The 72,089-nt window shown below is 42.4% G+C and overlaps 2 long non-coding RNA genes across 2 annotated transcripts; both read left to right on the forward strand.

Moving 5' to 3' along the window:
- The first annotated feature begins 16,516 nt into the window (after nt 1-16,516).
- On the forward strand, nt 16,517-23,799 carry LOC143859633 (uncharacterized). The gene is made up of 2 exons (XR_013239313.1): nt 16,517-17,748; nt 23,362-23,799. It is a non-coding gene; the product is annotated as an uncharacterized LOC143859633 (long non-coding RNA).
- A 4,545-nt stretch (nt 23,800-28,344) lies between these two features.
- On the forward strand, nt 28,345-55,205 carry LOC143859631 (uncharacterized). Its single transcript, XR_013239312.1, has 3 exons — nt 28,345-29,449; nt 42,808-50,862; nt 51,014-55,205. It is a non-coding gene; the product is annotated as an uncharacterized LOC143859631 (long non-coding RNA).
- Nucleotides 55,206-72,089: the final 16,884 nt, after the last annotated feature.

The following is a 72,089-nucleotide window of genomic DNA, read 5'->3' on the forward strand; positions in this document are numbered from 1 at the left end:
GGGAATAGAAAACATTGAAAAACCGATAGCAAAACACTAACTTCCTTGTTGATTAAAGCGGAGCAAAATGGGGGTGTTTACAGATGCCCCTCTTTCGCAGAGATGGCAAAGGACTCTCTAGACACAATGCAACTTAATATAATGCAAGACCTTAGATGAAACCCTAGAACTTGAACATATATCAAAAATCTTTTATTCTAAACTACTGGAGGACTCGATTATCGGAGGATTAGAGGCTTAAGGACTTGAGAACTGGAGAACTGAATAATCAAACAATGGGTGGACCTGAGAATTGGAGGACTAGATGACTTGGAACGGGAGAATTGAAGATTGGATGAACTGAAGAATTGGAAAACTGGAGAAGTAGAAAATTTAGGGACTGGATATTTACAGAGCTAAAAATTTGGAGAACTGGATGATTAAGAGACTCAATAGTCAGATAACCGGAGAATCAAAGAACTGAGGAGTTAAGGAGCCAGTTCACTGGGAATTGTAGAACTTGATTACTAGAAAACTGGAGAGTCAAAACTTGATAATTGGTGAACTGGGGATTATATTAGATTGACATTTTGATTGATTCACTTGGGATTGGAATTTGATCACTGGATGTTAGGACTGAAAACTGGAGACTGGAATCTTAATCTAGACATCGGGAACCGGAACTCTAGAACGAAGACATACCGGATACTTGAATTAGAGTACTGAAACACTGGATTTTCGGACACTGGAACTGGATGTTGGAATTGGAGTGCCGAAATACTGGGAACAGGAATACAAGTACTGGAAAATGGAACACTGGAATATTGGTGATAGAGATACTGGACACTAGAACTATGATACTGGAATATTGGATATTGGAACTGGAGACTAGATTTGGCATAGTGAAATACTGGAATACTGGAATTGAAACTGGATACTGGATGCTGGAACTGGAATACTAGAATACTGGATATTGGAACTGGAATGTTGGAATACTGGATACTGGAACTGGAACTGGAATAGTGAAATACTGGAATACTGGAATTGAAACTGGATACTGGATGCTGGAACTAGAATACTAGAGTACTGGATATTGGAACTGGAATACTAGAATACTGGATACTGGAACTGGAATTTTGGAATACTGGATACTGGAATTGGAACTGGAATACTAGACTACTGGATATTGGAACTGGTACTGGCGAATTATGAATTGGTAATTGATGAACTAGTAAACTGGTTTTTACACAAGTTTATTAGCATTTTGAATTGTTTACTGGGGATGAACAAGAAAGTCTCACAGGGCTTGAAATTTCTTAGATCAAGATCTTCTTTACTGGGGATATAAACTGGGACCTCGGAATATTTGGACATTGGTACAGAGGACTCTTCTTTTGACAAGCATTCAGACAAATATTCAACTGACTAGAAGGAGATTCCGATTTTTAATGGTTCATCTTTATGAGAAACTGGCTCAACCACCATTGCATCTAAGGTTCTTCCAAGCTCAAGGTGCTTTTTTTTTTTAGGGTATGCTCTTCTTATGGGAACTGGTTTTTCGAATTTTTCTGCTTCCGGATTCTTCTGGAACTCACTTTGCTTAAACTAGATTTTTTTTTCTTAACTCCTGAAATCCTTGCCTGCGGATTAACTTAGCTCTGGAACAATTGCAGGGGGCTGACGAGGCCGGGCCACCTTCACCGAGACAGTTGCATCATTTGAACATAAAGACGACGATTGACTCTTTCTAAAGAGAAAACTTAGATAAAAGGCACTGCTCAAAGGACTGAGGAGCTCTGAAGGAGTGAACTTAGAATAACAAAGATTGACTGACTATATTGACAAATAGAGTGATGCTTCTGACTTAGTTAATATTTTATTTGGTAAGTCTATCCTTTCGAGGAATGGTTTTTCAGTTGGTAAACACTGGACTTTTTCCTTAAAACAGTAATGCCTCAAGGATTTAATTACGACCCCTAAGATTGCTTAGCTTCAATGCCCCCAGTTTTGAGGATGTCATTTGAATTTGCTTGAACTTCAGTTGATCTTCAGTCTTGATACCGGCTGTAGCCTTCTTATAATGATTCTCTTACCGTGACCAAGTCACCTCTTCAGGGTTTTTAACTTGGCGGACCGCGCTAGCCTTAACTTTTGCCTGAACCACCTTTCTAGGTTTTCGATCCAGCAGGCTATCCCTTTAGCTTTTGCCTAAGCCGCCCTTTCGGGTTTTCAACTTAGCAGGGGAATGATCTTAAATTTTGCCTAGACTGTCCTTTCAGGTTTTCAGTCTAGCAGATTTTCATAACTCCGCTCCGTTTTTTTTTTTTTTCACTTTTTGTGTTTCGGGACCTATATCGTTAATTCTGAACACCGGAAGGACTTTATAGGTAAGATAGGATTTTTCAAAGAATGGCTTAAGGTTCAACAAAGATTTCGACCGAACCTGTGAACAGGTTGCCTACGTATCCCAGAGTAGGAATCAGGTCGTGCGTAGTTCAGGGCGAATGCCCCTGTTTGAAGATAAATTGTTTGAAGGTTAATTGATTTTTCTTTTTTCTTTATCTTTCTGGAATGATTGACTTCTCTTCTTTTGGAACTTGTCCCTCTTTCTTCTGAAAGGATTAAATTTCTTTTTTTTTTTTTGAATCGACCGAACTCGGTTTAACAGAGCTGCCTACGTACCCCAATGTAGGGATCAGGTCTCGCGTAGTTCGGGGCAAATGCCCCTAGTCTGATGTGTTTTCAAGAAAATTTCATTCAGGCTCGAAGGGTTTGCAAACCGGTATTCTTTTGATGTTGGGTTCTGATTTTGGGATTTATTCGGCCAAAGGAGGCCTTCTGATGTTCAGATTGGGAATCGATATAGGTTACTAGAGTCCCTCTGATACTGATTTTTTTTTCTTTTTTTTTCACGGAGTTTGACGGCATTTCCCGGTAAGAGATAATGATTCTTCTTCCTTCTGGATATTGATAAGTAATTTGACCTTGAGGGTGCATACCGGTTTTTGGACATCATTTCATCCTTGAATCGGTGGCCCTTGATATTTTGATGATCGCTCTGAGATGATTGCTCTTGCACTTTTCATATTGAATTTGATGGCTTTACATTGTCACCGGTGAAACCTGTGACCAGGGCCATTGACGGGAGATATGAAAGTTGTTTCGAATCCATGTCCCTTGTATAGCATGTGACATTTACTTCATTCTTTCTTGAACCTTCTATCTGGGTCTTTCTCCGCATTAATGATAGCACTTACTGGACCATCTCTTTATTCTCGAAATAGGTTTATCAATTCCTCACATTCTTCAGAGGGTAATGTATTTTCAATCGGCATTCACTGAAACAAAGTTTCAGTGCCAGTGCTTACCATTTCAATTTTCTCTTTGAGAGGCTGAGCTCGGCGCTCCTCCTCTTGTTTGAGCATAGGCTGCAACTCAAGAGGAGTTTCGTCGGCATCTTCTTCCTCATTTGAGGAGGGAATATTATTCTCATTGGTTATTAAAGTTAGAAGCACACGTTGGAATGTATAGAGAAAGCAAGTTTTATTGATTTGAAAAAAAGACCACATCTGATAAGACTTATCCTGAACAGACTCAGAATTCACACTCTTGACTCAAAAATAAAAGTAAGAAACGACTCAACTGGACTAGAAATTTATTCAAACTTTTAGAAGACTGCACTTAATAACTGAACTTGACATCATGACTGGACTTAATTAAAATAACAAAAGGACTAAGACTGCTGCAATTGTCTGGCTTTAGAGGCTCGGCGAAAACTGAATCATCATCATAACAAGTGCCTTTTAACTTCTTGTTCTTCTTCTCAAACCCCAAGTGCCTAAACATCATCCAACGGCGGTACAACCTGGTTTTGTATAGGACTATCAGCAATATTTGGCGCTTGCTGAAATGGTAGCTTGCACTCATCGATCAACTTCTGGAACACATGCCTCAGAGTTATACACTGATCAGTACTATGCCCCGATCCTCGATGAAAATCACAGTGCTCTTCCGCTCTCCATGTCCTGGGGAGCGGATTAGGAGGTTCCTTAATGCGAGGCAAGTAGATATCGCCGGATTCCAATCCTTGCTGTAATATGACAGATGGTGGAAACAGGAGAGGGGTGAATTCCCTATTAGGCTTTTGCTGAGCTGCAATCCCTGATTGAGTATATTTGAATACCATAGAGTTCCGTGACGGGTTATCCATTGATACATTATCAACCTCAGAGATCTTAGCTAGAGTCTGTGTCTTAACTTCTTTTGAATTGGGGTTTCCTCTATTGTAAACTTCTTGTGCCATTGCTTCCTCAATTTGCATCCCAGCATTGATGAAGTGTTTAAAATCTGGATAATACTGAAGAGACATGTGATATTGGAGCTGAGAGGATATATTCTTCATAATCATCTGAACTTTCTCCTCTTCTGAGGGACGCTGCATCATTTGAGCCGCTAACCTTCTCCATCTCTTGACGAAAGTTAAGAATGACTCTTTTGAGTCCTGCTTGGTTCTCTCAAGATCCTTCCTAGTGACTTCGGTCCCATCATCATATTTGAACTGCCTGATGAATTGCTCACCGATATCCTTCCATGTCCTATAACGAGTCTTGTCTAGGACCACGAACCATCTCCTAGCAACCTTGGTTAGGAAAACTGGGAACAATTGAGCCATTTGCTCAGGAGATAAGCCTTGAGGCTGACACATGATGGTGAACATTTGCAAATGTGTGATCGGACAACCCACACCGTCATATTTGTCAAAATCTGGCATCTGAAAGCTTGCGGGGAGACGGATTTCAGGAAACAATGTAAGATCACTTGGGTTGAAACCACCCTGGTCTTGAAACTGAATGTCTTGAACTTTCCTGGTAAGAGTCTCTAATTTCTCCATAACAGACTTATCAACCATGAACTGAGAAGGCCTACTGCGATCCTCGCTGTACTGCTCTTTTTCTAAGTCTTCTTCGGCTTTATCAGGGATATTGATGAACACTGGCTGGGCAGGTGCTGCCGAAGTAGCTGCCTGGTGCATAGGCCCTTTATCCTTGGACAACGATGGTCCCAACTTCTCAGAAAGCTGAGCCTTGATAACTCGGTTCTCTTCTTTGAGTTCTTGAAGCTGCTGGAGAATCAAGGTAAGAGTATCGGTATAGCAGCAGGTGGAAGGCCATCTTGGTTATCTGCCATTGGTGAGAATGAGAAAGAAGGAGATGCTGGGGTTCTCAGAGAAGGTGGTAGAGAGACAGAATTCCTCTCCAATCGTGAAGAGACCCGAACCCAAGGAGCAGTGGGGTTAGCTATGGTGTTTACTGCCCTGTAATATTTGAAAAACATATTTTAAGATCACAGAGAAGAACAGACGATGATACACACATAGACGAAGATAATGAAAGAGAAAGATGGACTTTATTGATTAATCATTAAAGCTTGAGTACATGATTCATTCTTTCAAAGATAAACGGATAAGATTAAACATGGAACCAAGCATTCTTTTTAGATTTCTTCTTTGTACGACAATCTTGCTCAGCTGACTCTTTTAGAGGTTTGGTGATCCTGACATCCCAAGCAGATGAAACGGCTTTGACAATCTTGGGCTTGAGATCCTCAGGCGGATAGAAATGACAAAGGGGAGGCGCAATGGATTGCTCCCTTCCATACTGACGCTGAATCCTGGCAGGAACATAGAAGGAAGTCTTTTTTAGGCCAAGAAGGCGAACATAGTTAGCTTCTCCAGTGTTGAAGACGGCTTCTTGGATTCCAGGAATTTGCTAATAAATCTGATCTTGTTGGCGAGAATTTAACCATTCAACCCAATCGCTTTTGTGATCAAAGGAAACATCACGACGCCATTCACTGAAGGTGTATAACGTATGATCGAAATGCACAGGAGCTGCGATTTTTAGCTTGTGGTATAACCACACCTGGAGTAATGCAGGACATCCCGAATCCATGTTCGATATACTGTACCAGTGTCCGGCGTATCAGTACGTGAACAAGAGATCCGTTTACGCACCATAAAGGTGCTAGGCTAAGGGTGGAATGCTTCTCTAGCACAGAGGCACCAGGTGATGAAATCCCAGTCAACCATGCTAGATAACACTCTGGGTTCCTAAAATAGGACGTGTGTGCACGTGAGATGCAAGGGTTTAGATGCAAGTGATGTAAGTGTGTGCAATAAGTTCGCGCAATCTATGATGCCTTCAGGTTTTGTTAGATTAAGTTGGAGTAAAATGTGATGAGAAAATAAAACAAGACAAACAAACTAATCTAGCAAACATAAAAGAGATAGAGTTTTTATGAGCCAATTAAAATAAATTCAAATGAATTATCTTTTGAAATTTTAATGAAGTTAGGTGGTCCCCAGCAGAGTCGCCAAACTGTGGGACCTGATCTCGCGAGAGGGGTGGGGCGCGGGCCGCCACGCACTCCCTTGGTCTCTCGTACCCACGCGATTGGCGTGTGCATTTTATTATTGGTTTTAATTCATCTTTTATGTGAACTTGGGATCACTAAGGCAATCCGAATTCCACAAAAAAGAGACTGACAGAGTCGCCACCTAGATGTGGGATCTAGGACCCATAATTAACTAGAAATCTAGACTCGCTACCTGGTTACAAGAATGGAAGGTATGGGGATTTATCCACCACATGCATCATTCATGTCCGATAATCGGTCTTCGATTCCAAAAGTTAACTCTTTTAAATTTATTTTAAATGGCTCATTCAACTCTCTGTTAATGTGCTAACTATGGGACATGCATCCTATGATCTAATTTCAATGTGAATCCTAAATGTGTATCTTGATTTCTTAATTTATCTGGATTCAATCTAAGTGCAAGTTCTCCTAAGATTCTAATTTCATGGAAAATCCTAAGTGATTTAATTAAGCATTGACAAGAAAATTAATATACAAAACCCCACAATTTGTTGTGGAGCCGACTCGCGGTTGGTATGCCATCAGACATCCAAGCTGCCTACGTACCCAAGCCTCACTGGGATCAGAGTCGACGTAGTTCGGTGCACCTAAGCTAAGCTATTTATGCCTAACTCAACTAAGACACCGATCTAGACTGGAGTGACTGTTTCAACAGTTTTAAGAGGAGTTATTTAATTCAAGTTGAGGATTTTATTATCCTAGGATTTCATCTAAGATGCTATATGATTCTTATCTAAATGCAAGTTGTTCCTTAGACTAATGCAGGTTAGCCTACATCCTAGTTTACTAGGCTTCTCCTATGGAATTGATTGAACTGTGAAATACCATGACGTATGTATCTAGGGAATAGTCGCTTCAAAATGAATCCCGTTTTATAGACAGGCGGGCCGGTTCAATAATATATATTCCCCTTTTTATCAATTCCGTAAGAGTGAGATCCTTCTGAATCAACATTACGTCCTGGCGCATTCTTTTTCCGTTCGAGAGACTCAACTAAGGCACATCCCATGCTGTGCCACCCAAAGCGCTTTCGCCGGCTCAAGAAAACACAAGTTTCTTTCCACGATACACTGCTAACTCGTAAAGCCTATTGTTCCGATTGGGTGACTAGTGTAACTAGACCTATGGCACGGTTGCTATCCATAGCAAGCGTCCGTGATGAGACTGGACTCCTAACTCTAGGACTCCCTAAAACCTAAGACTCCCTAAAACCTAGGACACGACCTGACACCACTGTTCCTAAATTGGGCTCTAATGGTTCCGATGAGGGAAACTGTGATCCAACGGTTCCGACAGACACGAGATGAATCGATTTCAGTTCTTGAAGTTAGTTAATTTTAGATTTCAAGGATTTTCAGTTTTTTGACATTTAAGAATTACCAATGGCTCTAGGGTTCACCAATTTCGGCCCAGAATAGCATCCAAGGAAGGTAATCGTGCGCTCTTTCCTTGCGCAATTTAATACTTAGGTTATAGCATCTTATTGCCTGGCATATCTCAGGATTTTCGTGGACAGTAACCTCGGAGCCAACAACATGCTATAGCTTAAATATTCGAATTGTCAAAGATCGAGTGCAATAGGGATACGATTATGGATGCGCTGGCCGTTTTTCCAGGAAAATCTAAAGATCCTAAGATTTCTGTTTCAATGGATTAAGGAGTTAATATGTGACAGAGATTTAAGGTTCTTTAGAGATTTTCAGATGATTTTCAATTAATTTCGGATTTTCAATAAATTTTATCACTTTTAAACATATGAGTGATTTTACAGGTGAAACTGTTGCAAACGAATTCGAAATGAGTTGAAACTTCTACAGCAGCAAGATATGATGAGATGTAGCTTACTGGAAGATTTTTACAGATTTTTACATTAAGTTCATATTTAATTTTATTTAACAATTAATTGACCAGATTGCATAAATAAGACAGAAATAGAAATCTAAATTCAGTGAAATATCTACAGAAATAAGATATGAGTAAATATAGCATGCTGTGAGATTTTCATGAATTTTGGAAACTATTTACTATCAGTTTCGGATTTGTCAATTTTCAGACAAGATTATGAATTAACACTACATCCCATATCAAAAAAGATCGAAATTACTCGAAAATTTTACAGCAACTAGAAATATAGAATATAAGACCACTGTAAAAATTTTGGGAATTTTATCTGTGATCTGATGTCTGTAAAAATTCTCCCAAAATCTGGTAATTTTCAAAGAAAGCATAACATATTATACCAAACCAAATCCAAAAATTCCCAAAACTTCATGGTAGAATGTAGCAGTATCATATTATTTTTCCACGAAAGTTCATTTATTTTCGAATCCGTTTAGTATATAATTTATTTTTCTTCGTCGAAAAGATATTTTTGAAGAGTTTTCTATTTTTAAAACATGATTTTCGAGAAAATTACGATTCCGGAAAACATCCTCCAACCTTGTTCTGATGTGATGAACACAAGAAAATTTTAAAATTCCAAAAAATAGATCATCCTGAGATGGCTATTTTTTCGAATTCCGTAATTACTCAGCCATTTTTTTAAATAAAATACCCCTCTTCACTCAAATTTTCGAAAACCATTGATCCAATGTCCGATCCGATCCTATGATTATCTTACTCTATTTAGATAGATCGTTGTATTAAATTTTGGGACGAAACGGAATTGAAACCCCCATGTAGATCATGATTTCAAGCATACACATTTATTATTCAATTAAAATCATTTAAATGCTAAAAACCATGCAAAAATCTAAAAAAATACCAAATAATTTCGGAAAAATTCGAGAACTATGTACCAATCTGTGATGGAGATCCTCGCCCAATCCAAGAGCCGAAAAATCTGAAAATTCCGCGGACGTGCGATCCGACCTCCTTTCTTTCTTTTTATTTCTTTGCTTTTTTTCTTTTTATTATTTTTTTCTTTGTTATCTCTGCTGTGGAGAAATGGAGGGTAAGCGAGAGAGATCGAGAGAGAGTTTGAGAGGCCGAGAGAGAGTGAGAGGGTAAGAGAGAGAGAGAGAGAGAGAGAGAGAGAGAGAGAGAGAGAGACAAAAAGAAAAAAAAACAGAGTGTCTCGACACTCTGCTTTTTTTTTTTTTTTTTTTTTAAGTTAAGAGGGATATGGAGTTGGGTAGGAGAGAGAGAGTGAGCGAGAGTGTGAGAAAGGTGGGAGAGTAGGAGAGAGGGTGTAACAGAGAGAGGGTGAGAAGGAAATAGAGAGTAGGAGGGCGAGAGTAGTGAGAAAAGGAGATGAAACAGAGGGTTGTGGGGGAGAGTGAGAGATCTGCCGTTGGGAGGGAAAAAACAGAGCCACGGTCTTTGGCTCGGTGTTTTCTCTTCTTTTTTTTTAGCTTCTGTCCAGCCAGAGATTGAGGGAGAAGATGCAGAGTTAAGAACAGAGGGTAGTGTTGAGATGGGAGTGAATCGGCTGTTTCCTTCACCGCTTTGGTCTTGTTCTTTTTTTTTTCTTTTTCCAGAGCTTCTGCCGAGAGCTCTTTCTTTCTTTTTCTTCACTGAGCTGCTGTTCTCTTTTCTTCTGTAGATCCAAGCTCTGCTCATCTATCTCTCCTCCCCTTGCCATTTGTCTTGGCTCCTCTCCCCTTTTGTTCCCCAAGAGAACTTAATTTAGAAACCTCTAAAAAAAAACCATGCTTTACCGAATTATCATTGCTAAAAACCCGACTATCCAATTTTCCATCTTCTCTTTTCACCGTATAGTATATTTCCACAAACAACCATTCAGATCTTTACATTTTCCATTCTCTTTATAGAAATGACCAATGGCTTGGAATCATACCATATAAACCCCCATTAAAACAGTGAGAAATATTTGCTCCATGCAAACCGTTTACACCTAATGAAATAGAAACTTTCGTTGGTAATATAGCCTTGGTAGGACCCACTTATTCCCGTGCATGTATATCTTTTTGGTTTTTTTTTGTAAAAATAGAAAAGAGAAAATCTCTCAAAATATCATCTCTTTCATTGCTCTTTATAATATGGACAATCCCTTCTTTGGCCGAGAAACTCTCATCCCCTAAATTTGGTGGACAATCAATTTTTGAAATGGAACGTACTTTTCAGCCAGCTTCCGTTTCCCATAAAATTCGAATTTCATGTATTTAAATACCATGCAAAGATTGTAAGTGGGCCTATCTAAACCGTTCATTTAATGAGTCGCAACACAATTTGGGCGTGCCCCCTCTGAACCATTTCCGAAAGATGATCCGAACCATCCAATTGTTGGGTCGCAGCATAAATGAATTATGCCCTACCAAATCATTTCCATTAAATTTCAATGCTTTTAATCATGGGCCCCACATAAATTTGACAAATTTCATCTAATTATCAACACCTAGAATCCCATCTTTAACTGGCATTCAAAATGATAAAATAAAACCACTTTGGATAGGGCCCACAGATTTTTAATGGGTCAGTCGATTTGGAGGATCCACCCATGGAAAGCGACTTCAATTCTTAGATTCAATAAGCTCAAAACTCATATTTTTCATGCACCTCAATGCAGGGCACACCTGCTCGATCCCTTTCCAATCGAAATGTTCAATACGAGCCCACCAAACAGGTCCGAATTCTCCTTTGCTCGGATTCTCGTGAATAACCTTTCTTAACACTTAGCGGAAAAAAACAAAACACGGCGGAAATGATTGAAAAGATTGAAAATGTAAGAGAGGGACACGGGAATAGAAAACATTGAAAAACCGATAGCAAAACACTAACTTCCTTGTTGATTATAGCGGAGCAAAATGGGGGTGTCTACAATAGTTCACTTGTGTCTGTTTCTTAAGTATGCTTCTGATCTTAAAGTAAGACTCCCTCCTCAAATGAGGACAAAATTGACGAAACTCCACTTGAGTCACAACAATTACTTGAACAAAAGAAGGAGCGTCAATCCCAGCCTTTCAAAGATGAAATTGAAGTGGTAAACATTGGCACTGAAACTTTGATTCAGTGAATGCCGATTAAAAGTACATTACCCTCTGAAGAGTGTGAAGAATTGATAAACTTACTTCAAGAATAAGAAGATTGTCTAGAAAAGCTACAACCGATACCAGGGGCAAGACATAGATAGAAAGCTCAAGAGAATGAAGAAAGTGAGAAACATATGCTATACAAGGGGCATAGAGTGGAATCAACTTTCATATTTCCAATCAATGACCTTAGTTCTCAAATTCATAACATAAAGCCAACAAATTCAAGATAAGAAGTTCAAGAGCAAGCATTGAAAAGTGACCATCAGATATCAAGAGTTACAAATCCATAGATGGAGGATGTCAAAGAACAAGTTTCGCTCTATGAAAGTCGAAAGCACGTATTAGAATCTTGAAAGAAGAAGATCCATTATCTCTTACCTGGAAATGCCGTCAAACTCCATAAAAAAAAAAATATATATATATATATATATATTTATATATATAATAAATAATCAGTACCAGAGGGACTCTAGTAACCTAGATCGATTCCCAATCTGAACATCAGAAGGCCTCATTTGGCCGAATAAATCCCAAAATCAGAACCCAACGTCAAAAGAATACCGGTTTGCAAACCCTTCGAGCCTGAATGAAATTTTCTTGAAAACCCATCAAACTAGGGCATTCGCCCCGAACTACGCAAGACCTGATCCCTACATTGGGGTACGTAGGCAGCTCGATTAAACGGAGTTCGGTCGATTCAAAAAAAAAGAGAAAAAAAATTCAATCATTCCAAAAAAAAAAGAGGGGACAAGTTCCAATAGAAGAGAATTTAATTATTCCAGAAAGAGAAGAAAAAAGGAAAATATCAATTAACCTTCAAACAATTTATCTTCAAACTAGGGGCATTCGCCCTGAACTACCCACGACCTGATTCCTACCTTGGGATATGTAGGCAACCTGTTCACAGGTTTGGTCGAAATCTTTGTTGAGCCTTAAGCCATTCTTTGTAAAGCCCTATCCTACCTATAAAGTCCTCCCGATGTTCAGAACTAATGATCTAGGTCTCGAGACACAATAAGTGAAAAAAAAAATGATGAATAAGAAAAAGAACAGAGTTTGAAGATCTGCTAGACTGAAAACCTGAAAGGGCGGTCTAGGCAAATTTAAGATCATTCCCCTGCTAAGTTGAAAACCCGAAAGGGCGGCTTAGGCAAAAGCTAAGGGGATAGCCTGCTGGATCAAAAACCTAGAAAGGTGGTTCAGGCAAAAGTTAAGGCTAGCACGGTCTGCCAAGTTAAAAACCCCGAAGAGGTGACTTGGTCACGGTAAGAGAACCATTATAAGAAGGCTACAGCCAGTATCAAGACTGAAGATCAATTGAAGTTCAAGCAAATTCACGTGACATCCTCAAAACTGGGTGCATTGAAGCTAAGCAATCTTAGGAGTCGTGATTAAATCCTTGAGGCATTACTGTTTTAAGGAAAAAGTCCTCCTCGAAAGGATAGACTTACCAAATAAAACGTTAACTAAGTCAGAAGCATTACTGTGTCCGTCAGTGTAGTTAGTCAGTCTTTGTTATTCTATGTTCGCTCCTTCAGAGCTTCTCAATCCTTTGAGTAGTGCCTTTTATCTAAGTTTTCTCTTTAGAAAGAGTCAATCGTCGTTCTTATGTCCAAATGATGCAACTGTCTTGGTGAAGGAGGCCCGGCCTCGGCAGTTCCCTGTGATCGTATGAAAGAGCTCGATAATCTAGTCAAGCAGCTTCATTTCAAAGAAGATCAACTCAGAAAAATTCAGAAGTAGAAACATCAGAAAGCTCAGCTTCCGTAAAAAGATCATACCCCAGGAAGGCACCTTAAGCTTGGAAGAGCCTCAGATGCAATGGTGGTTGAGCCAATTTCTCAAAGAGATGAACCATTAAAATTCAGAATCTCCTTCCAGTTAGTTAAATACTATCCTGGTCAAGAAATGTTTATCTAAACACCTGTCAAGAGGCAAATCCCACTTTTCCATGATTATATCCAAGAGAGCCGTTGTTCTAGATTACCAATTTCAAGTATCTTGTTCAAGGTTTCAGTTATCAAAATCCCCAGAAGACAAGACCAGCAGTCTCTTTGAGAAAGATCTTGTTGAAGTTTCATAAAAGTGTCCCTAATCCATTCTTGTTAGTAATGGTTCTTCGTTCCTAAGGTTTGCCGTTTCATCATTCGTCAAAATCGTAGTTTCCAACATCTTTCTCGGGCACGATCCATAATATCCCCGATTTCATTGAGTTCAAAAATTAAAAATTCATCAAATCCAATCTTACGTCAAATTCAAATTCATGAAAAATCTCTAAATTCTTCGTTGTTGTATTCATCAATCGAAGGTATCTCGTTTCTTTGAACCCGTTTGTGAACGGTGCCTCATTTCTCGAGTCCATTTGTGAATGGTCTCGTCTTCTCCTTGAGCCCGTTTGTGAACGGTGCCTCATTTCTCGAGTCTATTTGTGAACGGTCTCGTCTTCTCCTTGAACCCGTTTGTGAACGGTGTCTCGTTTTCTGAGTCCATTAGTGAATGGTCTCATGTCCTCCTTGAGTCCGTTTGTGAACGGTGCCTCATTTCTCAAAAAATCAAAAATTCATCAAATCCAATCCCCGATTCAAAAAAATCCAATCTTACGTCAAATTCAAATTCATGAAAAATCTCTAAATTCTTCGTTGTTGAATTCATCAATCAAAGCTATCTTGTTTCTTTGAGCCCGTTTGTGAACGGTGCCTTTTTTCTCGAGTCCATTTGTGAATGGTTTTGTCCTCCTTGAGCCCGTTTGTGAACGGTGCCTCATTTCTCGAGTCCATTTGTGAATGGTATCGTCTTCTCCTTGAGCCCGTTTGTGAACGGTGCCTCATTTCTCGAGTCCATTTGTGAACGGTCTCGTCTTCTCCTTGAACCCATTTGTGAATAGTCTCGTCTTTTCCTTGAGCCCGTTTGTGAACGGTGCCTCATTTCTCGAGTCCATTTGTGAATGGTCTCATCTTCTCCTTGAACCCGTTCGTGAACGGTGTCTCATTTTCTGAGTCCATTTATGAATGGTCTCGTCTTCTCTTTGAGCCCGTTTGTGAACGGTGCCTCATTTCTCAAGTCCATTTGTGAATGGTCTCGTCCTCCTTGAGCCCGTTTGTGAACGGTGCCTCATTTCTCGAGTCCATTTGTGAATGGTCTCGTCCTCCTTGAGCCCGTTTGTGAACGGTGCCTCATTTCTCGAGTCCATTTGTGAATGGTCTTGTCTTCTCCTTGAGCCCGTTTGTGAACGGTGCCTCATTTTTCTGAGTCCATCTGTGAATGGTCTCATGTCCTCCTTGAGCCCGTTTGTGAACGGTGCCTCATTTTTCTGAGTCCATTTGTGAATGGTCTCATGCCCTCCTTGAACCCGTTTGTGAACGGTGTCTCATTTTCTGAATCCATTTGTGAATGGCCTCATGTCCTCCTTGAGCCCGTTTGTGAACGGTGTCTTGTTTTCCAAGTCCATTTGTGATTAGTGTCATATCCTGCTTGAGCCCATTTGTGAACGGTGTGTCGTTTTTCAAGTCCATTTAGGAATGCCTCTTATCCTCCTTGAGCCCGCTTGTGAACGGCGTCTCATCTTCTTCTAAAAGCCGTTTGAGAACGATCTTGGTTCTTTCTTTTCAGAATCCATTCGAAAATGATATCGCATCCTCTCATTGCCCGTTTGTGAACGGCGCCGCATCATAATCATCTTTTGTTCTGGATTGCAAAATTTTTACACTCAGAATAAACCCGATTCCCCATTATTCTAAACTGTCATCTCATGGTGTTTAGAGTAAATGATTTTTGATATATGTTCAAATTCTAGGATTTCATCTAGGGTCTTGCATTATATTAGGTTGCATTGTGTCTAGGGAGTCCTTTGTTGATCAAATCTACGAACAATGGCGCTGTCACTTTTGCTTTGGTATTCGATGACTACGACATCTCTACCAAAGAGGGGCATCTATAGACACCCCCATTTTGCTCCGCTCTAATCAACAAAGAAATTAATGTTTTGTTATCGGTCTTTTTCAGTGTTTTTCATTCCCGTGTCCGTCCCTTATGCTTTCTCGATCTTTTCAATCATTTCTGTCGTGTTTCACATTTTCCCGCTAAGTGTTGAGAAGGGTTATTGACGAGAATCCAAGGAAGAGAGAATTTGGACCCACTGGGTGGGCCCGCATTGAATATTTTGATTGGAATGGGATCAAGTCAGTGAACCCCACATTGTTCTTATTAAATATGGGTGTTGAGCTTACGGCTTTTCATGTTGTGACCCACCAATCGAATGGTTTGGATCATCATTTGGAAATAGTCCAGCGGGGCACGCCTAGCTTATGTCGTAATCCGTCATCTGTCAAACGAATAGTTTGGATCATCTAACAGAATTAATTCACGGAGCACAAATTAAATCACATCGCAGCCCACCATTTGAACGGTCAACATCATCAATGGTCGCCCATCAAATGAACGGTTCGGATCATCAAATGGGAGTGATTTAAAAATGGGGTAACATATTCACATTTCGGCCCATTCGAGTGGAGTCCACCATCATGCATAAGCTCAAATTCTTTAGAGGACTTGCTTAATCTAAAGTGGGCCCACTTACTCAGTTCAGCTCAATTCAAGAAATCAATGAATTTGGCCCACAATGAGTGGGACCCGCCAAATGCTATTAGAACTACTTTATTTTGGGCATTTAAGGAAATATGGATTTATGGCTATTCATGTAGGACCAAATTACATTTTTTTACATGATATAAGATTCGAATTTTAGAGGAATGTGAGTCTCGGTCAAAGAAGGGATTGCCCATATATGTGTTAGAAGAGGTCCAATTCAAGTTGTCAATCCTAGGTGGGCCCTATCTTGTGTTGAGAGAGACAAAGCATCTCGTGTGGGTCCCATCTTGAACCAAAATGAAAACAAGACTATTTGAGTTTTGGAGGAATCGGATGAGGAGTTTGTGTTGGGGGATTCTCTTTATCAAAGCATCTTATGTGGGTCCCACTATGAGCTTATCTAAATCTCAAGAGTGAATAAGATCAAGAGTCTTTTGGACATATGGATATCATTCTTTGGATGAGTGGTTGTGATGCAAGCTTACAAAGATCCCACAAATAGCAGACATAGGGTAGTTTTCGCAAAAATTGTTTCTCATCCCTTTTTAGCAACACCAACAAGATCGTGAGCAATTTTTTACTTTCAGCAACTTGTGCTCCCTTTTTTCTCATATTTCTTAAAGAAGAAAGTTGAATTTCTAGTAGAAGCAGGTCACGTTGAATTTTCTAGGAAGAAAAAGAAGCTCTCTTTATATATAGACAAATGGTTCACACTCATTTAGAGAGCAGGTCATCTTGGGAGATTTATTTCTAATAAAAGAACAAAGCATATATCTTCACTCCCTACTTTGAGCAAGGAATTTTCTAGGAGCTCAAGTCTTGTCCATCCATTTATTGACTTTTAATCTCCTCCCTACACCCTTACATGCTCCAAGGTTAGCAATTCAAATGACTCTTTACCTGCAAATACCATGGACCGGCAAAAAAAAAAAAAAAAAAAAGGAAGAAGGAAAAGAAAAAAGAAAAAAAGAAAGAGTGGAGACTACATCTCTCTCAACCTCATAGCCGAATGACCCCGGTTTGATTACCTTGGCCAACGATCCTTTCCTTTCCAATTTCTCCTTCCAGTTTTTCGAACAATCCTCTAGGTTTCACCGCCATTTTCTCTTATTCTCTATCTATCTGTGTCTCATTCTCTCACGTTCGTTCCTCTCTCTTTAATCTCCACTCCCCCACAGCCCATGTCCATCTCCCATATATCCTTTCCCTCAACAGCCCCCTCTACTTTTCTTTCCCCACCTCTCAAAGCAGAGCATTGAGAATTCCACTGTCAAAAACATATATATATATAATAAACCAAAAAAAAAACAGAGTGCCGTAATCCCTGTCTCTCTTATCTGTCGTTCTATATATATATATATATATATATATATATATATATATATATAAAAGAGAGACGGCCGCTCCTTTCAATCTATCTATTTCTCTCATTTCTCAAGTTGTCCCTTCGATCTCTCCATCCTCTCTCCCACTCATCATCTATCTCACTCATCATCTCTCCCACTCTGTTTCACTCTCTTTTTCATATCTCTCTCTCTCTCTCTCTCCCACCCTCATTCTCTCTATCCCTCTCTCTCAAACACTCTCTACCACTCTCACTATCTCTGTATCAGTCTCTCTCAGCAGCGAGGAAAAACAAAGGAAAAACAAAGAACAAAAGAGGAAAAAAGAGAAAGAAAGCGGCGCGGATCGAGCGTCGGCCGGATTTTCAGATTTCTTCGGCTCTCGAATTTGGCGAGGATCTCGATCACAGGTAGGTGCTTAATTTTCAGATTTTTCCAGGATTATTTGGTATATTTTATGTATTTTTGCATGATTTTTAGTATTTAATTGGATTTAATTGAATATTAAATATGTATGCTCAAAATCATGATCTGCATGGGTATTTCAATTCCGTTTCGTCCTGAAATTTAATACAATGATATATTTAACTCGAGTAAAATAACCATCGGATCGGATCGGATATTGAATTAGAGGATTTTTTAAATTTGAGTGAAGAGTGGTATTTTATTTAAAATATTGGCTGAGTAATTACGAAATTCGAAAAAATAGCCATCTCAGGATGATCTATTTTTTGGAATTTAAAATTTTTCTTGTGTTCATCATATCAGAACAAGATTAAAGGACGTTTTCCGGAGTGGTAATTTTCTCGAAAATCGTGTTTTAAAAATAGAAAACTCTTCAAAAATATCTTTTTGACGAAGAAAAATAAAATATATACTAAACAGATTCCAAAAATAATGAAATTTCGTTGGAAACTAATATGATGCTGATACATTCTATCTTAAATTTTGGAGAATTTTTGGATTTTTTTTGGTATATTATTTTATGCTTTCTTTGAAAATTATCATATTTTGTGAGAATTTTTACAGACATCAGATCATAGATAAAATTCCCAAAAGTTTTACAGTAGTCTTATATTCCATATTTCTAGTTTTTTTAAAATTGTCAAGTGATTTAGATCTTGTTTCATATGGGATGTAGTGTTACTTCATAATCTGGTCTGAAAATTGAAAAATCCGAAATTGATAGTAGATAGTTTTTAAAATTCATGAAAATATCACAGCATGCTAATTTTACTTATGTCTTACTACTGTAGAAATTTCATTGAATTTATATTTCTATTTCTAGTAGTTTCGGTGTTATTTTTGCAATCTGGTCAATTAATTGTTAAATCAAAATTAAATATGAGCTTAATGTAAAAATCTGTAAAAATCTTCCAGTAAGCTACATCTCATTATATCTTGCTGCTGTAGAAGCTTCAACTCATTTAGAATTCGTTTGCAACAGTTTCACTTGTAAAACCACTCATATGGTTTAAAATTGATAAAATCCGTTAAAATATTGAAATTAATTAAAAATCAGTTTAAAGCTTCTAAAAGAACCTTAAAATTCTGTCACATGTTCACTCCTCAATTCATTGAAACAGAAATTTTAGGATCTTTAGATTTCCTTGGAAAAATGGCCAGTGCATCCATAATCGTATCCCAATTGCAACCGATCTTTGAAAATTTGAATATTTAAGCTATAGCATGTTGTTGGCTCCGAGGTTACTATCCACGGAAATTCTGAGATATGCCAGGCAATAAGATGCCATTCTGGGCCGAAATTGGTGAACCCTAGAACCATTGGTATTCATTAATTGTCCATAAACTGAAAATCCTTAAAATCTGAAATTCATTAAGTTCAAGAACTGAAATCGATTCATCTCGTGTCTCTCGGAACCATTGGATTATGGTTTCCGTCGTAAGAACCGTTAGAGCCCAATGTAGGAACACTGGTGTCGTGTCGTGTCTTACGTTTTAGGGAGTCTTAGGTTTTAGGGAGTCCTAGAGTTAGGAGTCCAGCCTCATCACGTACGTTTGCTATGTATAGCAACCGTGCCCTAGGTCTAGTTACACTACTCACCCAATCTTTCCTTAGGACAAGCCTAGTAAACTAGGATGTAGGCTAACCTGCATTAGTCCAAGGAACAACTTGCATTTAGATAAGAATCATATAGCATCTTAGATGAAATCCTAGGATAATAAAATCCTCAACTTGAATTAAATAACTCCTCTTAAAACTGTTGAAACAGTCAAATCAGTCTAGATCGGTGTCTTAGTTGAGTTAGGCATAAGTAGCTTAGCTTAGGTGCACCGAACTACGTCGACTCTGATCCCAGTGAGGCTTGGGTACGTAGGCAGCTTGAATGTCTGATGGCATACCAACCGCGAGTCGGCTCCACAACAAATGTGGGATTTTTGTATATTTATTTTATTATGAATTCTTAATTAAAATATGTAGGATTTTCCTGAAATTAGAATTTTAGGAAAACTTTCACTTAGATTGAATCCAGACAAATTAAGAAATCAAGATACACATTTAGGATTCACTTTGGAATTAGATTGTAGGATGCATGTCACATAGATAGCACCTTAACTAAGAGTTGAATGAGCCATTTAAAATAAATTTAAAAGAGTTAGATTTTGGAATCGAAGACCGATTATCGGGCAGGAATGATGCATGTGGTGGATAAATCCCCATACCTTCCATTCTTGTAACCAGGTAGCGAGTCTAGATTTCTGGTTAATTACGAGTCCTAGATCTCACATCTAGGTGGCGACTCTGTCAGTCTCTTTTGTGTGGAATTCGGATTGCCTCAGTGATCCCAAGCTCACATAAAAGATGAATTAAAGTCAATATTAAAAATGCACACGCCATTCGCGTGGGTACGAGAGACCAAGAGAGAGCGTGGCGGCTCGCGCCCCACCCCTCTCTCGGGATCGGGTCCCACAGGGTGCGATTTTGACCGTAGGATCGTGCTCAAATGTCTACAACGGCTAGTGTTCCAACGGGTGCAGTGTGGTACGTAGGATTGAGTGGCAACAACTAGCGTCCGATTGCGTATAATCTGGATCTTCAGATCGTGAACATTGGTACGCGTACCAACGGTTAGAGGTCGATCAGGTTCGATCCGGGCCGTGGATTGGTGATTAGTCGCGATCTAGCTGCTCTGGGGAGGCAGAGGTTTTTACACAAACCAACAATCACTCCAGGATCAATCTAGAGCATAGTCCCGATTTGGCGCTATCTAACGGTCAAATAAGTAGCCTATCATGATCGGGTGCCTCCAAAGGGTGCAATTCAAAGTGAATTGGCACCAGGTCTATAAAATGACAAGATATTCACTATTTCATAAGTAATCCAAAATTACAAGTGGGGACTTTGGATTTAAGAAATTCCAAACCAACTTTTACTCTCTTTAAGCCTTTCCAAAATTCGTTTTTGTTCTTTTTGAAGTTTTCTCTCTTGTGCACTGTGTTATTCGCGAGAAAAGGTCAAGTATCTTCCATACATGTTAAATCCAAGGGTAATTCGAGGTTTGTTGCCGTTTAGTGCAAAATGTCATCCAATTAATTGGTGAAACTTTACCGGGCGTCATTATATCTTGGGAGCGAATTCGTGTTTCCCTTTGCATACGATTGGTGGGGGCGAATATCATCTTAAGGAAAGCGACTATGCTCCTTGAAGCATTTGAACTTTCCATTTTCCATCATCTCCGCCGCCAAATTTCTCCAACATGTCGGTTGGGTATTAAGGAACTAGCCATATATGATCTTGCGAGGCGACCAAGACAAGCATGTCCATGGTTTTAAATGGGCATGGGAATATCATTCCCCATTCTTAAATATCACATATTAATAAGGAATAATTAATTTGATATTTGTCAAGAGCGAAAATAAGTACTAGATCTGCCCATACATGACAAATAAACATGTATGTGCGGTTTACACATACGCCTCCTGGTTTGGTCAGATTGACCAAAGCCATTTGCATGAACAGAATCATTATATGTGTGCATGCATGCGTGCGCATGTTTGTTTTTCTTTATTTGGATATTGGTGGACATATTGATGCAAAATTTGCATTTGTATTGAAGTTCTTTTGAATCAAACTAGTATCACATATATTTTTATTGGAGAGGTAATGTGAATAGGACATGGATTCGGCTCAACTCAATGAGATTGAAGATCTTGTCTATCTAGTGGAAGGATTCGTGATGAAATCCAAAAGCCCTTAAAGAGACATAAGAGGCTAAAGATGTAAGCATGAGTATCAACAAGGTACTAAGGAGAAGGTGGTAGCCATGGCAATCACCAATGTGAAGATGGAATGGGATGCTTGCCAATGTTTTCCACATTAACCCATGAGTGAGCTGGCCATGAGCTGGACCTTATCCGGCCTATTCTTGCCACATCATTAAGGGATGAGCTGTCCCTTAGCCGGCATGAGCTGTCATAACAATTGTCCCTTAGTCGGCAGCCACTAAGGGGCTAGAACTTCTTCTATAAATAGGCTTGTGCTGTAAATTTTTAGTCAGATTGGAATTGTAAAAAAGTCTGGGATTTCTTAGTGTCTTGGAGTTGGAGAGTTTTCCGCCACTGTTGGATGCAAAGTCCTTGAATTAAGTGTCTTGCATTTTATCGTTGAATTTCTTTTCAATCTTGTTGCAGTGCAAGATTTTCTTTTTATTTGAATAAAAATCATTCCAGTCCTCAGAAATTCCAGTTCTGAATTTTTGCTGAATCCACTTTGAATCATCACACACAAACTATAGTTGCTTATTGGATCAATATAAATCAGTTTTTGTTTTGATCTTGATTTTTCAACTTAGATATGATTGTTTCTTTAGTGCACAAGTCGTCGAACAATGAGATGCAAGTAGAATTCTATCCCTGCTTAATACTTTCGGATAACAAGTTTCTGTGTGTGTGTGTGTGTGTGTGTGTGTGTGTGAACTGCTAACCAGATCTTTTCTTTGGCTATAAATTTCCTAGTTTGTGAGGTGATCCCAACTCTTGGTAGAGTTACTGCTTCAATTCATTCGTTCATAATTCACTACTTCTAGGGGGAATTTTCAAGTTTTGATTACAAGTTTAGAACTGCAAGTTCTCAGTTGGTTTAGATCTGTTCGTGTCTGCTAAACACCTATATCTACCCTCCTTGAATTTCCAGTTGGTTACCACCTTCAGTCATAGAGTACTCAGAATTAGCTCACCCAAGACTCCACAAAGAAAGTTCATTTGGAATTGCTTGGCAATTTTGCCTCTTTCGGCCATGGTGAATTTTGTTCCGTCAAGATTGAGATTCTGATTTCAAGTTCTTGACTAAGTTCTTCATCACATCAAAATTGGTATCAGAGCTTCAGTGCTCTTGCTCCACATCATAATGCAAACTTCCAAATTGATATTTACAGTGCATGTGGGGTATCTCTTCAAGGACAGTCAATTACGTTTACCATATTGTTCCCTAAGAAATAGTACCATTGTAGAGCATCATTGTGAACGATTTGGCCACATTTTGGTGTGACAAGACTATGACTCTGAATCTACTAGTATTTGCTTCAGACTGGATCTCTCCGTAATCCTATTTTGCATGTCTCAATAATTTGTTGCAAACCTTGCACAATGCTCTTAACAAATTTTTTTGAAACTTGCGCCTCGAGCACCTTTAGTCTCCAAGCTTATTTTGTCTATTGATCTTCATGTTTCAGTCCCACTGATGCTCTTTTCTTGATTGGACCTTCGTCCATTCCTCATTCATCTTGTCCTGCACATGATCTCATCAGTGCAAGAGAGGAGCAAGTTTGGTTACCGTCTGTTATTGAAGAAATGCAAGGAAAAACTTCCCTCATTATTTTTTACTATACTAGGATTGAACTTCCCAACGACTTGGATATCTCACTGCTTTCAGCGTCTGTGACCTCGAAACACTTTGGATTGTTGATTCAATATGGAAACAATTTGCAAGAAATTGAAAGTGTCTTAGAGCGGCAAGCAATCTATAGAGATGGACAACAACTAATCTAATATCTTATCATTAGGAATCATAGGGCCATCGAGCATGCTGTGTTGATCAACAAAGAAGATTGAAGCTGTCGAGGTGCACAAAGACTTGAACTGGAGGGCAAGATTTTTTTTCAAAAGAGTTGGCAATGATGCGATTTTAATGGGGCCCACCAGTCCCACAAGTTCTTCAACAAAATTCTCCAAACTCCTCTACAAATTTAATGTCGAAGCATCACCATGACATCATGCTGAAATCATCTGAGGGAGATGCTAGGATCTCACGAGGCCTTTAGACCTTGGTTTATAATGACTCTTTATGAGTCTCTAAAATATCTTTCAGGCCATGAACAATGCCCTCACCGAGATTGACTACCATAATAGAATGGTGAAACCCTTTTGTTTTTGTTAATCCTGATTTATCATGCTTTTCCAGTAATTTTTATGGAGAATTCTAATAAGGGCTATTTCTGTTACTTGGAGTTCAGTTTTAAGAGTTCTACATCTATTATATTTCCAACATTATTTTTTTAATGGCAACTAATCTATTAATTAGAAAAGGGCAAAGCCAGGGGTCTGACCTGGTTAAAATACAACCCAAAACAAGTAGGCAACAAAAGAAAAAGAGCCTCAAGGAGGAAGAAAATAACAAATCCAAGCGGGGCATGTCAGCTCCAAATCGGACCATGTGGTCAGCATCACAATTAGCTGAACGCTAAATATGTTGGTACGTTATTGATGTCCCTCAATCCGGTCCATCATCTCATCAATCGCATTTGTGAATCTCCAAGGAAAAAGCGCCCCTCTATTCATCCATCTGATCACATTAAGTGAGTCGCCTTCCACTATTAGATTGTCCATTTTCCTTCCATCCACCAAACAAATACCATTTCATAATAGCTTGCATATCCACCTCGTTCGCATCCTTAATTCCAATATGGCTAGAAAAGGTCCACTTAGTGTACCCTTTTGTGGTATCCGGTTTTTTCCCGTGCTGCCCAGGACGACAGGGGATCACCACATCGGGTTTCATGGGAGTGTTATTTGATCTGCGCTGCTTACGAACTTGGGACCGTGGTCCTAACTTCGCAAGTTAGAGAAACTCAGAGTCGCCACCTAGGTTAGGGCCTGGGACCCGTGTCTATTCTTCCAAAGAAATGAGTAATGACTCGAATTTCATTGGAAGAATAGCGATCAGGGGTTCCTTTGCTCTGGGCCTAGAACCTTAAATTTTGCTCTGTTTGCCTTAAGGTGCTGTCCTTACAGATATCTGGGTAAGGGTTATGGTGATAATCAGGGAAGGTCTTAGGCACCCCTCCTTCCCGGATTAATCCGGTCTCTTAACTTGGATTGGCATTTTTCAAAGAATTTAAATCAGGATATTTTATCTTTTTATCCTTTATTTTGGTTGAGCTTAATTTCGCGATGTAAATAAAGATGAATTTACAGAAAAAATATATGAAAAGAAGCGGTTGTGGCTTAGTCCCACATCACATCATATGTCACAAAATCAAGGAGGGAATTGCAACTGATCCCAATTGAGTCACCAAATCTAACGGAAAAAGACAGTACTGAAAGTAAAATCAAGTCAGAGGAATTTACGTCATAAGCGCTCGGCCGTGCAGAACAAGTCTTATGACATCTCAACCTTGTACCTTACTTGTGCAGAAAGCTATAAATTGCAGAAAGTAAAAGAAAGAAAAGACAGTGCGTAAAGTAAAAAAAACTGCAGGTAGAGAGGCTTACATCACAAGACCTGGGGTCTAAGTGAGCCGGAGATCTTATAATGACACCCATTCCTGTTTTGTTAATACACAACTGAAATAAAGCGATAAAAGAGCAAGAAAATATCGAAAGAGGCGATTGTTTCCCTGATTCTGATCGTATGCTATAAACAAGGCTCTTGAGAGACCTATGAGCTGACCACAATCAGGGAACACCGTTTCTTATCTTTAGCTTGCCAAAAGCTGGAAATGTAATCAAACGAAAGAAGTACAGGAGTAGGGTGGTGATTATAATTTACCAAGATTTGCGGATAAATCAACGGCGTAACGATGCTGTATTGATGAGGAAGCTTTGGGTTTGCCGAGATTTCGGCAGAACAACGGCGCTACTATTGAAAAGTAGCTCGTAGTTCTTCAAAATTCGGCAGAATAACAGCGTAAAAAGTGGACGACGCTCCGAAGCTTCGAAATTTCGGCGGAGTGTCGATGCCCGGTGTGAGCTACTTAGTGTTTCTCTACTTTCTCTCTTCTAAAAAGCGAGGTAACTAGGGATTTTTTTAGATTTCTGCAGGAGTTTGGGGCTTTGATCTACACCTAAGAGGGTGTATACACGAGAATATGGTGTATAACCAAAGAGGAGAGAGAGAGAGAGGAGGAAGAGAGGAATGAGAATCCCTTACCCCCTCCTATTTATAGGCTAGGGGGATAAAAATATCTAATTTCGATCAAAATTCACCAGGGGCGAATCCCAAATTCGTGCCAGGCGAATTTTAGATGATGTCATCTGGTCTTATCCAGATGACATCATCCCCAGTTCGCGTGATGTTTTGTTTTTATGTTGTTCGTTTAAAACGTGCATAACTTCTTCGTTTGAACTCCGATTTACGAGCGGTCAGGTGCGTTGGATTCGTCGTTTCACGTACTTTCCAATGAACCTAATACTGTTTAGTTTTGGGAGACAAAGTATCCTTTGATGTGCCAAAAAGGAAGGTGTTATGTAAAAATAGGCTTTCTAGTTGCCGAAAAGGCGGGTGCTGCATAAAACAGGTATTTCGGTTGTATTTATGAGATAACACGGTTTTTGGAAATTGTTTCCTTTAGCAAATACCTAAAGAGAGATTGAGAGAAACACAACTGGTGCTCTGGGACTCGTCACAAGGTTCTACCTTGCGACACCTATCATTAATACTACCTTGACAAAATCGAGTGTCTACAGATGCCCCTCTTTGGTAGAGGGTGCAAGGCACCTAAATGCCAAAGTAAGGAGACAACAAAATTTTGTCACTGGAGACTAATGATAGGCTTGCAAAACTCACATTGAATCCTAAGGCGTGCAGCCTTCATCGAGAAATCTTTTTGTCAGGTGATTGAGTGGAAACCTCTCGCCAACAGTTTGGGGTTTTGAAAATGCGTCTGTTAGAACAAGCCCTGGCTTGGACGTCGTTACTAATAGCCAGGAGGGCCATCGAAAGTCAGGTTTAGGACACCTGACTTGGGGAGGGACCTCTGGGTCAGGTTATGGGCACTTGATTTGGGGAGGGACCTCGGGGGATGTCATTTTGACATCCAGTGCGGACACTGATAATAGGAATGCCAAATTGGCACCTGGTTGATTGATATGACGAATCGTACGCATTATCGTTATTTGATATTGTGTTATAAACAGTGCTTGATTTTGACAAGATAGCGTGTACAAACAGACTTACTCGGGCTTTGATTTGAATTTCCAAATCACTGCATGGATTTTATTTATCTTGATTTGGAGGGTTACCGCGGTGAAACGGACTTACCCTGGAGGGCGAAAACGTCGCAACGGGTTCACTCAGATTAGATACGGTGTCCAGACGGGTTTACTCTGGTTTGGAAAGGGCTACCGTGTTCAGACGGGTTTACCCTGGAGAGCTAACATGTCGTAACGGGTTCGCTCAGATTAGATACCATGTTCAGACGGGTTTACTCTTGTTTGAAAGGGCTACCGTGTTCAGACGGACTTACGCTAGAGAGCTAACGCGTCGTAACGGGTTCGCTCAGATTGGATACCATGTTCAGACAGGTTTACTCTGGTTGAAAGGGCTATCGTGTACAGACGGACTTACCTTGGAGAGCTAACGAGTCGTAACGGGTTTGTTCAGATTAGATACCATGTTCAGACATGTTTACTCTGGTTTGAAAGGGCTACCGTGTTCAGACGATCTTACCCTGGAGAGCTAACGCGTCGTAACAGATTCACTCAGATTAGATACCATGTTCAGACGAGTTTACTCTGATTTGAAAGGGCTACCGTGTTCAGATGGACTTACCCTGGTGTAGACACCCCATTTTAACCGGACTCAAAACCCCCAAAATCGAATAAAGTCCCAAAATTCGAGTCCCGAAACCAAATCCAAAGTCTCCCATAATCAAGTCTCAAGTTCCTAAAAATTGAATAAAATCCCAAAATTCCCGAAGAACTGAGCCCCAAGTGCGAAAGAAAACCGAGAAATACTCATTTCTAGATCATTCTCAAAGTCTCATTGAAGCACAAATAATCTCTACACTCTTATTGGAACCCCTTGTCTAGTTGCCCCGTCTTTTCCTTTACTTTTACAGAAATTTGAAAAAAGTTACAATGAAAGTACCCCTGAGTTGTGATATTGGCACCCAGCCATTCGAATCCTTGAGTTCTAATGATATTGGTGTGACCCTACTTTGATATTTTCACTAACTTACCTTGTATTTTAGTGTTTAAACTGCGGTCAAATGGGTATTACATTTTCAAAGCAAAGTCAGAGAAAAGACAAGCTAAGTTTGTGTCATTGTCAGAACTGGATTGAACTAATATCATTCGCAAGGCAAGGAGGGTGAATTTATACCAAGGAAGAGTGTTAGTATTAAGCCCTATAAAGAGAATTGATACATTATTACGCAGGGACAGTTCACTCAAGTGCAAAAAGTTAGCTAAAAAAATACCCTTAAGAGGGCTACCAGGTAAGAAGAGAGGGGTGCCAGTAAATCACTTCCCTTTATACACCCCTTCCCCTTACCTAGACCACTCTTGGGAGTGTACAAGAATAGTAAAAAATGCTTTGAAGGGCTGTCCAGAAAAAGAAAAAGGTAATGAATATATCATTTTCTTATTCACCCCTCTCCTTGCCTAGAGCCAACCCCTGGTAGTATAAAAGAGTAGTCATAATGCACTTGAAGTGGCTGTCCAAGTAAGAAGGGGGAGGTCGAAATATCATTTTCCTTCATATACGCAAACGATTAGGGCATCAGGGGGGGTCTCTCATTTTTTCTATTGGAAGAAATTAGAGGAGAGAATAGCACAGACAGAGAGAGAGAGAGAGAGAGAGAGAGAGAGAGAGATAGACTCTCTTTTCAGTCTCTTCACTTTCCATCTCTCACTGATCTTAATCTCTCTTTGAGATTTGTAGGAAGAAGATAACAAGAAAAGGGCCATAGAGAGTGTTACTTGTGATTTTGGGTTTGGGTGTTGGAAGGTTGAGGAAGAAGAAGAAGTGCAAGAATAAAAGGGGTTTGTGTTGCTTTTGTTTGGGAAGCCATAGATAGCTTCAGCTAATGAAAAGAAGAAGAGGATTACAGCCCACAACCGAACCCATCACATTACCATCACCTTGATTCAACCTCCCCACATCTCGATCTACCAATTTCCAGCCACCACCTCCATCTCCGTTAACCCTCTTCACTATCAACACACCCCTTTGTCTCTAAAAGTAGTCTCGAATTAGTTTTTTTGTGGGGCTGATTTGAGGGGCTGTTTTTTCACAACAGGGGAGGTCTTTTGTGGAAAAATCAGAGGAATAAAAAACCCTAGCTAGTAGAAGGAGAAATGGAGAGCGAAGGGAAGAAATTGCAGAGAGTACTCAAGCTCCGCCCTCACCCCATCAGCCCCACCATCAACATCGCCATCTCCACCATCTACCGAAGGCTCTCCATCACCTTCTCCATCTCACCTCCATTGATTCCGGCAATCTTGCTGGAATCCGATCATTCACCACCACCATCAACATCAGCCACCTCTACTTCTATCATTTCCACCTCTTAGACTATCCATCATAACTAGATCAGAACTCATCATCTTCTCAAACCCACTACCATCAATTTCACAAGAATCAGCCACCATAAATTCATCTGTTGTTTGAATTTTAATTCATCCCATGGTCTGTGATCCAAAAAGAGTATTCGGGTTAGGTGAGCTTGAGCTTTGCCATTAGGGTTTGAAACATCTGCAACTAAGAAGAAGAAGGGAAAGAGAAAATAATTTCGAGGATTGATCTTTTGGGGTTTGGGTAAGAGAAAGACAAACAAAGAAGGAGGTGTCGTTTGGGGCTCCCATGCTTAGAAGTTCGCTAAAAATCAGAGGAGAAGAAGACTAGAGCTGACAAACATTTTCAAAAGCAAGGTATCCCTCTACTTTTCCTTTACCTTATGATTTGTGCCCTTTATCTCTAGATTTTATAAGTCAATAATGGTTTTGATTCCTGATTTTGAACCATATAAGGAGTTTGAAATGAGCTTTGGTTGTGGTTTGTATGTGAAGTTCTCTTACTGAATTTTTGTTACATGGGTAGTGATGGGGTGTAAAAAGTCCAGCCTCTCAGAGGCCGCCACCTGTCCTGGAGTAGGTGAACTCCAGCCTCTCATAGGCCGCCACCTGTCCTGGAGTAGGTGAACTCCAGCCTCTCACAGGCCGCCACCTGTCCTGGAGTAGGTGAACTCCAGCCTCTCACAGGCCGCCACCTGTCCTCGCACAGGTCATCTCACGTCACCACGTTCTCCCCTATAAATAGGGGTTTAAAGCTCAAACCAATGGGTAATACGAAAAACCCTCTCTCCACCCAAAACTCTTAAGACTAGCTCTGCACTCCTGCTCATACTGACTTGAGTGTCGAAGGGCCTGTCCGGAGTAAAACCTGGGTTGGTCTTCTGACCTCGCTTGCCTTGTGCAGGACTCAACCCTCATAGCAGGACTCAGCCACTTCGCTCTCCTTCACTCCGGTCCCTCAGGACTCAGCCCCTCTGGTCATCCGGCTCAGCTCTTACGTCACTGTCGTACCTGTTATCGATTTTCGGTCTAACAGATTGGCGCCATCCGTGGGACCCCAGAACTAAAAGCTGTTTAGATCTCTCACAAAAAAAAATGGCAGGGCGGAAGAATGCGCGGGTACCAGCTGCACGGATTGATCAAGCCGTGCTGCCTCGCAGGACCTGAAGTGAACGAATCGCCTCGCTGGTGGTGGCGGCCTCTGCTACAGCTGAGCAGAGCCCTGCTAGCTCAGGGCACCTGAATCCCCTGCCCACTCCGGAGCAAGTTCAAGCTCTATTTCAACAGATGACAGCTCTCGTTGGGCAGTACCAGCAACTGCTTCAGACGCCTTCACAACCTCCTCCAGAGGCTCCGCGATCTGTCCAAGAAAGGCCAGACATCCACAGGGGAGAGTCGTCGCGCCATGGTGAGGATCGAACTCACCACTCCACCAGACAAGTCTGTCACCCCACAGCGAGGCATGCCCGAACAGAGACTCACCACCGTCAAAGGTCGCGGTCCCGCTCCGCACAAAGGCGTCGAGCTCATGTAGATCGTGCACCACCAGTGAAGTCCCGACCTCGTCATAGGAGTCCAGAGAGTCAGTCCGGCTCCGCGGCGAGCCAATCTGTGGGTAGAGGTAGGTCGCCAGACCATAGACCTGATCCCCTGCTACAGAGAATGGAGGAAATGGACCACCAAATAGAGGAACTGGCGAAGGACCAGAGCCGGCCCGCCTCCAGGGCATTCTCAAGCAGAACGCCGTTCACTGATGATGTCCTGGGTGCCCCAGTACCCAGAGGGTTTAAAATGCCCGCCGTCCCGCAGTACGACGGGACTACTGACCCCGTGGACCATTTGGAGACATTCAGAACAATGATGCTCCTCCACGGCGCCTCCGACGGCTTCATTTGCAGAGCGTTTCCAACAACGCTAATTGGTGCGGCAAGAGACTGGTACTCCAGGATCAAACCGAGCTCTATCAGTAACTTTGATGACTTTGGGGAAGATCTGGTCTGCCACTTCATGACCAGCCGCAGGCCAAGGAAAACAACAGCATCCTTGATGGCCTTGCGGGAGGAGGATAATGAACCTTTGAAAGCCTTCGTCCGCCGCTTCAACAGGTAGGCACTTTAGGTGCCCAATCTAGATCCCTCAGCAGCTATGAATGCGCTCCTCAAGGGTGCCAGGTCTAATGACTTCCGTCGGGCTGTAGCTAGACAAAACCCGCACTCACTGGCAGACCTCATGGCCGGGGCAGAGGAGTATATAACGGTGGAAGAGACACTGGCAGCTCTTAATTCAAATCGGAGGATAACCTCTGAAGAGAAGAATCCCCCCAAGCAGCGCAGGGAGGATAAACCTCCCAGAAGAGAGAAGTCCCCACTTCCGCAAAGAACAGGAGAGAACTTCACACCCCTCAACACCTCCAGAAAACATATATTGGCTGCGATCAGCGAAGAGGAATTCGTGAAGTGGCTTGCTAGAATGATCTCCAAAGGAAACAGGAGAGATCCCTCAAAATACTGTCGGTTCCATAAGGACCACGGTCACGACACATATGAGTGTTGGCAGCTCAAAGAGGAAATTGAACAGCTGATCGGCTGGGGTTATTTGAAAAAGTATATCCGAACTGACGGCCGCAAGCAAGAGCGCAGGGAAAAGAGCCCCCGAGGCCGCAGCCCTCGAAGATCACCGCCGCACCCTGCTCGGAACAAAACTCCTCAGCCGCCCAGTACGCAGCCAGAGGCGCCTCGATCTCAGCCAAGGGGGGTCATTGGTACAATCATGGGTGGACCTGCCGCTGGGGGCACGTCCTCCGCTGCCCGCAAAGCGTATGCACGACGGATCAACGCCGTGCACACGACCAGCAAGAAGACAATAACAGAGAATGAGATGTCCTTCTCAGATGCAGATCTGGACAACCTCATACTGCCTCATGACGATGCACTGGTTGTAACCATGCTCGTCGCCAACTGGGAAGTAAAGAAAATCCTCATTGACAACGGCAGTTCAGCGGATATCTTGTACTATCACGCCTTTTAGAAGATGATGATAGGAGACGACCGCCTGAAGCCGGCAAGTTCAGACCTGTTTGGTTTCTCCGGAGAGGTGGTGAAAGTAGAGGGGCAAATTGAGCTCCCAGTTCTTGTCGGAGAGCCACCTTGCCAAGCATTCGCCATGGTCAACTTCCTGGTAGTAAGGGACACTTCTGTCTATAATGCTATCCTGGGACGGCCTGGCCAGAACCTGATCCGTGCAGTGGCTTCGGCCTATCACCAAAAGATGAAGTTCATAACGCCCAATGGCGTGGGGGAAGTTCGAGGAGATCAACCTCAATCTAGGGAGTGCTACGCGATGGCACTGAAGGGCAAAAATGCAGTGGAATCACTACCAATCGAACTATTCGATGTAAGGGACGAACTCAGGGGGACTCAACCCACTGAAGACCTCATCTCCATTCCGCTGTGCCCAGAAGACAAGGAGAAAGTTGCTCTGATCGGCTCCTCTCTCAGTAGCAGCATTCAGCACCAGCTCACTGAGTTTCTCCAAGACAATGCAGATGTCTTTGCATGGGTTCCCGCTGATATGCCCGGCATTGATCCAGAGATCAGTACGCACAGGCTTGGTGTTGATTCAACTTGTAGACCGGTTAAGCAGAAGAAGAGGCATTTCGCTTTTGAAAGGCGACAGGCGATAAAAGAAGAAGTGGAGAGGCTTTTGAAGGCTGACTTCATTCGCGAGATTCGATATCCGGACTGGCTGGCAAATGTAGTCCTAGTCAAGAAGACAAACGGAAAATGGAGGATCTGCGTCGACTTCAGCGATCTAAATAAGGCCTGTCCTAAGGACAGCTATCCGCTCCCAAAGATCGATCAACTTATCGGCGCCACTGCGGGTCACGAATTGTTGAGCTTCATGGACGCCTTCTCCGGATACAACCAGATCAGGATGTACGAATCAGATATACCAAAGACCTCCTTCGTCACAGATCAAGAGACTTATTGCTACCGTGTTATGCCCTTCGGCCTCAAAAATGCCGGAGCTACTTACCAAAGGCTGGTGAACAGACTCTTTCAGCACCAGATCGGCCGTAACATGGAAGTCTATGTGGACGATATGCTGGTCAAGAGTCGCAGTGCGCAGGATCATGTATCTGATCTCAGAGAAACATTTCAGGTCCTGAAAAAGCACAGCATGAAGCTTAACCCTACCAAGTGCACTTTCGGAGTCAGCTCGGGAAAATTTTTGGGGTTCATGGTAAGCCAACGAGGGATAGAAGCAAATCCAGAGAAGATTAAAGCTGTGATGGAGCTCACTGCTCCAAAAACTATCAGATAAGTGCAGCGGCTCACGGGAATGATAGCCGCGCTGGGACGCTTTATCTCCAAGTCCGCGGAAAGGTGCATGCCTTTCTTCAGCGCTGTCAGAGGACTCAAGACTGTGCCCTGGACGGAGGAATGCCAGACCGCATTCGAGGAGTTGAAGAAATACCTGTCCTCCCCGCCACTATTAACAAAGCCGGAGCCGGGTGAGGAGCTATTTTTGTATCTCTCCATTAGCTCCACGGCTCTGGCAGCTGTCCTTGTCCGCGAAGAGCACCGACAGCAAAAACCTATCTATTATGTCAGCAAGGTTCTTCACGATGCAGAAACAAGGTACCAGCGGGTCGAGAAATTGGCTTACGCGCTGGTAATGGCAGCCAGGAAGCTAAGACCGTACTTTCAAGCCCACACCATAAAAGTCTTAACTGATCAGCCATTCCGGCAAGTACTCCATCGACCAGATATCTCCGGGCAACTTGTGAAATGGGCCGTGGAGCTAAGCGAGTTCGATATTCAGTACGCGCCTAGGCCAGCCATCAAGGCACAAGTACTAGCAGACTTCGTAGCTGAATGCACCATCCCCCAGCAGTTCGTCGATTCTGAAGCTGTGCAGCTCCCAGTTGCGGAGAAAGCAGCCAATAAAAAATGTACAGCAGAGGAAACAGAAACAGAAATCATCCATCCGCCAGCCGAGCAGGGCTCCACGACCAGCGCACTAATCTGGGAAGTACATGTCGACGGGTCTTCAAATAAAAGTGGTTGTGGAGCTGGCCTCGTCCTCACCGGACCCGATGACTTCACTGCGGATTATGCCTTAAGATTTGGATTCCGCGCATCCAATAACGAGGCGGAGTATGAAGCTCTTCTTGCCGGAATGGGCCTTACAATCCAAACCGGCGCCCGGAACTTAAAAGCATATTGTGACTCCCAGCTGGTTGCAAACCAGATTCAGGGGGTCTACGAAGCTTGAGACGAGCGTATGATCAAGTACCTCGCCAAGGTCTACCAACTCGCCAGCAAGTTCGAAAGTTTTGAAGTCATCAGAGTCCCCAGAACAGAAAACGCCAAGGCAGATGTGCTGTCAAAACTCGCTGCCCCCGGATATACAACCCTTGGGAGCATACACATGGAGTTCCTGTCAAGATCCAGCATTGAAAGTAAAGCCGCAGAAACAATGCAGGTAGAGAATGAGCCGTGCTGGATGGACGGGATCATCAGTTATCTGCGCGACGGTAAACTCCCTGAGGACAAAAAGGAAGCCCGCAAGGTGATACAGAGAGCTGCCCGATTCTCCCTCAGCAGCGACGTCTTGTATAAGAGATCCTACACTCTCCCATACTTGAAGTGCCTTAGGCCAGGCGACGCCGCATATACACTCCAGGAGACGCATGAAGGAATTTGTGGAGAACATCTGGGGGGCAAAGCACTGGCAATAAAAGTGCTGCTCATAGGTCTGTATTGGCCCACCATAAGGCAGGATGCGCTGAGTCTGGTTAAAAGGTGTGAGAGGTGTCAGAAATTCTCTCCCACCATCCACCAGCCCACCGTGGCGATGACTCCAATTATTAGTCCACTCCCCTTTCCACCGGCCTCCGGAAAGCGCATGTTCGTGGTAGTAGTGATCGACTATTTCACTAAGTGGGTGGAGGCGGAACCTCTAGCACAGATCACAGAGCAAAATGTGCAGAACTTCTTCTGGAAATCAATAGTTTGCAGATTTGGGATTCCTCGTGCCTTGATAACGGACAACGACAAACAGTTCGATTGCTGAAACTTTCATAAGTTCTGCTCCGATCTAAAGATTGAACAGAGGTTCACTTCAGTAGCTCACCCACAGACCAACGGACAAACAGAAGTGACTAATAGGATCCTGCTTCAAGGAATAAAGAAAAGGCTGGATGAAAAAGCTGGCCGCTGGGCGGACGAGCTTTATCACGTTCTATGGGCATATCGCACTACTCCCCGAACGCCAACGGGCGAATCGCCATTCAACCTCTCCTTTGGAACAGAGGCTGTGATACCGGTCGATATAGGCACTCCGTCTCCCAGGGTCACCAGCTTCAACGAGCAGCTTAACAGTGACGGGCTCCGCGCCAATCTTGACTTACTAGAGGAGATCCGGAAAGAATCTCGAATCCGAGTCGCCGCCTACAAGCAGAGGGTATCCAACTATCATGACTCCAAGATACGTCCCAGAGAATTCCGGACAGGAGATTTAGTCCTCAGGAGAGCGGCCGTCTCCCAACCAGCTAAAGTTGGGAAACTCTCCCCGACTTGGGAGGTGCCATATCGAGTGAAAGAAATTATCCACCAAGGAAGCTACAAGCTAGAGACACTGGAGGAGCATTTGTTACTCCACGCATGGAACTCCAAAAACCTCCGGAAATATTATCAGTAGGCACATCGTCTGGTGTGAGAGGTGATTTTTTAAATTATGTTTATGATAATATGAATAAATAATTCTTTTTGCAGATTCAAATTTTCCTCTTATAATTGGAAACCCGGTTCGCTAAAACTGGGTACTCGTTGCTGAGAAACCCCGGTTTATTAAAACTAGGGTACTTGCCGCTTGGTTCGCTGCGGCTTGTCTCCACAAAACCCAGGAGCCCACTCCTGGTTATGAGCAAGCCGGGCAGCAAAAACCACAGCCGCCTGGAAACCCAGTTCATAAAACTTGGGTACTTTTTGGAAACCCAGTTCACTAAAACTGGGTACTCGTTGCTGAGAAACCCTGGTTCATTAAAACTAGGGTACTTGCCGCTTGGTTCGCTGCGGCTTGTCTCCACAAAAACCAGGAGCCCACTCCTGGTTATGAGCAAGCCGGACAGTAAAAACCGAAGCCGCCTGGAAACCCAGTTCATAAAACTTGGGTACTTTTTGGAAACCCGGTTCGCTAAAACTGGGTACTCGTTGCTGAGAAACCCTGGTTCATTAAAACTAGGGTACTTGCCGCTTGGTTCGCTGCGGCTTGTCTCCACAAAAACCAGGAGCCCACTCCTGGTTATGAGCAAGCCGGACAGCAAAAACCGAAGCCGCCTGGAAACCCAGTTCATAAAACATGGGTACTTTTTGGAAACCCGGTTCGCTAAAACTGGGTACTTGTGGCTGAGAAACCCTGGTTCATCAAAACTAGGGTACTTGCCGCTTGGTTCACTACGGCTTGTCTCCACAAAAACCAGGAGCCCACTTCTGGTTAGGAGCAAGCCGGACAGCAAAAACCAAAGCCGCCTGGAAACCCAGTTCGTAAACTTGGGTACTCTCTGGAAACCCAGCTTAGAAAACATGGCTGCTCTCAAACGCCTAAATCCCAGGTTATTGAAACTAGTTGGCAAGCCGGATAAGTTACTCAGCTAAAGCTTATCAGAAAGAGGAGAACAGATACGGAAAAGTATGATTTCATTAATCAAAATGAGAGGCCTCGAGGGCCAATACAGAAATTAACCTCAAAAGGTTGTCAAAAAGTATAGGGTCTCAAGGACCATTACAAAAAGAAGCAGAAAGAAATACTAAGAGGCATCTGGGACGGTGGTAGTATCGGTAGGGGCCTCTGGCTCCTCGTCGACAATCGTCGGCCTGGAAGGAAGAGTCAGATTAGCCATCACCAAGTTCGGGTTGCACGCCTGGAGTTCCTGGAGGCAGTCGTAGTACCCAAGACTATAAGCCTCACTCGACAGGCTGAAGAGTTCGGCCTCTTTCGCCTCCGCGGCCGCCTTTACTGCCGCTTCCTATCTCTCTTGGGCTCTCCTCCTTTGGGCGTCAATGGCCTCGGCAGCCTTGTTCAACTTCTGCCTCTCTAGGGCCAGATCATCCGTCAGCAACTTCTTCTCAGCTTGCACCCATCCGATGCTCGTTTGGAGCTCCTGGACCTCACGGGCTAGTTTTCCGTTCACCTCTTCAGATTTGGTGATGGCCTCGGAGAATTTCTTGCTCTTCTGGTTGAGATCGTTGTAGTATATCCCAATCTGCAAATAGAAACAAGCATCAGTATAGGAAGAAAGCAAGAGACGGAAAGAAAGTAAACAAATTCATTACCTGATAGAGTGAAGAGAACACCGCCTCTTCACCAGTAGCCGGCGGCTCGTGGACAACCTGTTGCTTGTCCTTCACAAGGAGACACTTGCTCACGATCTCAGCCGCTACTCGGCTCTCGCCCAGACCAATGTCGTCTTTCTGAATGGCCCAATTGGGCCGAAAAACATTGTCACTCGTCCTCACGGGAGGGCGGGCCCCAGCTCCAGTTCCGGTGGATGTACCACCAGACTTAGAAGAACCACCTCCTTGAGCAAAGGGGCCCACTAGCCTCACCGTGGTCTTTGCCTTCTGTGCCGGGAGTGGCGCCGTGTCTCGTGAGGAGGCCGGACTCGCCAGCTCGGTCGCCTTTCTCTTTTGGCGATCTTGGAGAGCCTGTTGAGCCCCTTCCTACGCCCTTGGCTGGGCTCCTTGCCTTATCTTCTCCACTGTTGATTTGTATCTTCATTTCTGCAAGTAAGGAAGCAGTCAGAAGCAGATAAAAGGAAAAAAATAGCAGTTTTTAGAGTCTAGCTACATACGTGCCGGAGTCGCGGTACTTATACCAAGTCCGACCAGAATATCTTCTCCTGAAAATTCCGAACAGTGAATGAGACCTGTTCGCTCCACTTCCTCCCGCATCAGGATTAATGTCCTTTTATCGTCGCCCTCAAGAAGCGGTTTGTGGCTTAGTCCGCTGGTATTCGGAGTATCCCACACCAGAGGAACCGGCCAGGCTTCCCTGGACTCCGAGTCCTTAACGTAGAAGAACCTATTCTTCCACGAGTGTATCGACGAAGGGATACCAGTGATGATTTTCATATCAGGGCGCTGGCTGATATAAATCCAGCCCCCTTCTTTGTGCCTCTTCAGATGAGCACAAGCACGGAATAGAGGCACGGACACGCCCCTCTCCAGCCGACCATGAACAAGATACAAAAACCTAGTCAGTAACCTCCATGAGTTCGGAGCCACCTGGGCAGGAGCCAGTCCATAATATTGGAGCACCGCGACATAGAAGGGGTGCAAAGGAGAGCGAAACCCTGCTCTCAACTACTCTTCGTAAATGCAGAGATCAGAGCTTTCGTTGCACGCCCTATCTCCCTCTATTGCCGCTCTCAGCTCGAAGGATGGGGGCACACAGTATTTATTCCTAATGTTTCTCAGCATGGACTCGGTGAGGTGATTTTCCTCAACTAGAGCCCGCATGTTGTACTTAGGGTTGGCCTCCATTCGTGCTCTAGCAATGACCTCCACGGCCCGGCCAGGAAGGAACGTTGTGGACGCCTCAGCAACGTCCCTGCCCCCACTCCCCCCTACTCGGTGGATACTATCAGTCGGAAGTGGGGTGGCGTTCAGATCTAATATCACTTTGCCCTTGTCCCCTCCGTCGTCACTGTCTATAATATCTACGCTAGCGGCCGGACTAACCATTACAGGCTCCTGCCGCGGCCTGAGCTCTGAGCTACTACTGGTGGAAGACTCAGAACCGGACTCGGAACTTGAACTACTATCAGACATGTAGAAAAAGGAGGGACTGAGAAGAATACCGGTGAGTAGAGAGCTCGCGCGATACTCCAACCACAAACTGCGAAGCCGAACTGCAAAGCCGAACTGCGAAGCCGAACTCGCAAAGCAAGAGAAGAGAAGATAAAAGGTGAAAAGTGAAAAGTGAAAAATGAGAGGTAAAAACCTCCTTTTATAACTTTTCGAAGGCGGTGGGGCATTAAATGCGAAGCACGCATCTCGAGGGCATGTTCCCCCAGACAGAAATGAGATTGAGCACGCGTGTATCCCCAAAGGGCAACCAGACCGGATTTCTGCACTCAGGACTGGATCTCCGCACTCCGGACTGGATTTCCCCAAGCCGGACTGGACGCAAGACAACAAAAACCAGTCCGGCCCAAGTCGGACTGGATATGACGCGTTTCTACAAAACGACAAAAACCAGTCCGGCCCAAGCCGGACTGGATATGACGCGTTTCTACAAAACGACAAAAAACAGTCCGGCCCAAGCCGGACTGGATATGAGGCGTTTCTACAAAACGACAAAAATTAGTCCGGCCCAAGCCGGACTGGACGCAAGACGACAAAAACCAGTCCGGCCCAAGCCGGACTGGATATGACGTGTTTCTACAAAACGACAAAAATCAGTCCGGCCCAGGCCGGACTGCACGCAAGACGACAAAAACCAGTCCGGCCCAAGCCGGACTGGATATGACGCGTTTCTACAAAACGACAAAAATCAGTCCGGCCCAAGCCGGACTGGACACAAGACGACAAAAACCAGTCCGGCCCAAGCCGGACTGGATATGACGCATTTCTACAAAACGACAAAAATCAGTCCGGCCCAAGCCGGACTGGACGCAAGACGACAAAAACCAGTCCGGCCCAAGGCGGACTGGATATGACGCGTTTCTACAAAACGACAAAAAACAGTCCGGCCCAAGCCGGACTGGATATGTCGCGTTTCTACAAAATGACAAAAATCAGTCCGGCCCAAGCCGGACTGGACGCAAGACGACAAAAACCAGTCCGGCCCAAGCCGGACTGGATATGACGCGTTTCTACAAAACGACAAAAATCAGTCCGGCCCAGGCCGGACTGGACGCAAAACGACAAAAACCAGTCCGGCCCAAGCCGGACTGGATATGACGCGTTTCTACAAAACGACAAAAATCAGTCCGGCCCAAGCCGGACTGGACGCAAGACGACAAAAACTAGTCCGGCCCAAGCCAGACTGGATATGACGCGTTCGCTAAACGACAAAAGCCAGTCCAGCCTAGACTGGACTGGCGAACTCCGGACTCATCTCCAGCCGGACTGGCTCAACTCCGGACTGGCGAATTCCGGACTCATCTCCAGCCGGACTGGCCGGACTCCGGACTGGCGAACTCCGGACTCAGCTCCAGCCGGACTGGCTCAACTCCGGACTGGCGAACTCCAGACTCATCTCCACCCGGACCAGCCGGACTCCGGACTGGATTTCCGGACTCACTTCCAGCCGAACTCCGGACTGGACCTCCCGATTGAACCCTTCGATTCACTTCCATACGGTGCATGCCCGTCCAGATAATCCATCAACCACACTTTCCCAAGTCACTCAAGGACTTGGAAAACTGGGGGCAACTGATGGGGTGTAAAAACTCCAGCCTCTCATAGGCCGCCACCTGTCCTGGAGTAGGTGAATTCCAGCCTCTCACAGGCCGCCACCTGTCCTAGAGTAGGTGAACTCCAGCCTCTCACAGGCCGCCACCTGTCCTGGAGTAGGTGAACTCCAGCCTCTCACAGGCCGCCACCTATCCTCGCACAGGTCATCTCACGTCACCACGTTTTCCCCTATAAATAGGGGTTTAAAGCTCAAACCAATGGGTAATACGAAAAACCCTCTCTCCACCCAAAACTCTTAAGACTAGCTCTGCACTCCTGCTCATACTGACTTGAGTGTCGACGGGCCTGTCCGGAGTAAAACCCGGGTTGGTCTTCTGACCTCGCTTGCCTTGTGCAGGACTCAGCCACTTCGCTCTCCTTCACTCCGGTCCCTCAGGACTCAGCCCCTCTGGTCATCCGGCTCAGCTCTTACGTCACTGTCGTACCTGTTACCGATTTTCGGTCTAACAGGTAGCAACTAAAAGGTTTAAAGAAAAATTAGAGTTCTGAGTTCATTTTTACTAATATGGAGATGGGGTTGTCTGTGGATCGATCTCATAATTATTTGTTTTGATTTAACCCCAGTGCTGTTGATATCGTGACCTTAAGACCCCACTTCAAATCCTTTTAATTCAACTCCTGACTTCTCGGACACCATTGTTTTCTCTGAATCTCTGATTCTCCTCTAGACCCCTTGTGTTAGCTATTGAGTGTAACTTCTTCTTCCACCCCTCAAATTTTCATTCATCTCTAAGATTTCCATTTCCTCACGACTTTAAGACACTAGCTTTCTTAATGCCCAGTTAAGGAGGATAGCAGGATTTCTCATCATTAATAAACCTTGGGTCTTTTCCTACCCAAAGGTCATGAGTCATTCTTTATGGACAGCAGGACCCTTGGTTTCCATTGAATTTTTGTCATGTTAGAATATGGGCAGATTATATGAAAATCGAGATGTTGTCGGTTACTAAAGCCAATCCTACCCATTGCTTTCAATTACTCTAAGCGAATCTTCTTCATTGTGAGAGCTTATTCTCCTTTAGCCGTCAATGTTAAGCAAAAGTGCCAGAATGGGTCATTTGATCCTAAAATGACACCCATCAACAACACCTGTGTTATAGCAATTGTATATTTCATTGGCTTGACTTGGTTTAATTAATTTACTTATCCATTGTGTTGGTTTAAGTCCCTATACTTTCCAAAATCGGCCTATAGGTCTCTAACAAGTGCCTTGAACATGATGTTGGAGATGCATCTTCTCTGATATGTGTCTCATAGAGGATTGATGTCTACACTCACTTCCCTACATAGCACTTGCAGTTTTCATTTCCGTTTGCGCTTACGTGGTCGTAGCTAAGAAGAATGATAAGACATTCTTTGATTCCCTACGAATTCCTTAAAATTGCCATTTGGTGTCAAAGTGAATCCTTAGCTTGCCTCCTATTGCTTAGAAAAGTAGATGCAAAGAATCTTGAGCGAGACATCTCTAGAAGAGGCATTCCATTTCTCCATTTATCTGATATAGGCATTCCATTCCTCCTTCACTTAGTTTCGACATTTGATTTCTTTGCTGGGTATGTAAATTCTGCCCTTCCTTGCATTTGGGCCTGTTGGACTTCGTTCCTTGTGGAACAAGCCAGTAACAAACACCTCACTATTTGTCCTTTGTCATTCCCTCCGGCTTAGCCTTAGTGTTCAGGATCTTACGCAAAGCTTGTATGATTATTATCCATTCGTGATTCCTTGGGATTTTCAGGATCATCTCTATCTTTTGTGATATACTTCATTTCTTCTAGATTACTCTTTACATGTTTACGGGGTCCTTTTTTATGTCTAAGGGTTCCATTGATTTTGGGAACGTTCCTCCTGGGTTCAGGCAAGGACGGATGGCAACCTCCTGAGCCAAAAACCCCTTTTCAATCAAAAGGGATAAACAAAAATACACATAAAAAATATATAGCAACAAAAATCCAAAAACAATGAAAAATTTAAAAAACACTAAATTTTTTTTTTCGAAAAGCTGTTTCGAACTATGTTGACTTGATCCCTTTCCATAGGGTATGTAGGCAGCTTGGGTCCACCCAAGTCAAGTCATACTTTTTAAATAAAACATTTTCAAAACTTTCAAGACAAAAGATAAAAAATAGGCAAGGATGGTGATTACCAAATCACTCGGAGCCGTCTTTTCATTCTAATTCCGATTTTGATCATTGTTTTCCGGTTTTCATCGGTTTTTCGACGTTTTATCAGGTTTTGGGATGGGTGACGACATAGCGTGGTCCTTTCACAAGGATTGTCCTCGCTGAGCCCAATGATAGGCTATGACGACCACGAGACATGTTCGATCTTTAGCGGATCAGGATCGCTGGGCTTGATTCCTTTAAAATCGCTCCTGGAGCCTATCGCATGTACTCTTTTCTTTTCCCTGGCATTTTTTGTCCTCGCATACCATTGATTTTCCAATTCCTTTCTTTCCTTGCATCTTTTAGCTCGTTGTGTGATTGTCTTTGCTTTCTTATGTGTCTACTTTCAGCTTGGTTACTTTTCTAGCATGTGATTGATTACTATTTTCTTAGCATTATCTCTTGCATAGGCCCGCATGCTAGTGTGTTTATTCTATTGCTTTGGTTATTCACTGCTTATCATTGTCTTCTGCATAGTTAGGTGCATGTCTATGTTTACTGCTTTCTTAAAAAACTCTCATTTTCTACTCTGAATTTCTGTTTTCTACTTAAACCCTACCGGATTTTTGCTTTTACCCTTTAAAAAAAAAAAACTCAAAGCCGAGCTTCTTAGCCTTTGATTCATGTTAAATTTGTTGTGTTCTTATATTGAAACCTTATTTTCTTCACTAGAGACCCTAGATCTGCATCATTTTCTTAAACCTAAACCCTAGATCTGAGATCCAAACTCCAAAACCGAGTTCCTAAACTTCGGATCTTCCAAGGACCTTGATAGATTTGACCTAATTCCTTGAATAGAACCCTAATTGCAGAGAATAGGATAGAAGAAGAGATTTGTGATAAATTTGAGAGGGGAGTGTGCCTCTGCGATGTATCTTCTTTGATCAATTTCATGATTTCCAAGGCTATTGTGAGTCTCAGCTGTTGATCTGTTTTTTTTAGCCTTGGCTTTGATCTACATCGTCAATAAAGGAAATTCTCAAATTAGGTATTTTTTTATATACTCTTTATTCAATTTTCATATGAAAGTGGCTTTAAATTGATGATATTCTTAGATGATTATTCATAAGGCTTTTGTTTTTTCTAAAATTTGCTTAGATCAGTAGCTTTTTTTGTGCTATATGAGATGGATCGTGTGAGAAGAGAACTTGACTTTGATGCTCTGATTCTGCACTCATAATCTTCTTATGATAAAAATTATGTTAACAGCTTATTGTTTGGTTCTCGAATCATATGCTTGGATGTCAAATTTGTATCGGAAATGATAATTCTTTCGTCCACATTTTTAAAGATTTGATTAGGATTTTAGCTTATTTTGAGAATGCACAGGTGAAAATTTAATGCCCTGTTTTTTCTCCTTAATGTGTCATTGGATGGTATAAAAGGTTGATATCCAGACTAGCTTTCTTTTGATAATGTCAACCCATATCCTTGATGTTTGCAGTCCCACTACCCATCCAGCTCAATGCTCTTCACTTAACCTGTGCTTAATATCGATTCACCACTATATCATAACAGTCCTTGGGACTGGGCCTTCATTATCACTATAAAGTTTTTTTTGACATATATATATATATATTGAGGACGTCGGCTGTAACTAATTAGGTGTTTGTCATTAGGAGTGTGGTTGGTTAAATGTTGGTCCTTTATACTGAATAATTCCTATGGTAGAAACTAACACAGGTTATTTATGTAAGTTATTGTTTGTCTTCTTATCAGGTATGTATACTGTTTATCCCTTTACAAAATATCCTTGTAGTCCTATAAATTGTCTTCAAGTGTTGAGCTGAAGAGTCTATAACAAATGCTTTAGTATTTTTTGTTCATTAATGAGAATGGCTATAATGTTTTTCTTTATTCGTCTGAGAATGATGATAGTAATATAGCTATGTTAAGTCAATGCCTAAGTTATGTTGGCTTTTCTCATTGTAAACACTCTTGTCTGCATGTGTACTGGTAGCCTGGGTTAGAATGTGTTCATTACATCATAATTATTAGTAAGTGGGAATTTATTCATTATTTTGTTATCCTTTCATTTAGCCTATGTAAAATGATAAATATGAGCATGGCAAGATAATCAATAAATTGCTTTCTTTCCATACTAATAAGATCAGTCAACAGATATATTATGTTAACATATTCTGAACCCTTTTCAGAGGAAACTATATATGAGCATTTTATCTCTTGTATACATTTTTATATCTATTAAAATTAACAATCCTTTAGTTGTTTTTTTTTTATGAATTTATCTGATGTTATCCCTTACCATAGCAAGGGCGATGAAGGCGATAGCCCAAGCCCTTTCATAGAGGATTTGCTTAGTCTAAGTAGCCGTCCCCTCGTTTATTTTTAAGACTTGCCAACATTAGGAGCCTTTTCATTATAAGGGTAATAAAAGAGTCATCTTGAGCCTATCCCTTTGAGGAGATAGGCTATGTCTTTTGTAGGAAAATTAAACCCTTTGGAGACAGGCTTTGTCTCATTGGCCCTAGTTATCCTTTTGTTTTATGAGACATGTCATGTCTCATTAGAGCCCTTCTCAGAGTCACTAACATAGGAGTCTGTCCTTAGCCAGAAAATCTTTTCCATTAGCATAGGAGTCTGTCCTTAGCTAGAGAGTCAGTCCTTTTTTCAGGAGTCTGTCCTATCATCATTAGGGTTAGGATTCTGTACAACCTCTCTTAAAGTCATGTGATTTTATTCAACTCCTGCAAGGTATAGGATGCTGTCCAACCCTTGCAGAGATGTGATTCCATCCAGTCTTTCCCGCAAAGTATAGGATTCTGTCCAACCTTTGCGGGATATTAGAAGTCTGTCTTTCCCTTATGATGATAGGATTCTGTCCTCTTGTGTCAAAAACAACAAAAACACTTGGAAACTTGAAAATTCAAAAAACAACAGAAATTCAAAACCCAAAAACTTTCAAACATTCTAAATTCTTGAGTCATTAGGAGTGTAGTTAGGAAAGTCTGTTCTGAACTACGTTGGCTTGATCCCTTTTCACAGGGTACGCAGGCAGCTTCAGATCCATATCCCAAGTTCAATCAAACCTTTCAAAATAAACATGTTCAAATCTTTCAAACATAAAAATTCTTCAAAACCTTTTCAAAAAGATCTTCCCCTAGAGTTAGGAGTCTGTCCTAGATGTTTAGGGCGTCTTAGAGTTAGGAGTCTATCCTGAATATGTTGATGCTTTGTGTGTTTTGTCGTGTGAGTGTCCCTAGAGTTAGGAGGCCTCGAGTCGTGGTCGGTTAGACACTTAGTCGAGCCGATGGCTAGACTAGGAAACACTTAGTTAGCCCATGATTTTCCTTAGCACACACAGCCTAGTTACACCTAGGATATAGGAACCACCTGCATTAGCTTAAGGCTAACAAACTTGCATTAGTTAGGGCATTTAAGGAGTCCTAAAAAGTTACAATTCACTTGAACTAAAGCAATCGTACAAAAAGCTTTAAAAACTAGTCGGGTCTAGTTGATCGAGTCTAGGATAGCGGTCTTAGATGGTTAGGCATCGTAGTTTAGAATAGGTCACCGAACTACGTCGACTCTGATTCTCCCCGAGGCCGGGATACGTAGAGCAGCCGGGATGGATGGCCATCCTAGTCCTAGTCAAGTCACATTAGAGTCTAGGGTTTGTCGTGTCGAGTCATGTGTGAAGTTGAGTTGTGATGTGTGTATTGTTATGTTTTCTTACTTTTCTTTACAGACCTTATACCTTTAGCTGTAGTATGCTTGTGTTTGTCCACCAGAACTTAGACACCAATTAGGCATGCCACTCATAACCTAGCTACTCTTAGGTGACACTCCTTTCATCTCTTTTGTGTGTGCTTATTATTTCATCTCCGAGACATGCATGATTAGGTAGACGTCTTCTCAGAGATATATGTTCTCATTTTACATGACTTTCACCCTCTTCAGAACCAATAAATAAATGGCATAAGAGAGCAGGTGCTTGTACTTGGGCGGATGAGGTGCTCTTCGGACCTTCCAAATTCGTAACCAGGCATGAACCTTTTTTACATCTCTGGTTATCCATTGCAACAGAGCATTGTATGGGATCCAGGGCCAACTTCCTTGGATGGCGACTCTTCTTTGTTTAAGGTATGTCTCGAGTCCGGGCTAGTCCCCGAATCGAGAGGTATCTCAGTTTACATCGCCACTCATGCTGTGAGAGGCACCTTTTGTTAGAGTTCTTTGGTGGAGCTCTCCTTCACGTGGATGATCTAGAAACTTTCAGGGGCTCGTCCCCCACCTCTCTCGGATCGGGGTCCACAGCGTCAATGTCAGTTTATGACAAAATAATTGCAAACTCTACCCTGTTTTGATGGTCACGCTACCTTTACCATATGTAATCTGCCAATGAAATTAAAAAAAAAACAATTCACTGCAACTATCATGACCAAAACCAGATATACTACAATTTGACAAAAGAAATCTATGTTCAAAATAGTGCAAATGATAAAAAAAAAGAAACATGTGAGCTACCATTGTAACAAGACAGAATGAGCAAGTATATGGCTTTTACAAATTCTTGTGATGTCAATAACAACAGACTTATCAAGGCAATCAAAGAAGAACTTATTGGAGTAAAAAAAAATCAAATCGAATCCCCACTACAACCTAAACATAATTACGCCAATATTTGAAGCAAATTATAAAAAACCAAAACATAAAAAAAACTAACCTGATGAAGCCTTAAATTCCTCTTTCCTCTTCTCTCTAATTTTCAGATTTGAAAAAGATCCTTGATAGAAGACTCCTCTGATTTTCTCCACGAAAATCAAAACCTGAAGGTCGAGGTCGTTGAGGTATAGCCGACAAAGTAGCCGGAGAAGAAGAATGCGTTCAAAGAACAATGATCAAGCTTGAGAGGCTAAGGTTTGAGCTTCGGATCTAAGGTTTAGAGGGTTCGCTAGGGTTTAAAACAACAAATCCAAGGCTTCAAGAAGAGGTAAGTACATATCTAGAGCTAGAACTAAAGAAAAGACAAACAAAATTGTGAATATTAGCCGACCGGAGCTCAGGTATGGCTGCCGGAGAAGAAGAAACAAGGGCTAGGGTTTCAAAATTGGGGAAATCTCTCTCTCTCTCTCTCTCTCTTGATTATGAAAAGAAAACCTAGATTCTCACAAATAATGTCTTAAGTATTTATCGAAATAGAATGGTGTTGATATCAACACTACTAATTTTGATGAGCGCGCTATTGCGCGATTTTTTGATAAGCGCACTAGGTGTCGTGTCCTATTCTGGGCCGGCTCTGTCTCCCTCAGGATAAATTCACCCCGCTTCTGAATTTGCACTACGGTTCCCATTCAACTCGTTCGCTAGGCAAACTTGCTCGAATTTTGATAAAATTTTGCAGGGACCTAGCTAGGACCCTTAGCAAGCCTAGGTCCCTTAGCAAGCCTAGGGTAAAATTTGAGGGTCCAATTCAATGATTTGATGAGTTTTGTACTCAAATAAGGGGGTATAGGGGTTCGGTCAAAATGGGGTGTCTACAGGGAGCAACTCGGGTCGAGTTGAGGCCAACCCGAGGAACCCATTTTTCCAACCCAACCCGATTTCCAAATCGGGTTGGGTTGGGTCGGGTTGACCCGATTTGATATGGTACCAACAGTTGACCACCTCAACTTAAGCCGGGTTGTTTTGGATTTTGAGAACCAATAGTGAGTCACCAATAATCAATTTTTGACTCACAATCAGTTCTCAAAATCCAAAACAAACAGGGACTAACAATTAACAAAGAGAAATGTTATCCACACTACTATATTTTGATGATCACACTCCTCACTTTATTAAAGTAAGGTATGGCCCACACCATAGGATTATCCAAAACGTTCATTGTGGACTATGGAGACTATTTCAATGTTGAAAAAGAAAAAGAAATACAGAACTTCTTCGAATGGAATATAGTAATATTAATATAAACTATGATCATATGTATATGTTGGAATTAACATCATTACTACATGGGAATTTGAAATTTCCAATTCGGGTTGGGTCGGGTCGGTTTGCCCGACACCCTAACCCGACCCAACCCAATTTTCAATTCGGGTTGATTTTTCACAACCCTAACCCAACCCGATTTGCGAAAAGCTTAACCCGACCCAACCCAAATTCGGGTTGAACCCGAACGAGTTGCACCCCTATAAATCTTGAACATAGCTAGCTAATTTCTTAAGGGCTAACGCGGATGTTTTGGCCTAGTCTACCTCCGACATGCCAGGTATCTCCACGGAGGTAGACATTCATAAACTCAGCGTCGATCCAACCTCGAAACTAGTAAAGCAGAAGAAGCGCAACTTCGCCCCGAGAGACAGAAGAAGATTAGAGAGGAGGTGGATAAGCTTCTCCGAGCAATATCCATTAGGCAAATCCACTATCCGGTGTGTTTTTCCTACGTGGTGATGGTTAAAAAAGCAAACCGGAAGTGGCAGATATGTGTCGATTTCACCGACCTTAATCGCACCTGCCCGAAGGATCATTACCCGCTCCCTCGTATATATCTCCTGATAGACGTGACCTCCGGGCATGAAATGCTGAGCTTCATGGACACCTTCTCCGGTTACAACCAGATTCAGATGTATGGCCCTGACATCCCCAAAACCTCGTTCTTCACTGAGCAAGGGCTTTATGGTTACGAAGTCATGCCCTTCGGACTGAAAAATGCGGGGGGGCACCTACCAAAGGCTGGTCAATAAGTTGTTCGAGAATCATATTGGTCGTAACATGGAAATCTGCGTGGACGATATGCTCGTTAAAAGCTTGAAGGGCACCTGGCACATCACCGATCTTGAGGAAATATTCTCAGTACTTTGTCGGTATAGAATGAAGCTGAATCCCTCCAAATGTGCCTTCGAGGTTACTGCGGAAAAGTTCCTTGGTTTCATGCTCAGACACCGAGGGATTGAGGCAAACCTAGAAAAAATTCGAGCTATACTTGACATAGCCGCTCCAACAACAATCACTGAAGTACAGAGTTTCACTGGACGCATCACCGCTTTGAGCAAATTTATGTCAAAATCGGACGAGAGGTGTTTGCCGTTCTCCAAAATACTTACAAACATGAAAAGCTTCCAGTGGACCCAGGGTTCCAGGCACCCTTCAATGAACTTAAAATGTACCTCCAATCGCCGCCCTTACTCACGAAACCATCCCTCGGAGAAGAACTTTATCTGTATCCCTTCTCCAAATTACTTTTAGAAAAGGCGGGAAAGATAAGCTGAAAAAGAAAATGGAGCACATAGAGAGAGAGAGAGAGAGAGAGAGAGAGAGAGAGAGAGAGATTTCCTTCTCTAAAGAGATCTTTCCATCTAGTTGGCCCATCTGATCTACACCGTCCACTAGTGGGCTAAAAATTCTCGTCTACATAAATGAACAACAAGAAATATTCATTTTTACAAACCTTCAAAAAAAAAAAACCCGACCTCATCAACCAAAGCGAAATACCCCAGTCAACCAACCAGATTTGACTGGACAGACTACTTCCTCAACCTCAAACGACCCAATGAAGAGGGGGCAATATGTTGGGGGTAAGATTTGGCATCCAATGGGAACCCGACATGTGGCACCTATAGACTCAGACTAGAGAGGGTAAAAGGGTAATTTTACCACTCGTCTATAAGCCCTAGAAACCCTAGAACTAACAGCCACCAGATAAGATAAATTCAGAAACCGAAATTTTGGGAAACTTGCCCAATCATATTACACTCCATAAAAGATGACTTTTCTTAATTGCTAGGACTATGCTCCATAAAAGAGGGACCAAGCTCCAAGGTATGCATCTCATAACACATCACTTTCACATTCCTAAGCCCTCAGAAAGCTCAGCTCGTTCTGTTACCACGTCTGACGTAGGCATCTTAGAGGTTCCCTGGAATCCAACTCCGGTCCTCTTTCTGACGCTCTTTTGTGTTCACAGGTTGCATGTTGCAGGTCGTCTTCCTAAGAGCCAGCTCGGGGCGGTTCACTTTTCGAGAACCAGTACAAATTTCAATGTCAACGGGACTCATAGAAAAACATGCAAGGAAGTTTAAGTTGAAAGCGATTCATAATTGCCTTCATGAATTTCTATACTATTCTAAAAGGATTAGTAAGAGCTAAAGAAAAACCCAGAAAGGTACTTCTTTTCTATGTAGGAGGCTTGAATTTTGCACAATTTATATGAATCTGTGAAATACGTGCTTGACTATGCTTAAGCGTGCCATTCAAACGAAAACTATGCTTAAGAACGTCAATGGGATTTAGGAGGATTTTTTTTTTTTGCGTAGGTAATCTGGGATCGAACTTCCGACCTCTAGGTTGAAGGAAAACGCCTTGACCATTGAGCTAGAGGCTCGGTCCCGTTTAGGAGGAGTTACATTTAGGTTTTTGAGGTGATTTAATGCTCCAACTTGCATTCATTACATTGTTGTAGTCCACTACTTTGATGTGGTCCGGTTGTTCCTTTTAGGAAACGTGTAACATAAGGAGTCTTCCCTCTAGTTGAAGCTTCGCTCGACTGTGAACATAGGCCTCGTAGACTGAAAGCCCTGGTCAAGCCTATAAGTAGACTACAATGTTGTGGTCCTAGCTTTGTTGTAGTTCTCATTGTGTTGTGCTCCACTGCTAATGTCAGTGTCATATTGCAGTCCTCAACTGAACAGGAGGCAATATGCAAGGATACTTGCACAAATTTGAAGGTTGGTGGGGGATTGTACCAAGCGACTCCCACGGAATTGTATAGCTTGGCAGGAGAAGTGCACCAAGGTACCCCAAGAATTTGGAGAGTTTGATTTTTCCCTTATTTGCCAATTTTCAAGTTTGTTTTTTCCCGTACTTGTCCATTTCAAGTGGGTGAGGGTAGGCCATGTTTTAGACGAAGTTGGGGGATTTTTTCCCGGAGGATGCTTAAGTTTAATTGATAACAGGGAAAAATAGAAGAGGACATGCCTAATAAAATGAGAAAGAATCAACAAAAACGAATACCAGGAAATACTGAAAGAGTCACATATCCTTATTCTTTTCTCATGTACCAAACCCATATAAATATGCTCGATCTACATGCACATCTCTCTCCATCTCTTCTTTACTTTGAAACTCGGTTCTCAATATATCTTCTTTTAGTAATCCTAGCAACACAGAGAGTATGACCGAGTTGTAACTTGATGATAACGAGAGCTGAAATGGGGGATTACATTAGAGGGTTGAAGCCGAGTTGTAACTCAGACACTGTAAGCTCTCTTCAATTTGCAGATGACATACTCGTACTTATAGAGGAGGATGTCGCATCTGTACAAAATGTGAAAAGGGTCTTCAGGTGGTTCGAAATAGTCTCTGGGCTAAAAATAAATTTCTTCAAGAGCGTAATGGTAGGAATCAATGTGGATCAAGATAAGGTCAAGGAGTATGCTGCAATTATTGGGTGCGACGACGGACAGTTGCCTATCACATATTTGGGACTCCCACTTGGATATGGAATATCGTCGGTGGCGCAATGGGATCCCGTGGTGGAGAGAATTGAACGGAAATTGGCAGCGTGGAAGAAAAAATACATCACTTTTACTGGAAGGATCACTCTAATAAAGACTGCTCTGGCTAACATGTCGGTTTACTTCATGTCCTTATTCAAAATTCTTTCCCAAAAAATAGAGAAATTGCAGAGGGACTTCCTGTGTGAAGGCTATGGAAAAATGAAGAAGCTCAAACACCTTACGAACTGGAAGAGGGTCTCGAAGTTGAAGAAACATAGGGGGTCAAGGCATTGGAAAAGGGAGGCTGCGCAATAAATCACTCTTAGGGAAGTGGCTATGGCGTTTCATGACAGATAAAGAAACGTTTTGGCACCGTGTCATAGGGGACAAATACGGGAGACTCTCTGGGCAATGGGACACGAGGAATCCGGCAACTGGTAAGGGGTCAGGAGCATGGAAATCAATATGCTCCTGAACCGTTTATATGTTATAGAGTGGGGAGTGAAACAAAGTATGTTTTTCGTGGGATCTGTGCGTGGGTAAGAAGACATTGAAAGAGGCTTTTCCTAATATCTTTTCACTGGCAATCAATGGTGAATCCAAAGTATCGGATTATAAGGTGAGGGGAGGGGCAGACAAAACGGTTTTTTGGGACATTAGACTTCATCGGAATCTAAAGGATGACGAAATTAATAGCTTTTCATCACTCATTCAGCTGAAGTAAGGACTATTATTCTGCCACAAATGGTGCTCTAAAAATATATCTAAACCACTCATCATTGAGGAGGATTCATCTAACGTCGTCAAATGGGCTACGAAGAGTATAAAAGGGCCATGGAGACTCCACAATTTCATTGCGGAAATCAAGGACTTGGTATGCCTTATCTGCCCCAAAATTGAGCATAGGAGATGATCGGCGAACGAACTGGCAAACGGTCTAGCGAAGCAAGGTGTATTGTTGGAATCGATGACTGTCCAGGCCTTTGATGAAGCTCGGCAACTGGAGGATGGATGACGGATGACTTTCATTAATTCCTCTATTTTGTACTTATACTGGATGTAATACCGGCGTAACAATTTCCCGGTGCATGGACCTAGGGACAACTTGTCCCCTTTTAATGTTCTATTGGAAGTCAATAAAAGTCAATTTTCAAAAAAATATATATAACACTTGGGAATTCTCAGCTCTGCATTGGTTGTTTAATATTACATGGTTCTAGTGAAGAATAAATAGTATCATTGTTCAGATGTGATGTTCTGTATAGAAATTCCCAGTATTTGTTTAGCACACAGTCTTTAGGTTGCACCTGTTTCCACTTGCCTGGACAAAATATTGCATGTGCATCTGCTCCATACCTAAGCCAAAACATGAAAAATGAAACGGATGAGAGCAAATGGAAATAATAAAAGAATTTGATGGATACAGAGCTAAGCTCCTATGCAAAAAAAGAGAACAACTAACTTTCCAACACCATGTAGCTGGGTCACAAGTGTCAAGTCTTCCTCCAAATATTCCTTCGATAAGCGCTGAATCATTTTTGTCCGTTTCGTTTGCAATCCGAGATGTCGTATCACCTTCTCGATCTCCTCTACATCAACCTCTATTGCTTTCTTTGCATCAGGGTAGAGTCTGCAGAGATCCTCCAGCACTTTTCTAACCTGCAAGAGACGCACTTATTAGAAACTGAGACACAAGGTGCACAATATATGTATTCTATGTAAAAACTGTTCTTAAGAAGGGAAACCCTGATCCCAATACCTCTTGCAACTCAATTACCAGCTCTTGCACAACCACAATAGTCCCCATTACATAACCAATCTGGCTTGGCCATAGGGCAAGAGAACTTTGCTCTCCTGTGCAAAAAATAGTCAGCTCTTACTGTAAGGGAAACCCTGCAATTCACTTTATAATGTATGTGTTCCAAGACACATCCTTGGGTAAAACAGTATCAAAAATGCTTGCATGGTACTTTTTATCAAACCATATGAACCAAATCTAATAACAGAAGCAGAGAAAGAAGAAGATCCCAACTGTTGTTCAATGTTGTTGAAGTAGTGAGCGCTAAAGAATAGGAAAGATCTGTCATAAACACTAGAAATGATATTGGGAATGGTAATCCCAGGGCTTAGCTTATGTGACCAAACATCTGAATCATTGAAGGAAATGTATGTAATTGGTACCCCAAAAGAAGGTAGTTTTAATACTAGATTGAAATTCCAAAGTAGATGCCGAAATTTCTTCTATATAATGACAATTAAAGGTTGACTAGTGTAGGATAAGGCAGATTGAAATTCCAAGGTAGATGCCGAATTTTCTTTTATATAATGACAACTAGAGGTTGACTAGTGTGAAGGATGAGGTGAAGGATAGGCAGCTCGGTCGTGTAGCGCATAAACTTCAAAAGATTGTATGACAAACACATTATGAAAGTTTAAATCCGATCACCGTTTTTCTATTATGTCCACCACTTGTGAATAAATATTTTTGCTAGGTACAGCCAGGAGATCGGACGTAGGTGTTCCATATTCGTATACTCATGCAATAGCATGCATTAGTCCAACCATGGAACTTCTTAAATGTGATGCAGCATTGAAGGAAAAAAGAAAATACTAGCTGACTTATCTTAGAGAATCGAAACAAAATGAAGAACATTGCTTCCTCTTTTCATGCAGCAGCTAGAAATCAAAATTGTTAGAAGTGTATAAGTGCCTAAGGGCACTTTGGTCTTTGTACCCTATTCACCTATTATATAAATACATAAGTGAGGGGTAACCCATCACCAACTCACTCTTTCTCATTCTCATTTCTTCTCTCCTCACTCAACATGGTATCAGAGCCCTGGGGTGTTTGATCCCCTAGGGACCACCATTGCCCCGAGACCCTTCTTCTTCTTGCTTGGCCTCACTACCAACAAAACCCTAGCCCCTAACCTCTCCCATTCTTCTTCTCCTCCCTAAACCCTAACCCTAACCCTAACTCGCCAGACGCCAACCCCCATCACCTCCAACCCCAGCCACACCTCGACAACCCTCAGCCCCACCCCCTTGGAACCCCCATCCCCACCGGACTCCATCCCGGACCCCACCCTCTCCGTTGCCCACCTCCCAGACACCACCCTCTCTGTTGCCCACCTCCAATACACCACCCTCTCCCTCCCTACCTCGCCAGACTTCTGAGAACGCCAACCTCTCCCTCGCCGACATCCCAGACCCCTTCCTCTCCCTCCCTTACTCGTCGGATATCCCAGACCCTCGACCATTTCCGTCGCTGCATCCCATCCCCCCCCCCCCCCCCCCCCCGAAAAAAAAAATATTAAAAAATAAAATAGAAACAAAAACCTCACCAGCAGCCTTTCCTCAGCCTCTCGCCTCAATCCCTCACCAACCCTCCCTTGCTGTAAAACCATCCCTACCCAAACCCGACACCCCACCCTCCATCCTCGCCGGACCTAGCCAAACCCGACACCCCACCCTCCTTCCCCCTCGCCGGATAACCCTTACCAACCCAAACCCGACACACCATGCTCCTTCTCGCCGAAAACCCATCCTCACCCAAACCCGACACCCCATCCTCCCTCCTCGCTGGAAACCCTCCCAAAACCCTCTTCTCTTCCTCTTTCTCTCTTATCCCCCCCTTGAAACTCTAATCTAAGGGGCTTTCCACTCTTTCTCTTTTATCCTTTATCTCTCCTTCATGGCCTTAGTCCTCAATGGTGTCATTTTCCTTTGTCTGCTTAGATTTTGTCTGATGGCCTCGATTCTCATTTTGGCTAGTGCTCATATGACTATTTCTGCTATGTCTCTCCATCAGAGCCGCGGTACCATGGTCGGGCCCGTCGTGCGATCTTTGAGTTTCGCCTTTCTCTTGTTTATCATCTGTTGTTGTCATTGAGCGGTTCATTCTATCTTTCTTTTCATGGATCCTCTTGTCAGCATGACTTCGGCTATTAGCTTGATCCCTCCGCCTGCAACTCCTTCTAGCTATTCTCCTTCTGTGGAGCACTCTTACCCACAGATGACTTTCGAAAAACTCGATGGGTCAAATTACCAAAATTGGCATATGGCGGTTGAGACCTACCTCCTAGGTCAGGGTAAGGTCGATTGCATTGATCGTAATCCTCTCTTCCACGGATCCCTCCTATGCCCGGGGGAGAGACGATGATGCCCTAATCTGCACTCTTCTCTGGCATCATGGCCCCTAATATCGCTGGCACGATTATGTGCCTGAAGACTTCCAAGGCCATCTGGGAGCATACAGTTGTCCTTTATTCTGGGGTTGATAACCTCACCCGCATTTGCACCACCTACTCAGAGTGGATGAGCCTACAACGTGGTGATACACCTCTAGTTATCTTCTATAGTCAGTTTATTTCACTATGTCGGCAGCTAGATGTCTTCATGCTCCTCATAGCTGATCTAACCCTCGCTAGGCAACGGGAGTGGCTCTGAGTTGTCCACTTCCTTCACACTTTGGGCCCTGACTTTTTGCCCTTAAGAACAGATCATTGGCTCCGGTTCTATTCCCTCACTCCGAAAGGTTTATTCTCGCTCACAACAATGTCTCCTAGGTGATTCCTCTCATGCCATCACTGTTGATGGTTTTGGGCTCGCCGCATATGCTAGTGGTGACCGTTCTGGCCATGGTAGGGGTCGTAGAGGCGGCCGAGATTTTAGTTGTGGTTGTGGTACTGGTGGGCGTGGGTGTGGCCGCTTGCAGTCAGTCTTTCTGATGCACCTACATCATCTTCTGTCAACCCAGCAGCAGCACCTGGTGATACTTTCGTCGCCTCCAGGGCCAACTTTGAGGAGCTTCGGAGCATATGTGCTAGCGGCTGGTCATCTACTACAGGTTCTGCACAGCAAGCTAGTCATCTACAGCAGGTTTTGTACATCAAGGTAGTTCAGCTACCCTTCTTCTCACTACCTCCAGTTCCTGGCATAGTTTGAAATTTCGACCGAAATCCAGATTTCGGTCAGCATCGAAACCGAAATTAACAATACCTGAAATGGTAACAGATTTCGGCCAAAATTTCAAAGTTTGGGATTCATTGAGGCCCGTAACGCATACCGAAACCAAAATTTAAAACCATGGTTCCTGGATTATTGATTCTGGTACCTCGAACCACATGACGGGTAATTCTGCTTCACTTAGTTCATTTCTGCCGTTTCATTCTGTCTCTCATTCTATTACTCTAGCTGATGGGACCACTGCTCCCATTTCTGGGGTTGGTACTCTTTCCCCCATTCTGGCCTTACCTTATCCTCAGTATTGTGTTCCTAAATCTCCTTTTAATTTACTTTATGTTAGCCAACTTACCAAAAATACCAACAATTTTAACTGCCCTGTCTCATTTTTCCCTTCTTATTGTGTTTTACAGGATCTCTTAACTAGGAAGACGATTGGCTCGGGTTATGAAGTCGATGGCCTTTATCGTCTTGACTGTAGCCCCTCACATGCCATTTGCATAGTTCTGTCGATGCCTATCAGTGGCATTGTTGCCTTGGCCATCCCTCCATTCAGCGGCTTCAGTGTCGATTGTTTCTTCCCCACTTCAATCATTTCAGTGCGAGTCATGTTAACATGGAAAGCACCATCCTATGTCTTTTCCATCCAGATTTGTTAGTGGGGTCTCGCGTCCTTTTGAGTTGGTGCATTCAAATGTATGGGGTCCCTCGAGGACTATGTCTCTTTTTTGTATAGATACTTTATAATTTTGTGGATGACTTTTCTTGTATGACATGGCTCTTTTTACTTAAAGACCGATACGAGGTCTTTCATGCCTTTCGCACATTTCATGCTAAGATCACTAACCAATATGATTTCACTCTTAAATTTTAACGCATTGATAATGCTAGGGAGTACTTTTCTACATCTAATGGTTTCCAAGAGTTCTTATCTACTCATGGCATAGTGCATCAATCCCCTTGTGATTACACCTCTCAACAATATGGTGTAGCTAAGAGGAAATTGAGATATTTACTCGATATGACTCCTACTCTTCTCTTTCAAATGTGGATCCCTAAAGCTTATTGGAGCGATCCCATCCTTACCTCCTGTTTCTTGGCTAACCACCTTCCCTCTTCGGTTATAGATGGTAGACCCCCTTCTCGGTTTTACATCCTCAGGAGGATCCATTTCCTATTACCCCACGAGTCTTTAGTTGTGTTTGTTTTGTTTACAATCTCACTCCTTGTCTGGATAAGTTATACCCTCGGGTGGAGGGTTGTGTCTTTCTGGGCTATACTCGTACCCAGAAAGGTTATCGTTGTTACAGTCCTCGGTTCCCAGGCTCTTTGTTTCCACTGATGTCACCTCCTTTGAGTCTATCTCCTTCTTTACTACCTCCCCTGAGAGTAGTAAAGTTGTACCCGACTCGTAGGTCCCTCTTCCTCTTCCAGTTCTTCATAATCTTGTGGAGTCCCCTTCCACACCATTGCAGGTGACTGCGTCTCGTCCTCCAGCTCCTACGAAGGTCTATCAGCGACGTCCGAGGCCCGATGCCCACCTCTATCCGAGGCATTGTCTTCTCAGCAGGAAATAGCGGCTCATCCCTCTCAGGTACCTATTCTTCCCTTGCTCCAGTAGATTTTCTCCTATTGCTTCCCATTTCCTCTATTGTTTCTTATGATCGCCTCACCCCTCTGTTTCGCAATTTTGTGTCTTCCTTGTCTGTCTTTTGTTTCTTTGCCACAGTGTCTGAAGCACTTGCTCATCCAAATAGGCGTGTTGCTATGGACCTTGAGATGGCCGCTCTTTAGGCCAATCATACCTGGTATTTGGTCCCTCTCCCTCGTGATGCTCAGCCCTTGGGCTATCGTTGGGTATTTGCTATTAAATACCTACCAGATGGGGTAATTGAGCGCCTTAAGGCGCTCTTGGTTGCCAAGGGCTATACACAGACATTCGGGGTTGACTACACAGGGACATTCTCTCCAGTTGCCAAAATCCCATCGGTTCGAGTGTTGATTTCACTAGCCGTCAACCGAGGATGGCCCTTATATCAGCTTGATGTCAAAAATGCTTTTCTGCATGAAGACCTAACTTAGGAGATTTGTATGGAGCAACCTCCTGGGTCTGTTGCTCAAGGAGGATGTCCTCATCAGTTTGCAGACTTCACAAATCATTATATGGTCTCAAACAATCTCCTAGAGCATGGTTTGGGAGATTCAGTGATGCTATTGTGAATTTGACTTGAAACAATGTGCGGTTGATCACTTTGTCCTTAGCCATCAGTATGATGCCGGACATGTTCTTCTCATAGTTTATGTGGATGATATTATCATTACAGGGAGTGATTCAGTGGGCATACAGAAGTTAAAGATTTTCCTGTAGAAAGAGTTCTCCACTAAGGATCTGGGTCGCCTGTAATATTTTCTTGGGATTGAGGTAGCTTGGTATCGCAGTAGTCTTTCCATTTCACAAAGAAAATATGTATTGGACTTTTTAGATGAGACAGGCTTTCTTGGGATGAAACCTGTTGCCGTGCCTATGGACCCAAATGTAAAACTTCATCCAGATGAGGGATAGTTGTTAGATGATCCTTGAGGTACAGGAGGTTGGTTGGCAAACTTATATACCTCATAGTCGCTCGTCCAAATATCTCATTTGTTGCAGGGGTCGTCAGCTAGTTTATGAGCTCACCACGTATCTCTCATTAGGAAGCAGTACTTGAGATTATCAGATACTTAAAAGGTGCTCCAGGGAGAGGATTGATATTCAAGAAACATTGGAAGGATTTTGTGATGCAGACTGAGCATGGTCACCAGCAGATAGGAGATCCACCACTAGATATTGTACCTTTGTTGGGAGTAACTTCGTACCATGGCAAAGTAAGACCCAGGACATTGTAGCCAAATCTAGTGCAGAAGCAGAATATCGAGCCATGTCACATACGAGTGGAGAGCTCATCTGGTTGCACTCTCTCCTATCCGAGATTGGTTTCTCTTCCTCATCCCCAGCTCAACTATATTTTGACAATAAGGCTGCTACTCTCATTGCTACAAATCCTATTTTCATGAGAGAACCAAGCACATAGATGTTGACCATCATTTCATACGCCTGAGAATCCAAAACGACGAGATATGCACTACCTTCACTTGATCTGTGGATCAGCTAGTTGATGTTTTTACCTAGTTTTTTAGTAAAGCTAAGCTAAATGATATTTGTAACAATTTAGGAATGCATGATATATACATTCCAGCTTAAGGGGGAGTGTTAGAAGTGTATATGTGCCTAAGGGCACTTTGGTCTTTGCATCCTATTCACCTATTATATAAATAGACAAGAGAGGGGGAGCTCATCTCCAACTCAATCTTTCTTTCTCTCATTCTCATCTCTTCTCTCCTCACTCAACAAAATGAAAAATAAAACCTTAAAAATATAGACATTTGTAATCTAATAACCAATCATACACTTTGGCGAGAGGGCGAGCCTGGCGCAATAGCAACGTTGCTCCATTATGACCTGGTGGTCACGGGTTCGAGTCACAGAAACAGCCTCTCTGCAAAGCAGGGGTAAGGCTGCGTACATCTAGCCCTCCCCAGACCCCGCAATGAAGCGAGCCTCATGCACTAGGCCGCCCTTTTTTTTGTAATCTAATAACCAATCACACACCTTTATATAAATAAAAATACCCTAATTAAACCACCTTCATATAAATAAACATACCCTAACTAAACCATCCCCAAATTAGGACTCCAGTTCTTAACTAATTTAAACTCCTAAATCAAAACAAATCAATGTTGAAACGATTATAGATTAAAGTTTGTTCCGGTAAGGTATTCACCATAGCCCCTTCCCTTAAGTGGTAACAGAAGAGCAAACGGAGGCAAAGCAAGATACAGATGAAAAGCCTACTACTGATTGATCTCCTTCACCTCGTAAACTCAGTAAAGTAGCTTCGCTCCTTCCCCGGAGCGACTGTCTTCATCTCAATTAGTTGCTTTATTCAAGGAATGCTTTTCAACTCTACAGCAGTACACCGAACACCAACCCACTGACGAAAGGAGGCTTCTCTCCTCCTGCTCTTGGGTATTTTCAAGTTGAACTTTTGATAGGTCTAGCATTGGGAACACGGGCCCAACTAGAGTTGGTAGTCCCTTTAGGGTCTGCTTGGTTGCGCTGCATAGACTCAGAGAGTAGTGGAATAAGTTGTCAACAAGGAGACGAGCATTGGATTTGCCTGGAATTTACCTCAGAGGATAGTGGTTAGTGTTTGGTTGTCAACCTCGTAAAGTAGTGGTAGGGGGTGTCATTACCAATATAGAGAGAAGAGAGAGAGAAAAAGTGGGAAAAAAACATCATTCCCAAGAAATCCAAGCAAAATTCCATGTTTTTTGTGGATTTTGGCTTGGATATCATAGAGAGGGGACAATGGTGACACATCACCAGACATGCAATTATTAGCCATGAGATATTCATGGAAGTCTCCTGGGATGTCGATGCTATATTGGCAGCCAAACAAGGGGTTTTGCTGATGCGGCACCCAAATTCCAAGCAAAACTCTTAAGTCATCTCGGCTTTTGTGCAACCAAAGACGCCCTTATAGATGAGAAAGGTGTAGACACCCAATTTTGTCAAGGCAGTATTAATGATAGGTGTCGCGAGGAACCTCATGACGAGTCCCAGAGCACCAGTTGTGTTTCTCTCAATCTCTCTTTACGATATTTGCAAAAGAAAATGATTTTTGAAAATCATGTTATCTCAGAAATACAACCGAAATGCCTGTTTTACACAGCACCCGCCTTTTCGGCAACCAGAAAGCCGGTTTTTACATAGCACCCACCTTTTTGGCAATTGAAAGGACACTTTGTCTCCCAAAACCAAACAATATTAGGTTCATTGGAAAGTACGCGAAACAATGAATCTAACGCACCCGAGCGCACGTAAATCGGAGTTCAAACGAAGAAGTTATGCGCGTTTTAAACGAACGACATAAAAAACGTTTTAAACGAACGACATAAAAAACGAAACGTCGCTCGAACCGGGGATGATGTCATCTGGATAAGACCAGATGACATCATCGAATTTGGAATTCGCCCCTGGCGAATTCGTCTCTTCTTCCTCTCTCTCCTCTTTGGTTATACACCATATTCTGATTTATACACCCTCTTAGGTGTAGATTAAAGTCCCAAACCCCTGCAGAAATCCAGAAAAACCCCTAGTTAGCTTGCTTTTTAGGAGAGAGAAAGTAGAGAAACTCTAGGTAGCTCACACCGGGCGTCGGCTCTACGCCGAAATTCTGAAGGTTCGGAGCGACATCCTCTTTTTGCGCAGTTATTCTGCCAAATTTCGCAAAACTACGAGCTACTTTTCAATAGTAGCGTTGTTGTTCTGCCGAAATCTCGACAAACCCAAAGCTTCCTCATCAATACAGCGTCGTTACGTTGTCGATTTATCCGCAAATCTTGGTAAATTGTAATCACCACCCTACTCCTGTACTTTTTCCGTCTGATTACATTTCCAGCTTTTGGCAAGCTAAAGATATGAAGCGGTCTTCCCTGATTGTGGTCAGCTGAGAGGTCTCTCAAGAGCCTTGTTTATAGCAAATGATCAGAATCAGGGAAACAATCGCCTCTTTTGATCTTTTCTTGCGCTATTATCGCTTTATTTCAGTTGTGTATTTACAAAACGAGAATGGGTGGGTTTTATTATAAGATCTCCGGCTCACTTAGCCCCCAGGTCTTGTGATGTAAGCCCCTCTACCTGCAGTTTTTTTTTTACTTTGCGAACTGTCTTTTCTTTCTTTTACTTTCTGCAATTTACAGCTTTCTGCACAAGTAAGACATGAGGTTGAGATGTCATAAGACTTGTTCCGCACGGCCGAGCAATTATGACATAAATCCCTCTAACTTGATTTTACTTTCAGTACTGCCTTTTTCCGTTAGATTTGGCGACTCAATTAGGATCAGTTGCAATTCCCTCCTTGGGTTTATGAAATATGATTTCATGCGGGACTAAGCCACAACCGCTTCTTTTCAGATTTTTTTTCTGTAAATTCATCTTTATTTACATCGTAGAATTAAGCTCAACCAAAATAAAGGATAAAAAGATAAATTATCCTGATTCAAATTCTTCAAAAAATGCCAATCCAAGTTAAGAGACCGGATTAATCCGGGCAAGAGGAGTGCCTAACACCTTCCCTGATTGTCACCATAACCCTTACCCAAATATCTATAAGGACCACGCTTTAAGGCAAACATAGCAAAATATAAGGTTCTAGGCCCAGAGCAAAGGAACCCCTGATCGCTATTCTTCCAATGAAATTTGAGTCATTACTCATTTCCTTGGAAGAATAGACACGAGTCCTAGGCCCTAACCTAGGTGGCGACTCTGAATTTCTCTAACTTGCGAAGTTAGGACCACAGTCCCGAATTCGTAAGCAGCGCAGATCAAATAACACTCCCATGAAAACCTGATGTGGTGATCCCCTGTCGTCCAGCGTAGCACGGGAAAAAATCGAATACCACAGACTGGCGACTCTGTTAGGGAGATAAGATTGAACATGTAAACCCTCTCAGCAGGTCTGTTTATCAAAATAAAAAAATGGTTGTAACTCTGTATAACTAAATTGGCATTTTCGAAAGAATTCAATCAAATAATTGAACCTTTTTCTCCTTTATTAGGGTTATCCTAAACCCGATGTAGCCTTCAGAGGCATTCACAAGTTGCGAACACTCCTGACGAGCAAAATAAAACAAGTGTTAGACTTACTCTCCAGTACATATACACTTGCCACACATTTTCTGCAGGGATTGCTAAGAGCCAATGCTCAAAATTGCCGCCAATTGCGCGAAAATGCCCCGGGAGGTACCTAGGCTTACCCCCTTTTTTTATTTTTCACGCACAGACCATATGGGATTTCATCACCCGCTTGCATACCTATTTTACCCCGGAGTGACTAGCACTTGGAACGGATTCGGTTGTATTTGGGATTTCATCACCCGAATCTGCTGGTCTCGCCTCCATTTGACGTGAAAGCACCACGTCTTTTGCACGTCACCCTTTTGGTGGCGTTAAAACGATGCTGTATTAACTTCCCGCCGCGCCTGGGAACACTAGGCAAGGGATTGTTTAATCACATTGGCAAGAGGAACCTTCAAGCCTTCATCCCCTGCATAAGCCCTACATACGCACTTAGATGTTACCATGCCCTGCCTAAGGGTGTGCTGATCTTAGAGTTAGGCAAGCCTACCAATTCCTCTCGAGAGATGTGAGCTTCTTCCAAATTAAGAATACACTAAACCTTTGGCCCACTGCAAGCATGTTGAGCGAGTATAGAAAGATGTCCCCGGGTTGCCTCAATTGTTGCTAGGGATGTCATTACCCTAGCCCGATGCGCAAACAGTCGAAGTTTACTTTTACCCAAAATTAGAGGTTACTTTTAACCTTTAGTCTTGTCCAGAGTCTTGTTTGCAAACCCATATCATCATATTTCTTGGATAAGCAACCATTGTACCCTGGAAGAGTGTTCATCTTACGGTTAATACGCTTAACCAAGAGACCCTCATTCTGGTCCCATCATTCAAAGATCATAGTAATCCCTCAAATAAGTCTTTTCAGACCGTCTTGGTTAGGAACTCGTGCAAGCTACGACATCTCTTGGAGGATGCCTAGCTCTAGCAAGTTTACCATGAGTATGGCCAAAACCAGATATGTTTGTATCCTTGGTCTAGAGAATGTGTCATTCTACATGTCTCGGAGGATGACCGGGTGCATCCAGACCACTATTCAGCGCTCCTCTCACACATCCCTTTGGATGAAGAGCTTCCAGAAGCCATCTGGCTCCCTGCTGCTTTCCTCTCGGTTCATAACCACCAGCCTATGAACTGCTTCTGTACAGAAGATATCAAGTTTCTCTATCCTTTTTTGCTAAAGTTTTGTAAAATTGTTTTGTAAAAATGTCGTTAGATGTCAGGCTAGCACATGCCTTGTTGTACAAATTGTGAAAATTGGTCAAACATTAAAATAAAAGTTTTGTTTGTACTCTTCCAATTGTTTGCATAACTCTTCATTCCTTGCATGGAAAAATTCTAAAACTAGTATATTCCCATCTACAGGAAGAATGTTTTTACACTTGAAACCATCGTACCCAAGAAGTCAAAAGCCTAGTCCTATACCCAAACTCGTCTGGAGAAAACCTTGGATCTACCTAGCTCTCCAATTCCCACTCCTTCGGTAGAAATTTCATAATCTTCTGATCCTTCAACTCTTTTCACCATCATGGCAGAACCCACTAGTTGGTCCCAGGACATTCAGGATCTGCAACAGCCAGTAACACCGATATTGGATCTCTTTCTACAAGAGAGGATTGGGATAAGGCAGTAGAACCTTACTCCCCTCCCCCTGCATGACATGGTCGTTCATTGTTTCGCAAGTCTAAAGTGCTTCATAGTCACTAAAAGTAAAATAGAGGCCCACATGGTTCGTAGATGGATTGATGATGCTTAACTTTTTTCGGAGGCTATTATTCAGAAACCCCTTGCACCCAAAGAAGCTAACACGGTAAAGGAAATCGCAGAAGCTTCTGAACCACCTGTCACCTGGCAACAAAGTGGTGCACCCCAAGGGCCTTTCATTACGAAAAAATCTCCAAAGGAATTCATTCCCTTACTTTCCATTCTTTCCACCCTCATGAGGATACTTATGTAGAAAAAGAAGTTGTTCTTACTTACACCTTGTCAGCCTCCTAACCCTCTGCGAAAGAGATGGAACAGCAGAGAGTATTGTGAGTACCACCAAGGTATAGGACACCCGACGTATAGATGTCTCGCTTTGAAAAATGCTATCCAAAACCTTATCGAGAAGAAACAGTTTGTCCTCTCGTCTGAGCCAAACTCTGAATCAGAATACGATTCCAACCTGATTCCTCTTTTAAAGGGTGCATACTCCAAGAATCCTGAATCGGGGAAAAAAGTAAACAACGCTTCAGCTAAAATCTGCAGCCGCGGTCCCACAGGGAATTCTCCACATTACCATCTGATCCGATCACTGTTATGAGGTTTCTGATAAAAAACAACAAGCTCATTGCTCGTACACCTAGCCCTCCCCCAGATCCACTACCGATGAACTACAGTGAGTGGGAATTCTGTGAATATCATCAAGGGAAGGGCCACCAGACTGAGAAGTGTGTCTCCTTGAAGTACGCCATCCAGAAACTCATCGACAAGGGTGACTTCATCATCCCATCAGGGACGGATATTACTCTCTAAAGTCCATGGCTGCAACTAGGAAAGCATGAGCATTTACGTTTTTCCCCGCAAAGTATGATTACTGATGCTGGCAACGCGGAACTCTCCAACTGGTCGGATACTTTTATCCCACCCCAATTATCCTTCTGGATACAGATTCCTAGTCTTCTGAGTCAGACTAATTTTTTTATTCTGACTCATCTTTTGAAAAAAAAATGGACAAATGTAAACGAGCTCGACAAGGGCACCCCAGTCAGTTCTTCTTCTGATATATCAATAAAAGAACTTTCACTGTACTCGCTTTTGTCTCTCGATTTTTCTAAAGTAAATGCTTTAGAATGAATAACCTTCCTCAAACGAGGATACAGATGAAACTCCCCTCAAGGTTAAGGAATTAACTAAGCGAGAGGAGGAGTGTTGAGCAAAATCTTTAGAAGATGAGTTTGAAACTATTAACATAAGCACTGAATCCCTGCTTCAGGAGATTAAGATTGGCAAAACCGTATCCCCTGAAGAGCGTGCGGAATTAATCAAATTATTAAAAGAATTCAAAGAAGTCTTTGCTTGGTCATACAAAGATATGTAAGGATTAAGTGAGAAAATTGTCTAGCATCATATCCCTCTCTACCCAGAAGTCAAGCCAAAGAAGCAGAAGCTCAGAAGAATGAAACTAGAATGGTTTCTCAAAGATCAAAGATGAAGTAATCAAGCAGCTAAAAGCAGGATTTCTAAAAAGTGTACAGGTATCCTGAGTGTTAAGCAAACATCGTTCCAGTACCCAAGAAAGATGGAAATGCTCGATGTTATATCAACTTCAGGAATCTCAACAAAGCATGTCCAAAGGACGGCTATCCAAACAGTGGAACACTGAATATCAAGAAGCCTTTGAAAAGATCAAGGGTTGTTTGTCATCTCCTCTAATGTTGTCAGCAGCTGTTGCCTGACAACCATTCGTCAGAATTCGACCGCATGAATACTACTCTAAAGTTTGTCAAAGACAAATTCGTCACAGAACAGTTAACTGATGCACCTACTGAAGATGAAGAGTTAAGCCGTGAATTTCTAGAGAGGGGGATATGGTGTTTAGATAATACTGAACTCATTTCTTCGATCCTTGGGGAAAGTTTAAACCAAACTAGTTTGGCCCCTACATCGTTGATGAAATCCTGTCAGGAAAAGCCATCAGACTTCTTAACCAAAATGGAGATATGATTTCCAAACCTACCAATCTCGATCAAATCAAAAGAATCAAAGGCCTCCGTCTACCTACCAGAGCCAAAATGACGCACCTACAAAACTCAAAAATCCTTTGAAGATGCCTTCAAGACACAAACTACGCGCACTTGATCCCAACCTCTTCGGGGTACGTAGGTAGCCTGACAAACCCAGGTTCGGTCACCCTTTAGGTGAAGCCAATAAAACCCTTAATATTACCCCCTTCGAACCTTTACCCCCGAAACAAGCCATGAACTATGCGAACTTGATCCCAATCCTTCTTGGGGGTACGTAGGCAACCTGGTCATAAGTTCGGTCTCATTTGGCAGAGCCAAACTACCCAACTAGTTCCCCTGCAGAAAACCTCGAACTACGAGGACCGGATCCCAATCCATCTTTGGGGTACGTAGGCAACCTGATCATTTCAGGTTCGGTCGCCATTGGTGAAACCAACAAACCTTCTCAGGATCCCCACAAGTCTTCCCAAAGTCCAGAACAAGAAGATCTGAAGATCCGCTAAGTAGAAAACCTGAAAAGACGACTTAGGCAAAATTTAGGGTCATCGAACCTGTAGAAACATAGCCATAAACATGTTTCTAGCAAAACTTAAGGTACAAACGGTCCATTAAGTTGAAAATCCAAAAAGGACAACCTAATTGTTGGCAAGGTATACCTTTGAAAAGACCAGACGAAGATGAGTTAATACTTCAAACAATCTAAAAGGGTCTTTGGACCATGATTAAAAACCAGAGGCAGGGAACACTGCCTATACGTAAGAACATTTAAACTCATCTATCTAGGGTTCGACTTACCTAAATAAATCAAAAGTATTTGTTTCAGTCAAATCAAGTCTCCCTCCTTTCCTCCCTACATGGGAATTCAGAAAAGAAATGCTCTTTTTTCTCAGCCAGGACATTTGCCCAGCGAAGGTAATCATACTTCGAAGGAAAACACAACGAATTCTCTATCGCAGAAGGTCAAGCTCAGTACTCCAAGTACAGGTCTCAGAAAAACAAGATCCAGCTCAGTACTCCATGTACAGGTCTCAGAAGGTCAAAATCCAGTTTGGTACTCCATGTAAAGAAAAAAAATGTTCAGAAAGACATAACCTCGTGATCAGAAACGCTAAAAAAGAACCCTCTTATCGTTGCAATGAAATTGCTCCCTCCTTTCTTACCTTATATTAGCTTTCTCTTGTCTATGGGAATAAGTACACTAGGGGCATTTTGTATTATTAATCATAGAAGTATGGTTAATAATACAAAATGCATGATCAAATCATTAAGAAACCATGCAAGGGACATTTTGCATCATTATTGCTCAAAATCAGATTAGCCTTCGCTAATAATGAAAAATGCTTTCAACCAAAGTTCTTCAAAAGATTATACTAGGGGCATTTGCGTATCTCTCTTCTTTTTTTGTACTAAGAGAACTGTATTCTGCTGAGGATTGAAGGTTATGGGAGCAAATTCTAGACTCTGCTGGGGAAATTGATTTTCTTGGGAAGTTGACTCTTCAAGAGAGTGAACTCGTCTGAGAAGTTTGGAGGTTTGGCTCGAGATATACTCGTGCCTCTCTTATTTCAACTTGCTATTGACATTGGCACTGATTGCCGTTGTGTGCTTGATATCTTTTATGACGCAAGTCATAAAAGATGCCCCTAGTGTGTTGTGATTCCAGGACAAGAGTCTTAAGTGTTACATTGGTGGTTGAAGAAAAAGTGCTTTGCTCTGTGGACGCGTATGGTTACACAGGTTCTTTACTTTGATATGGGAAGGAATAAGACAATCACCATGATGGCTGAGTCTGAAAATCTCTTCTATTTTTGCTCACAGCATGAGGCTTTGATGTCTCTGGCAGGTCTGAACAAGATGTCTCTTGCCCCTTCTCTGATTCCCAACCAGGATTCACTTTGAATTTTCTTTGCATTTTCGAAGATATGCTCTCGCTCTTCTAGTGCCAAACAACTTTAGACCTTGAGTAAAAAAAAAGGATAAGAATGAGGAATAGACTTCTAATGACTTGATCAAAGAAGATTTATACGATTCAAGGGACTCGACTCACTTTTGATTTACCCTTAGATCCGATGTATTTTTTTTATAGTAAGGCTAGCCGCTCTCAGAGTAATTTCGAAAACCATGTCAAGAGGCCCTAATTTCCTCCATCGGGACTTCCGTCATGGTTATTACCCCCTTCGGATTGCTCAGTTTTAATGCCCCTAGTTTAGGGATGAATCAAAGTAAGTCTCACCGACACTACTTGGATTCCGAGATCCTGCCCTGTTTGAAGACTCCTTCTCCATCTCGTCCATTCCCTCCTTATGGGAACTCATGACTATTGTCCTTCCAAATTTTTGGTCTAGCAAACCATCTGTCTCAACTCTTGTTTGCACTACTTGCATTCTTGAGTTCTTCATGATTGGGGAACACCTTCTATAACTCATCAGCTCTTTCTTCATGAGAAGTCCTTGCTGCTAACTAGATTGCCTTCTTGAGTTTTTCAATTTAGCAGACCGCTACCCTTACTTTACATAAGCCAACCTCTTTGGTTGTTGACTTAGTAAAAAAAAATGATTTTCACTTTTCTCTAGGCCGCCCTTTCGGGTTTTCAACCTAGCAGGTCTTTAGACTCTCGTTCTTTTCTTTTCTTTCTATTTTTTTTGTTTGCCTTGAACCTTTGCTTGTTTTACCAGAAAGACTTTCTAGGCTTAGGTTCAAAAGGGTAGGATGTTTCTTTGGTTCAAACGATTTGGACGAATCTAGTCTAGCCAGACTACCTACGTACTCCAAAAATGGAGGATCAGGTCCGCGTAGTTCGGGTGCATAATGCCCCTGGTTTATAATGTGGTTGAAAGAATTGTTTGGTTTTAGCTTTTGGCACAAGGGTTTGCAAACGGCCTTTCAGATGTTGGGATTTTAGCATTTAAAGGCTCAAACGTCGAAGGATTGCCTCCTGGTGTTTTGACGTGCAAGCTTTTGAAGAATAAGGTTCAACGGCTTTGAATATTTTTGTCGAGAAGTCTTGCGGTATTTGCAAGCAAGACTTCAACCACAATGTTCCACTCTTCATCTTGGAGATCTTGAATCCATCTTCCCGATTTCACAACTCTCATGTGTATAATCTGTCTCACAGACTCCATCATCTGGCTCTTTGATATTCCTAAGGAGTTGTCTTAGGGACACATTCCCTTCTCCTTCTATTCATTGTGGTCAGGTCAGTTATTCAGTTGAGTCAGAGTCAACACCTAGTCCGAGTGAGTCTTTTTCTGCATTTATTTTCAAATCCTGAGCATGTTCAGGATGGGTCATCATATGTAGTTACTTTCTATTCGATAAAATTTGCTTCCCAATAATGTTCCAGTGATTGTTTCTGATCTTAATAAATAAGAAATGAGACTCCTTCCTTAGAAAATGATGAAGAGGTCGGTGAAACTCCACTTGAGTTACAGCAAATACTTAAACAAAAGGAGGAGCACTGAACCCAGCCTTTCAAGGAGGAAATTGAAATGATAAACATTAGCACTAAACCTTTAACTCAGGAAATATGAATGAGAAATGAATTACCCTTCAAGGAGCGTGAGGAATTAATAAACCTAGCAAGATGAGGAAGAGATTGTTCAGTAAGCATTATCATAGATACCAGGAGCATGTGTCAAAGAAAAGTTCAAAAGAATAAGGACGTGAAGCACACCTATTATACTAGGGGCATGGATTGAAAATCCCCTCTTTTATTTTCAATCATTGGCCTTAGTTTTCAAATTCATTTGAGAAACTTAATATGGAAAAAAGTTCAAAAGCTGATATCGTAAAGCAATTGTCAATGTCAACATTCGAAAAGCAAATTTTCAGAATAAAATTTAAGTTCAGATATTACATTCAAGGATATTAAAGATTGGTTCGCATCCTCAATAACAAAGTACATATCAAGATTCAGAAGGAAAAAAACTCATTAATTCTTACTTGGAAATGCCGTCAAATTCCGAGAAAAATGATCAAAGATGAAAATCTGTCAACCTAAATCAATTCTAAGCTTAACACCAGAAGGCCTCATTTGGCCGAACAAATCCCCAAAGTCATAACCCAATGTCAAAAGGAAAAGAAAGGAAAAGAAAAGAATACCCTTTTGCAAACCCCTTTGAGCCTAAATAATATTTTCTTTGAAAACCCATTACACTAGGGGCATCTGCCCTGAACTACACTAGGCCTGATCCCTACACTGGGGTACGTAGGAAGCTTGGTCAATCCAAGTTCGGTCGCTGTCAAAATCAATCCATCAAAGAAAAAATATATATATATTTTACCTTTATACTTTGTCAATCCAAGTTCGGTCCTTCAAAAAAAAAAGAGAAAGAAGAAAAGAAAGTGACAAGGAAGAGTCTATCACAAGGAAAAAAGAAAAAGAAAGAAAAAAACTATTTTACCTTTACACTAGGAGCATCTACCCTGAACTACGCGTGACCTGATTTCTACACTGGGATACGTAGGCAACC

Source organism: Tasmannia lanceolata, unplaced genomic scaffold, assembly GCF_043159265.1.
Source record: "Tasmannia lanceolata isolate RefF3 unplaced genomic scaffold, GAP_Taslan_0.1 ptg000035l, whole genome shotgun sequence".
Taxonomy (NCBI): Eukaryota; Viridiplantae; Streptophyta; class Magnoliopsida; order Canellales; family Winteraceae; genus Tasmannia; species Tasmannia lanceolata.